The sequence below is a fragment of the Coffea arabica genome, chromosome 5c (genome assembly GCF_036785885.1).
Source record: "Coffea arabica cultivar ET-39 chromosome 5c, Coffea Arabica ET-39 HiFi, whole genome shotgun sequence".
In the NCBI taxonomy this organism is placed as follows: domain Eukaryota; kingdom Viridiplantae; phylum Streptophyta; class Magnoliopsida; order Gentianales; family Rubiaceae; genus Coffea; species Coffea arabica.
Window position 1 is genome coordinate 29,058,049 of NC_092319.1, and position 72,089 is coordinate 29,130,137.

Consider the following 72,089-nt stretch of genomic DNA (forward strand, 5'->3'; position numbering starts at 1 on the left):
TTAAACTTTGATTGTAACTCTAATTTTGTTTCAAATTTGAGAGGCTAGTTCACATTCTGCAAATTTTGCCGCATTTTCAAAATTGGCCAAAAACCAACCCCGAAACTGCCTCGATAGCCTAAAACAATAATTTTGAGCCAAATATTGAATGTCTTTCATTTGGAATCATGGAAAAATGTCTTCTAAAACTTTTAATACTCTGGAAGTAGTTTCCAACGATACCAATTTTTTCAATTTTGGACTTGTAGAGAGTGAGATACGATTTTTCAAAGATCGCTCGACAAATCTGAAATTTCCAAACTTAAAGGAAATTGAGGGTTTCGAACTCTCTATCTCCTTTGATATTGCTAGAACGCTGTATACTTGATTTCAAAGATGAAAAATCAGACTTTTGCTTGTGTTTTAAAACCCCATTTTTGAGCCTCGATTTACGATTAATTAAGGCTAATTTTCGTGAAATTTTCTTAGATTGTACAAGTGTACAATCTTCCTTGATAATTGGGGTTTATGAGTGATAGTTCATTATTAATTGCTCAAGCACTCAAGAGAACCTCCAAGAGGATCTCCCTGGAGACGCCTAATCAATCGCTTGTACTTGCTACTTGAATCACTCGATTAGTGTCAAGTGTGTGAAAACATGTTAATTGCTTTTGATAATAGAACATTTTGAAAATGCTAAGTCGAGTGTGTACTTTATCACACTCGTTCTTATTTAAGTAAAGTGACTTGAATTTCGTGATATGAAATACTTGAAGTACTTGAAGTGACTTGTTAAGTGAATTTAAATGAAATGTTTAAGTGATTATTTATGCTATGGCTGCATAAGTCGATCGGAGTGAATCTCCTTGACTCAAGTGGTAAGTGGGGGACGCCCAAATCTTACTGGCTAACCTTGGACTCGAGCCGGCATGGGTTTGGTCGGGCTCCTTTGCGAAGCATAAGAAAACAAAAGCTTGATCTATTAAGAGATCTTGCTTGGCATACTCGAGCAGTATCGCCTCAAACAAACAATAGGCAGGCCCGATACAGGGGTATATAAGGTGAAAGAGGACATGATAAGTGAAGTTCTAAGGACTAAACCTACCCGATTGATGGAGTGTCAACTCGTGGAGGTTCGTGATCATGCAAGTGGAAAATAGCTCCTGAGAGCTCCTATATCCTTGAATTATTTCTGTTTACTTTTCTCGCTCGAATTGTTATTTATTGCAATATTATTGCTCTACTTATTAAATTGGGATTGTTACTTGAACAACGTGCCTGCATGTGTGTTCTTGGTCTCACGAGCGTTTTGCTCATCCTGTAGATTTGTTTTTCTTAATTGGGAAGGATCTGGAGTGAACCTCGGAGAAACCCCTTTAGAATGTACTTTTGTATTAGGATTTTTCAATTTACTGGGTTAGACTCTTGATTATTGTATATTTTGGGATTTAATGGAACCTTTGAGAACTTAATGTAAGGATTGGATACTTGACGTATTTTGGAACTCGTGAGGTAAGTTTGAATGTTATTTATGGGAGTGACCTCTCTTTCTTACTTATATCATCGTGATGGCTGGTATTTCATTAAGTTTGAACGGGAATTGTTTTGAGTCCTGGCGAGAGTTAGACAGGTGTCCGCGGATACTCTTTGGTTCGCCTTAGGAAGAAATGGGGGTGTCACACCTTCTTTGGCTCCAAGTTTCGGCCACAATGAGAGAGAAAAGAGAGAGTGAAATCTGATAATGAAGCTTCTTGAGGTAGCTTTAAGGTGCACAAAAGTCAACTCTCCATTCGCGCACGTACGGGCACGTTTCATGTCCGAGTCCTCTCGGGTTTGTTTCACTTGTGCACTAAACCTCTAATGCACTTCATTTATCACTATTATTATTCACTCTTAGTAGTCTAAAAATAAATGTCCAAAGTCCTTCAATTAGTCATGCGCACGAAAACGCGAACTTTCGACTCGTGCGCGATAAAGTGAAATTTCTAAGAAATTCTCGTAACGATGATATAACTAACTAATACTTGGGTAATTAATCATAAAAATACCTATTTTAAGACTAATATATGAGTTCTCAAGTCTCCAAGGTCACTGTATTCTCAAATCGATTATTGCCTCCAAACGCGATTTCACTAAATCTCGCAAAATGAGCTTCAAAAAATTAAATTTATTAACGGGACATTTTTTAAAATATACGCAAGTCATAGTTTCATGTAAATGGTTCCAAAAGGGTTGAAATAAATTATTCAGAGAAAATGAAAGTATAAATATTTAAATAAACTAGTAATATACGATAAAATAAGAAAATTTTCGGGTCCTCACATGGGCTATTTATAGCCTTACATAGAGATGAAAAACTAAAGTAATGTGGAACTAGTCTAGGAATCCTAATGTGAATCGAAATCACTTATTCCCTAAGGCTAAGAAACTGATTTCGGCCCTTTTGTCCTTTGTGGGCTTGACCGATCTTTATGAGGTCATCCCACAAGTAAATAAAGCAAGGTTATGGACCATTAAGCCCTTATTACAAATGACTTAACTAAAACAACAAATGTGACAGTTAAACAACTTTGGATGGAGCTCCCCACTCTGTGACAGCCCCACCTTACCCTAAGGCGAGCCAAAGGGTTCGGCGGACCGTCTGTCCAGCTCACGTCGGGACTCATTCGTAACTTCATTAAAACCGGATGAAAACTTCATGAATCAAATCGAATTGGACGGGCCGCTGCCACGTCATCATCCAACCAGGTACAAGCAATCATTATGTGACATGAGAGAATGTACATTCCCAAATACAAATTTCACTTCAACATGAGGAAACACTTTAATATATACATAGTAATAAGTTTACAAACCAAAAGGAACCATTGTATTCAAATACATTTAGGGTTTCCAACTTTCAAGGAGCTATACAAACTAGTAGTTATACAAGTTCAATTCGTTCTTCAAAATGATCATTGGTCCAAAAGACGATTTCCTGTAAGGAAAACAAGGATAACGGGACGGGGTGAGCTAGAAGCTCAATGAGGTACCAAAACTATGAACAGTAGAAATCATGAGAAAACATTTATAGGTCACATATCCACATCAAGTAAAAGAAATGAACGAACATCACACTTTAAAGGATACAGATGGCTCTCAGGAGCCAGATTTTCATTTGCAGTACTTGATCCGAACCCGTTGACTCTCCGTCAACGTAAATAGAACCAACATGTCCGTAGACCCCACTTTACACCAATTCCGTCCACCAAACATACCCCTATCGGGCCCGCACATCGAACAAAGTAGAAGTGGTAATACTCGAGTATACCCGGAATCAAGGGTCTCAATACCCAAAGATCCCAAAACAGACTACCGTGGTTCGTTATCTAATCGACCAGACCCTTGCCGGCTCGACTCGAGTAACTTCACCACAGGAATTGAGCTCAGAGGTCACAGAAAGGTCGTTGGATACAAGTTCCAAACGACATCCAAACAGATACAGATATAGATACAGATAACAGATACAGATCCAGATTCGCACCAAAATTGGCATATGAACAGACAAGAGAACGAGTGCGATAAAGTACACCCTCGTCTCAAACAAAATAAACAGATAGTGCAGTCATTTAACTCACAGATGGCAGGCCAGAAATCAAGTTAAACAGCAATTGAGGGGAGTGGTACACTCACTGGTTTCAGGACAGACACGTCAAAAGTTTTTTGCCCAAAATAGAGCTTTAATCACCCCTAAAATAACCAAGGCGAAACAATTATGATTTCCACTTTCATGAATCCAGTACACAAAATACATATATAATCAAAGGCATGAACAACCCAAAAACCCTTCGCTCAAGTCATAAGTAAATCCAACTAGCCTTCAAGTAAAGTTTCGGGCAGCATATCCCTTGTGTTTACCTATTTTCCAGCCATTAATAGCTTCATTATTTTCCTCAAATCAGTCCCAACATGTCATACAGAATAATCTCATTTCCAAAAGCCATTCACTAGGCTTAACTTCATGTAAATACGAAAATCAAGCTAGAAACATTCCCGGAAATGGCATTAAGCTCTAAACCAGAAAAACAGTTTTTGACGTCATTATGCGGTTTTGACACCATTGGCACTACGGTTATCGGATGAAGGTGCAAGACCCACCTTTTCGAAGCTAAGAGATAGGGATACAACATTTTAGAAGGCCACTCAGTCCGGTTCCTAGTGCAACTAGGTCAAAAATGCAGAATACTAAACCAGAACCGCAAAAACAGGTTATCCAACCACATTCTGGTTCAACTACCATAAGTCAGGCTATCTAAGTCCAAATCAGGTGATTCCAAAGCCATCCGAAAGCTAAGATACAAGGATAAAATTCATCAGAAGGCATCAATAACCAAATCAGAAGTATTCCCAGCCAAAATACCCAATTACAGAAGCAATTCTCAAGTTCGGGTAAAACCAGGGTAGCAAGGGTATTTCAGTCGTTTCACAAGCTACGCTACTCCATTGATCTGAAATTTTGTAGACACCCCTAAAATGTCATTCCCTACAACTTTCATGTTTTAACCAAAAGCCAATTCGGCCTCTAACCATGAGCTACAAAACCGGACAGAATGTATAACTTTGAAACCCTAGGTTTTCAATTTTCTTCCAAAACAGAAATTTCTTGCAATTAACCACTTTGCCCACCTTCTAGCTTCCTTAAACATCATTTCCAATTATCATACATGACCACATAAGCATAATCATATGAAAATAGAAAACTCACAAAGAAATATAAAACTTCACCACTTTCATCCAAAAATCACAAAATAACCACTAAAATCATCACTTAAGCTCACATTAATCACTAGTTAAGCATTATTGAAAAGAGAAAAGGAGTTCCTCCACCACTCACCTTACCAAGTCAAGAAAGAAGCAACTTAACACCTTGAGCTTCCAAACCACTTCACAACCAAGCTTAACTCCACAAAACTAAGAGGTTTTATGGAGTAATTGGAAGATTAATCGGTTTAATTGAGAGATTGGGCAAGATTGAAGACAAGATTGTGGAGAGTTTTCTTTCCTTTATTCAAGGAGAGGGCCGGCTCTTAGCTTGCAAATTTGGAGTGAATTTTGATCAATTTTGAGTTATTTTAACCAAATGGTAAAAGTGTGAATAGTAGTCAAAAAAATAAATTCAATCCTATGATGACACTTGTCATGACACTTGTCCCTCTCATTAATTCATGCCTAACTTTTTTGTCTTTCTCACACCTATGCCCTTGGTACCTCTAAATATCTCATAACACCCGGTAATTTAAACCCAGTTTTCAAAACTTAACCTAACTTGCCGAATTTTTCCGAACTTTCCGCACTAGCGGGTCCCACGTCCGTTATACGTTCTTAACTTTTCAAAAACTATCCGATACTAGGAAAATCATTTAAAAACTATATTAACTCATAAAATTATTTGGAAAATTTTCCTACTAAAAAAAAATGCAGAAAAGCATGCGATTAAATAAAAACTAAAGCCTAGGAAAAATGAAGAAAGTACGGGTTCTCACACTCTCTCCCCCTTAAAAGAATTTCGCCCTTGAAATTCCTACGCCTTCTTTCTTCTTCCTTTCCACATGGAAATTCTGATACGCCATTTTAATGGGCAAACGGTGGAAGACCAGAATCTTACCTTCCACGTCTTCTATCGGGTCAGAGATTTGATGTTGTTCTAATGAGTACACCCGAGACGACACTTTCGATCCATTCTTGTCCCCCTTCGACTGGTCAGGGTTGATCGCGGTCGGTGGCAGAGTCCCTTTTCGCTCGCGCAGGCGAGCTGGACAGTTAGCAATCCGGTGTTCGGCGCTTCCACAGCGCAAGCATTTTCCTTCTTTCTTCCAGCACTTTGCTTCCGTATGATTTGGCCCTCCACAATATCCACAGGGACCACGAGTAGCAAAAACTGATTCCCCCTTTGGGATACTACCTGACACCCCCGGTAGCCGTACTCCCCCATTTCCCTTTCCAACTTTAGGGGTTGTACTCGTATCTGCTTGTTCTGAGCTGCTCCCAGGAAAGCCCCTTTTCTTGGTTTGGAAGTTTCTAACTTGTAGCCTCGCATCTTCAACCCGTTGAGCTTTCTCCACAGCGTCACTAAAGGTACTAAGTTGAGCTACCGCCAAATCCTTTTGAATCTCAACATTTAATCCCTGAATAAAACGCCTTATCCGTCTTTGTTCGGTGACGATCAGTTCAGGCGCAAACTTAGACAACCGAGTGAATTGACTCTTATACTCGGCTACGGTTTGAGTTCCCTGGCGAAACCGAATGAATTCATCTTCCTTCTTTTCTTGGATGAGAGGAGGGAAAAACTTGGCGTTAAATTCTCTCATAAAGTTCGCCCACGTCCTCGGGGTTTGTTCTCTTTCCCATTTCATTCGAATGACATTCCACCAGGAACGGGCGGCTCCCTCTAGTTGAAAGACAGCAAATGTCACCTGTCTCTCCTCGGTATAGTGTAAAGCAGTAAAAATATCGATCATCTTCTCCAGCCACTTCTCAGCCACGTCAGGATCAGGGCCTCCAAGAAATTTGGGTGGGGAGAATTTCTGGAATCTCTCAAGGGCTCTATCCTCGCCCTCAATGTGATTACCAGGGTTTCCAGGGTCGGGGTTAGGGTTTTGACCCTGTTGGTACACCACTTGGGCTAGCAAAGCAGTCATTTGCTGCATAGCAGCGGCTATTTGGACGTTGGGATCAACCCTAGGTTCAGAGTTTGGTCCATATGAGGTTTCCCCAGTGCCCCTCTCAGATGTAGGTTGCCTAATTCCACGCCCACGACCTCGTCCACTACAAGTGCCCTCCATTGATCTACTCAATCTAGGGTCGAAGCGGGAATATAATATTAAACATAGGCAGGCAAAAGCAAGTAGCAAGAGGTACGCACAAATCAACAGCATACATGTATAACATAACTGTACAAAACAAGCCACACAGTAGCAAGCAATTAGATAGAAATATGAAAATCCATGAAAGTAGCGGGGTCATCCAGAGTACTATAGACAAACTAGGTCATAAGTACAACAATAACTAACGAAAAACCTTTTCCCCTCTAGAGCTCCATCCCTGATCCCGAATCCACGAGAATGCCCCAATTTATATCTTAATCCAAGTTAATCATGCTTACTAACATCCGAACAACCCACACGAAATTCCATAGAATCACATTTCTAGTTCGCCCAAGTCCTTTCTAACCTAGGCTCTCCTTTTTTTTTCCATATCCGGGCGCAAGAATTCCATCTAAGATAATTCACAACTCGAGCCGGCCGGTCCCAAGCAAAAATTATCCATATTAAAGATTCCTTCCCGACATACATCCCTAACTTCCTCAAGTCCCATGATAATGATCCTTACACTTATAACATGCACGGTTCATAGCTTACGTTCAAAAGAGCACTTATACCTTTTAACACATTCACGAAAGCAGGACCATAACACCACTTGGACCAAGTTCTCTCCACGCAGAGACCACGCGAAGTGGCTCTGATACCACCTGTGACAGCCCCACCTTACCCTAAGGCGAACCAAAGTGTTCGGCGGACCGCCTGCCCAGCTCTCGCCGGGACTCATTCGTAACTTCATTAAAACCGGAAGAAAACTTCACGAATCAAATCGAATTGGACGGGCCGCTGCCACGTCATCATCCAACCAGGTACAAGCAATCATTATGTGACATGAGAGAATGTACATTCCCAAATACAAATTTCACTTCAACATGAGGAAACACTTTAATATATACATAGTAATAAGTTTACAAACCAAAAGGAACCATTGTATTCAAATACATTTAGGGTTTCCAACTTTCAAGGAGCTATACAAACTAGTAGTTATACAAGCTCAATTCGTTCTTCAAAATGATCATTGGTCCAAAAGACGATTTCCTGTAAGGAAAATAAGGATAACGGGACGGGGTGAGCTAGAAGCTCAATGAGGTACCAAAACTATGAACAGTAGAAATCATGAGAAAACATTTATAGGTCACATATCCACATCAAGTAAAAGAAATGAACGAACATCACACTTTAAAGGATACAGATGGCTCTCAGGAGCCAGATTTCCATTTGCAGTACTTGATCCGAACCCGTTGACTCTCCGTTAACGTAAATAGAACCAACATGTCCGTAGACCCCACTTTACACCAATTCCGTCCACCAAACATACCCTACCGGGCCCGCACATCGAACAGAGCAGAAGTGGTAATACTCGAGTATACTCGGAATGAAGGGTCTCAATACCCAAAGATCCCAAAACAGACTACCGTGGTTCGTTATCTAATCGACCAGGCCCTTGCCGGCTCGACTCGAGTAACTTCGCCACAGGAATTGAGCTCAGAGGTCACAGAAAGGTCGTTAGATACAAGTTCCAAACGACGTCCAAATAGATACAGATATAGATACAGATACAGATCCAGATTCGCACCAAAATTGGCATATGAACAGACAAGAGAACGAGTGTGATAAAGTACACCCTCGTCTCAAACAAAATAAACAGATAGTGCAGTCATTTAACTCACAGATGGCAGGCCAGAAATCAAGTTAAACAGCAATTGAGGGGAGTGGTACACTCACCGGTTTCAGTACAGACACGTCAAAAGTTTTTTGCCCAAAATAGAGCTTTAATCACCAAGGAGGCCTAAAATAACCAAGGCGAAACAATTATGATTTCCACTTTCATGAATCCAGTACACAAAATACACATATAATCAAAGGCATGAACAACCCAAAAACCCTTCGCTCAAGTCATAAGTAAATCCAACTAGCCTTCACGTAAAGTTTCGGGCAGCATATCCCTTGTGTTTACCTATTTTCCAGCCATTAATGGCTTCATTATTTTCCTCAAATCAGTCCCAACATGTCATACATAATAATCTCATTTCCAAAAGCCGTTCACTAGGCTTAACTTCATGTAAATACGAAAATCAAGCTAGAAACATTCCCGGAAATGGCATTAAGCTCTAAACCAGAAAAACAGTTTTTGACGTCATTATGCGGTTTTGACACCATTGGCACTACGGTTATCGGATGGAGGTACAAGACCCACCTTTTCGAAGCTAAGAGATAGGGATACAACATTGTAGAATGTCACTCAGTCCAGTTCCTAGTGCAACTAGGTCAAAAATGCAGAATACTAAACCAGAACCGTAAAAACAGGTTATCCAACCACATTCTGGTTCAACTACCATAAGTCAGGCTATCTAAGTCCAAATCAGGTGATTCCAAAGCCATCCGAAAGATAAGATACAAGGATGAAATTCATCAGAAGGCATCAACAACCAAATCAGAAGTATTCCCAGCCAAATACCCAATTATAGAAGCAATTCTCAAGTTCGGGTAAAACCATGGCAGCAAGGGTATTTCGATCGTTCACAAGCTACGCTACTCCGATTGACCTGAAATTTTGTAGGCACCCCTAAAATGTCATTACCTACAACTTTCATGTTTTAACCAAAATCCAATTAGGCCTCTAACCATGAGCTACAAAACCGGACAGAATGTATAACTTTGAAACCCTAGGTTTTCAATTTTCTTCCAAAACAGAAATTTCTTGCAATTAACCACTTTGCCCACCTTCTAGCTTCCTTAAACATCATTTCGAATTATCATACATGACCACATAAGCATAATCATATGAAAATAGAAAACTCACAAAGAAATATAAAACTTCACCACTTTCATCCAAAAATCACAAAATAACCACTAAAATCATCACTTAAGCTCACATTAATCACTAGTTAAGCATTATTGAAAAGAGAAAAGGAGTTCCTCCACCACTCACCTTACCAAGTCAAGAAAGAAGCAACTTAACACCTTGAGCTTCCAAACCACTTCACAACCAAGCTTAACTCCACCAAACTAAGAGGTTTTATGGAGTAATTGGAAGATTAATCGGTTTAATTGAGAGATTGGGCAAGATTGAAGACAAGATTGTGGAGAGTTTTCTTTCCTTTCTTCAAGGAGAGGGCCGGCTCTTAGCTTGCAAATTTGGAGTGAATTTTGATCAATTTTGAGTTATTTTAACCAAATGGTAAAAGTGTGAATAGTAGTCAAAAAAATAAATTCAATCCTATGATGACACTTGTCATGACACTTGTCCCTCTCATTAATTCATGCCTAACTTTTTTGTCTTTCTCACACCTATGCACTTGGTATCTCTAAATATCTCATAACACCCAATAATTTAAACCCAGTTTCCAAAACTTAACCTAACTGGCCGAATTTTTTCGAACTTTCCGCACTAGCGGGTCCCACGTCCGTTATACGTTCTTAATTTTTCAAAAACTATCAGATACTAGGAAAATCATCTAAAAACTATATTAACTCATAAAATTATCTGGAAAATTTTCCTACTAAAAAAAATGCAGAAAAGCATGAGATTAAATAAAAACTAAAGCCTAGGAAAAATGAAGAAAGTACGGGTTCTCACACACTCCACCTCGCTTGGCTCAAGAACTTGAATGAGAGTATAGCGGATTGTTTTGCCTTGCTCAAGTTTGGTTTTGACTTGTGAATGGTCAACTCCCTTGTAAGTGGTACAAATTAGTGCTTGCATGGATTCTTTGAGCTTCTTGGCACGTGCCCTTTTCATTGGTCCACTTAACTCCGTTTGGTCCATCGTCACAGATTCATGGTCGGCCATCCCTCTTGCATTATTCCCCTCCTCTTGAAGGCGATTTGTCCACAAATCGATGGTGCGCTTATAGGATAGCAATGTTGGAAAAAGATGAATGACTATGAGCCATGTTGCATGTCGTTTGGCCAGCCTTATGATGCTTTTGAACAAAGACATTCTCCAAGACAAGAAACATCTTGTATAAAGCTTGTGAAAATTCCAGGTTCCACTCCAAAGCTCTCTAATCAGCCTTTTGTCATGAATGGTCGAATTTGGACCTACATAATAAATCATCCAATTAGCATTTGTAGGTATAAAATCACTTGACAACTTACCATTCACATTCACAAGATAAGGATCTTGATAGTGATGCTCAATCAGGTTAGAAAAGTCCTGAATATGATTGTGCAAAGTTACAAAATTCATTGCAAGTTGTTGTTGGTATGGCCTATCTTGCACAAATGCAAGATTGAGATAGGCAGCTTTGTACCAATGGATTTAGGAATAAAACATGCCAAGATCAACTCAATTTTTCCTTGCTTAATTTGCATAAAAGTAGAAACACTAAACAAAGTAGAGTTAAGATCGTTAGAAAAAATGTATGATCTCACATCTATTCTCAGAATAAGCTCACTCTTAGAATTTTTAATCTCTTTCTCATTCTCAATAGCTGACTTTTTCTTCTCATTATTATCAACCTCTTTCTTCTTTCAACTCCCTCAGATTTTACCTCATCAGTCACACTCATTCTCAATAGCTGACTTTTTCTTCTCATTATTCTCAACCTCTTTCTTCTTTTCAACTCCCTCGGATTTTACCTCATCAGTCACAATTCCCTCATCTAGCTCTTTCTTCATACTATAACGCTCATGCTCACTTTTCATGTATGCTAGATCAATACAAAGTTGGTCATAAATAAGTGATACAAGTGCAGAACGACGACCATTAAATAAGAAGGAATACTTATTAGTATGCCCATCATATTTAACTTCTCGCCTTAGCACCCACGCTTTACCCAACAATACATGTGTCACTTGAATTGGGACTATATCACACAACACCTCATCCACATACTTGCCAATTTGAATAAGTACAAGTGTGTGCTTAGTAACCCAAACATTACCATGAGCATTCGGCAACTTATACGATTGAAGATGATCAATGGTTGGAAGATTTAATTTGTTAACCATGATAGCGCTTGCAAGATTGACTTCACAACTCCTATCAATGGCCAAGTTGCAGGTTTTATCTTTGACACCACAACGAGTATAAAACCAACCATGCAACTGAGATTTGACGATGTCCAACTGCTCATCTACACCACGTAATGCCACTTCTTTGACTCCCTTAGGATTAAAGAGGTAGATTGGACGTTGGGATGAAGTTGTGTAGAACCCCCGTGCTTGACATCCTTATTCACCATTAGTCAAGGCGTCTATGTAGAGGCTTGAAAGCTTCATCCAAAATCTGCTTGAATTTTCCCCTTATTGCATCTGGAAAAAGTTTAAATTTGAAAGCTTGGGAGCTCGTTCCTGTGACAGCCCCACTTTCCCCTAAGGCGAACCAAAGGGGTTAGCGGACTGCCTGCCCAGCTCTCGCCAGGACTAACGGTGCAGTATAAAGCGATCTATCACGTTTTGAAACTTATAATGCGCGCAAACAAGGCAAAAGGGCAAAATAACCCAAAATAAAAGAAATGAAATCCAGAGTCGGCCATGAATAGTAACCGACCCGTCCGAAACCCAACCAAACATTGAAATACATATACAACATAACATTAACCATTTACAAGCCACAATGGCATTTAAAAGTGATACAAAAGTCACTACATATGTGGGTTGCCAAAACAAAAGTGAAAACGGCCCTAATGATACATTTAGGGTCCCATTTTATATACAACACAAAAGAAGCATTCATCTAGTTCATTCGGCAACCATTTAACAAAATTCATTCCAAAAGGGGCACATTCCTGTAAGGAAAACAAAAGAAACGGGGTGAGCTATATGCCCAGTGAGAATACAACCACCATAGCAGCTAAGATCACATAAGCATAACCGTTCAGTTCAAGTATGCAAATAAGAAGTAAATCAAACCAGTGAAAGGATACGGACGGCTCTCAAGAGCCCATTTCCACGTTTACATTCTTGATCCAATCTCATTGACCCTCCGTCAATGTTTAAGAATACCCGACCGTAGACCTCACTTCACTCCATTCCTTCCACCAAACATACCCCAACCAGGCCCGCACTCCAATTCAGTAGCTTTTGGTAATACTCGAGTATACCGGAACCGAGAGTCTCATTACTACAAGGTTTCTCAGTACAGTCCCCGTGGTATGTCACGTATCACGACCAAGCCCTTGCTGGCTCGATCCAAATGACCACCAAACGAGGTTGAGCTCAGTAATACAGTGAGGTCGTTGGACATTGTCCAAACAACACCAAATCAGTTTTCCAGGATTGCAATTCAATAACTCATATAGTCAGTGCAGTATTTCAGTATAACAGTAGACAGTCATGAATGAAATCACAAGGGGGTGAGGGCGATCAAGTACACCCTCACCTCTATCAATTCCAATAGCCAAGTAAGCCTTCAAGGCTTCAAATTCATATATAACAAAGCCACATTGTAACAATTAAGTGAGTAGTATACTCACCAAGCAAGAAAGTGGTGTTTCATACACCGTGGTCACCAAGACGTCGTGAGCTACCGTCACGCCCTAAAACATGTAACACATACAATAAGACTCGAGAACGAGTCACCAAACAATGCTAAACACAACCCCAATAGGGTTTTATATGCATAAATGAACATGATAGCAAATCAGAAATTTAAAAGAGCATTAGTCTTGGCCCCGACTTGAAAAACTGTTTTGCACTCATTATGCGGTAATGGCGTCAATTTCACTACGGTTATCGGATGGGGGTGTAAGACCCACCGTTTCGAAGCTATGAATCAGGGCTACAACAATGTAGAAGGTCACTCAGTCCAGTTCCTAGCTTAACTAGGTCAAAAAATGCCAAATACTATACCAGAATTACCAAAACAGGTTTGCAAAACACAGAAAACTGTAATCGGTATATCTCAGTCCATACAAGTCCAAATGCCGAAATTCCAAAGGCATAAGTTAGCTAAGACATCCAGATACATTTCATCAGAAGACACCAACTCCAAAATCCAAACCAATTCCAGTCAAAATGGCCACTTACTATCGCAGTTTTCGCATTCTGATCAAAGCAGAACAGCTACAGTAATTTCGTCATATCTCACTCTACACTAATCCAAATGACCTGAAATTTTACAGACACCTCAAACACATCAATACCTACAACTTTCATGTTTTGAGAAAAGTCTAATTCGGCCTCTAACCCTATGATCTAAAACCGGACAGAATTGGGATTTTTATGAACCCTAACTTTCCATTTTTCATCCAAATCCAAAATTGATTGCATTTAACCACAATTCACACCTACTAGAGTCATTATAGTCCATTGCCAATCATCAAAGATGGCCACAACATTCATTTCATATTAAACCAGAAAAATTCCCAATAAAATAAAAACTTCACCAAAACAAGCCAAATCAAGAGATAAATCACCTATTCCAACACTCAAGCCACTTCTAAGCATAATAATACCATCATTAGGTGTAAGGAAGTAGTAAAACATCACTTACCTAAGAACAAGAGATGTAGAGAGGTTGGCCACCTTAGAGCTTCAAACAAACTTCACTAAGACCCTTACTAGCACAAGAAGAAAGGTTTTTATGGAGTAGAATCCAATCTAGGCTTTTGTTTGTAGGAGATTAAGGCAAATGGAAGCTTGAAAGTTGGTGGAATGCCTTTCTTCTTTGCTCAAGGAGAACCGGCCACAAGGAGAGAAAAATGATGAATTTTGTGCAATTTTTTATATTTAATCCTTTGGTCAAAAAAGTCAAGAAGGTGAATAGTGTTTCTTAAAGTCCAACCAATGAGAAGATGACACTTGTCACCTCATTAAATGCATTCTTATCTTTCTTTTCTCTCTCACATCAATCACTTCACACACCCTACTTATCTCTTAACACCCGATAAATTTTACACAGTATCCGGAATTTAACCTAATTGGCCGAATTTTTCCGAACTTTTCGCACTAGTGGGTCCCACGTCCACTATTTACTCTTAACTTCCTAAAATTTCTCCAATGCTAGAAAAATCATCTTAAAACTATAATTGCTCATAAAATTCACCAGGAAATTATTTCTAAGCCAGAAAATGCAGAAAACATGCAATTAAGGGGGAATAAACCCTAGGAAAAATATTAGGGTTTTACGGGTTCTCACAGTTCCTCCCTCGTTAGTCGTGGTGAAGTATAGGATATGAATCTAATAATGAAGAGAAGCAAAGTTTACCTCGCACACTCCCTCACATGTATGCTCTCGCTCTCATGTCTAATTGCTCTAATGATCTCACCAATGTGTTTTCAAGGCTCCTCGGTCAACTCCTTGAAGAAGTTAGAACTCCTTTCTAGAGTTGTTCAACTTACCAACCAAGATCACAATATTGTAGCAATTGAAAGGAAAAAATGAAGAGACTGGCCAATACATGACTCAAAGCTAAAATTTTAAGGATCCTAGACAAGACTCTATCGAAGGAAAGACTTTTGTTATTGCTGGAAATTTGGTTCGTTGTTTTCTTGTTGTTTTGGGCAGGTTGTTTATGGAGTTTGTGGTATTTGGAATGCCCAAGTGGGGTGGTTTTCCATCCCTTGAAGGTCAACTAATTCGGTCCACAAAGGTCTTGCAACCGAAGTAGGAAAGCGTGCCAAGGGGAGGCGTTTTTTGAATCTGGTTGGGTTTTTTTTTTTTTTTGGAAGACAAGGGTTTGGGAAAGTTGTTTGGGTCTGATGTGGAAAGGGTGAGGGTGTTTTAGGAAGGTTTGAATTTGGTTTCTTGGGGTTCTTGGCTGACTTCAATCCCAATAGCTTTAGGATTAGAAGTGGATCAAGAATGGGACTTGTTGTTTTCCAAGTAGGAAACTAGAGCCGATGCTTTCTTCTCTTTTTTTTTTCTTTGCGGCTCTCTCTAATTTATTTTTTCAAGATCTCAGATTTTCTGTCCTAACAACTTAGATTCGGATCAAGGTTCAAGTTTGCCAAGAAAATTGAAGTTTTCTTCCCAAGTTTCAAGAAACCCGTGAGGTGTAATCAAGAATAACCAAATCAGTTTTGGTTGATTCAAGAACTTCAAGATTTCGATCAAGAAGCTCAAGAACTTCCCAAATTAGGTTTTGGTATCCAAGATTTGCAAGAAACAACACAAATATTCAAGGTTTAATGGTGAAATCAGGTTCAGCAGTCCAAGAAAAAAAAATTCCAGCAACTTGACTCAAGAACAATGGTATGTGAAACTTTTGCTGGGTTGTTTCCACAACCAAAGTGACACAAAAAGCACCAGGAATAGGCTATAATCTGGATAAAATCAGTAGCAAATTAACACCTAAAATTCCTGGACAGATTGCACAAGGACACAATACACAATATGGAAAGACAAGGAAGAACCCTAGCGGCTGGTTTTTTTTTTTTGCTTTTTTTCGTTTGTTTTCTGGACAACACAAGAAAGACCCCACGGCTAACAACAACTAGACACAAACAAACAATGAACAAATCTGGAAAAAATTAATGTAAAACACCAAACAGAATTTCGGCAAAGCACCAAAACAGAATTTTCGGACAACAAAAAACACAAACCGAATTTTGGACAACTTGACTCGAAAAGGGAAAAATAAAGGATATAACGTGATGCCTTTTCACTAGCTCTGATTACCAACTGATATGAACGTCGCCAACCTTGTGACAAAACCCGTAAGAGATTAGACTCAGGATTGACAAGAGGATACAAAGCACGAACTAAGAGATTCAAGAAGTCGATTGAAGCCTTAGTTCATGCCGTCCAAACCTAAGAGAAACCGCACATTGAAGGAATCAACATGGAAGATCCTTGCAAGACTACCAAGATATTGCTTACAATTGAAGGTGCAAGTGATCAAGCGTCAAAGGAAGGATTGGGCCTCGATTAACTAGCCCTTGTTGAGCTTGGCTTAGGCCATGTGGGCCTTAGGTCCAATAGGACTTTAGTTAGTCATTAAGTTAATTAATTAGTAGGTTAGCTTTCGGCCAAGAGAGACCCAATGGGCTGGCTGAATTTCCTTAATATTTCTCAAGTTCTATTAGGGTTAGACAAGGCTATAAATAGCCCCAAGTCATTGTTTACATTCAGTTTTACGATATTATTAATAAAAATTCCAGAATTTTTACCAGATGATGTGAGACGCGGAAGCAAGGATTGGATCCTAGAGGAACACGTTGCGAATTGATGGAGTCGAGCTGTTGATCCTCGGTATTTTGGCCATATTTTTGGGGTATTTTGGGTGATTTTTTGGTGTATGGGTCAGCCCTTAAATTGCAGTCCAATCGACTCACAAAGTGATGCTCAACCGATTCAACATTGCGGGCTGGTTTGGCGTGGCACGGTGTAACTGTGACAGCCCCACCTTCCCCTAAGGCGAACCAAAGGGGTTAGCGGACTGCCTGCCCAACTCTCGCCAGGACTAACGGTTCAGTTTACGTCGATCTATTACGTTCCGGAACTTACCATTGCGCGCAAACAAGTCAAAATCACAAAATAAAAAAAAATGAAAATCGAAGCCGAAATTTATCCAAACCACGGCCAAGCATATATATACACTGGAAATCAACATTTACAAGCCAAACGGCAAACCAAGATATTCGTCTAGTTCATACATGTACCAAAAGCCATTTACACACCAAACATTGGTGGAAACAAAACACTTAGGGTTTTTACCCTCAAGGAGCTATTCAAAATACATGTACAAGAGCTCAACTTGTCATCCAACTATCACAATCTTTTCCAAAAGTTTCATTTTCCTGTAAGGAAAACAAATGACACGGAATGAGCTAAAGTCCAGTGAGCAACTATCACAATAGCAGTTAAGATCACATAAGCATAACCATTCAACTCAAGTATCCAATTTCGAAGTAAAGCAAATCAGTGAAAGGATACGGTCGGCTCTCAAGAGCCCATTTCCACGCTTGCAATCTTGATCCAACCTCATTGACTCTCCGTCAATGTTAAAAGTACCAAACCGTAGACCACCCTTTACTTCCAATCCTTCCACCTAACATACCCCAACCGGGCCCGCACTTCATTTCAGTAGTTTTGGTAATACTCGAGTATACCGGAACCAAGAGTCTCGTTACTACAAGGTTCTTCAGTACAGTCCCCGTGGCATGACAATTTTCACGACCAAGCCCTCGCCGGCTCGATCCAATTGACTACCAAACGGGGTTGAGCTCAGTAATACAGTAAGGCCGTTGGACATTCGTCCAAACGACACCAAAGCAGTTTCCATGAAATGGAATTCACCAACCAATATATCAAGTTCAGTAATGCAGTAAAACGGTAGCCAATCAGTGATACTATCAAAAGGGGTGAGGGCGGTCTAGTACACCCTCAGCTTAATCAATTCCAATATCCAAGTAAGCCTTCAAGGCATCACATATATATTTAGCAAAGCCACATAGTAACAATTAAGTGAGTAGTATACTCACCAAGTGAGAAAATGATGTTTCATGCACCGTCGTTAAACGAACGTCGTGCACCACCGTTTCCTCCTAGAACAAGCAAACAAATACAATGAGACTCGATAACGAGTCACAAAACAATGCTGAACACAACCCCAATAGGGTCTCATATGCATAAATAAGCATGATAGCAAACCAGAAATTAGAAATAGCATTAGTCTTGGCCCCGAATAGAAAAACTGTTTTGCCCTTATTTTGCGGTAATGGCGTCAATTTCACTATGATTATCGGATGGAGGTGTAAGACCCACCGTTTCGAAGCTATGGAACAGGGCTACAACAATGTAGAAGGCCACTCAGTCCAAATCCTAGCACAACTAGGCCAAAAATGCAGAATACCACAACCTGAACCGTAATTGCAGGTTCCCAAATCGTACTATGCTGTAATGAACACAACTCAGTCTATACAGGTCCAAATGCCGAAATTCCAAAGGCATATGTTAGCTAAGACATCCAGCTACATTTCATCAGAAGACACCAACATCCAAATCCAAAGTGATTCCAGCCAAAATAGCCAAATACCAACGCAGTTTTCGCATTCTGATCAAAGCAGAACAGCTACAGTAATTCCTACATAACTCACTCTACACTAATCCAAATGACCTGAACTTTTACAGGCACCTCAAACACATCAATACCTACAACTTTCATGTTTTGAGCAAAGTCCAATTCGGCCTCTAACCCTATGATCTAAAACCGGACAGAATTAGGGGATTATGAACCCTAACTTTTCTCAATTCACTCCAAATCCAAAATTGGTTGCAATTATCAACAATTCACACCTACAAGAGTCATTATAGTCCATTGCCAATCATCAAAGATAGCCACAACATCCCATTCATATTAAACCAGAAAATTCATCATAAAATTGAAAACTTCACCAAAACACTTCAAATCAAGAAATAAATCACACATTCCATCACTCAAGCCACCATTAGGCACAAAATAACCATCATTAAGTGTAAGGGAGTAGTCAAACATCACTTACCTAAGAACAAGAGATGTAGAGATGTTGGCCACCTTAGACCTTCAAACAAACTTCACTAAGACACTTACTAGCACTAGAAGAAAGGATTTTATGGAGTGGAATCTAGTTTAGGCTCTTGTTTGTGGAAGATTGAACCAAGTGGAAGCTTGAAAGTTGATGGAGTTTCTTCCTTCTTGAGCTTGGGATGGCCGGCCAACAAGAGGTAAGAGATGGTGAATTTTTATGATTTTTTGAAGTATTTAACACTTAGTCAAAAATAGTCAAAAGTATGAATAGTGTTTCTTAAGTCAAACCCAATGGTAGAGTGACACTTGTCACTCTCATAAATGCATTCCTATCCTTTCTTTTCTCTCTCACATCAATCATTTCACACACCCTACTTATCTCTTAACACCCGATAAATTTTACACAGTATCCAAAACTTAACCTTACGGACCGAATTTTTTCGATCTTCTCGCACTAGTGGGTCCCACGTCCATTATATATCCTTAATTTTCTAAAAATTCACCAATGCTAGAAAAATCATCTAGAAACTAGAACTGCTCATAAAATCTACCAGAAAAATATTTCTAAGCCAGAAAACGCAGAAAACATGCTATTCAAGCGGTTAAACCCTAGGAAAATAATTAGGGTTTTACGGGTTCTCACAGTAACGGTTGGCTTTTGGATTTTGGAAATGGAATTGGGTGTAAGGTGGGCTGTTTTAGGTCGGTTGGAGGGGAACTTGGGCCTTTGGCCAATGGGTTCTTGGCTGCTATTAATCCCAACAAAATTAGGATTAGTTGGAGTCAATGTGAGACTTGGTGCACAATTAGGAAACTAGAGCCAATATCTTTCTTCCCTTTGTTTTCTTTCCTTTTTTCGTTTCTTTTTTTTCTTTCTCTTATTTCTTTTGTGGCCAACAGATTATTTTAAGCACGTAATTCCAGTCCCAAAAATTTCCTTGAATTCGGTTCTAGCTTCAAAATTCGCCAAGACAAGATTGAAGATTGTTTCAAGTATCAAGAACCCCACAATTTGGTTTCAAGAATCTCCCCAAATCAGCCTTTGGTGGTTCAAGAACTTCAAGAAATTTGTTCAAGAAGCTCAAGAACTTCCCCAAATATGTTTTGGTATTCAAGTTTTGCAAGAAACAACACAAAAGTTCAAGAAATAAGGGCAAAACAGGTTCGGCATCCTCCCAAGAAAAATTTCCAGCAACAACTCAAGAACAATGAGGTATGTGAAACTTTTTTTTTTTTTTTACTTTTTTCTGAGTTGTTTTCACACCCCAAGCAACACAATAACCAACCAGAATTAGACCACAATCTAGACAAACTAACAACAAATATTGGATGAAAACAATCTAGGCAGATTACAACACAAGGAACAAACCTACTTGATATGCGGCAATAAGAGCAAAAACCCTAGCCGTCGCAAATTTTTTTTTTTTACTCTAAACCAACACAAGACTTCAAGAACAATATAACAAGACACCAAAATAAGAAAGAAACACAAGCTATACAAAGAAAAAAATTTTTTGGATGAACAGTGTCGCTACAGTACTTCGGATGAACAGTACCCGCAGTGAATAGTGCCACTACAGTAACAATGAACAGTATGATGCTACAGTACGTTTTTTTTTTGGTGACTCTCAACGATTTCAAGACTCAAAAATAAGAAAAAGGGATATACGTGATACCTCAACCTACCTTTGATTACCAAATGATGTGAGATGCGGAAGCAAGGATTGGATCCTAGAGGAACACGTTGCGAATTGACGGAGTTGAACCCAAACTTGGACCACTCAAGAGTGAATTCAACGGTAGAGGACGCCACAATCAAGTGTGTTTGCTTGATTGATAAGTCAACGAACAATTCTAGGATCAATTCTAGAATGTTCAAACTCGCTTTCACAAGCTAAGGAATTCGCCACAAAGAATTGGACGAAATTCTGGAATTTTTATTAATAATATCGTAAAACTGAATGTAAACAATGAGTTGGGGCTATTTATAGCCTTGTCTAACCCTAATAGAACTTGGAAAATATTAAGGAAATTCAGCCAGCCCATTGGGTCTCTCTCGGTCGAAAGCTAACCTACTAATTAATTAACTTAATGACTAACTAAAGTCCTATTGGACCTAAGGCCCACATGGCCGAAGTCAAACTCAACAAGAGCTATTTAATCGAGGCCCAATTCTCCCTTTGAGGCTTAATCACTTGCACCTTCAATTGTAAGCAATATCTTGGTAGTCTTGCAAGGATCTTCCATGTTGATTCCTTCAATTGGCGGTTTCTATTGGGCTTGAACGGCATGAACTAAGGCTTGAAGCGACTCCTTGAATCTCTTAGTTCGTGCTTGTGTCACTGGATCTTGAGGAACCTTCACGGGGTCTAGTTGAACACCATGGGCCTCTTGCTCATTCGCATCAAGTAGTGCCGAACCAGCCATGTCGAACACAAAGAATACATAAACGCAGAGGATGTGGTACTCGTGGAAAACTTGAAGAGCATTGATGACACACTAATGATCTAGTTGTACAAATTACCTAAATCATACTTACATATTTTTTCATATCATTTTCCATTTATATACTACACAAACACGTACATAGTCTTGCTCTGATTCCCAATCTTTATTTCCACAAATGCTAGCAGGACAACTCAATTAGACATATCTTATTACTCAATTCATATGGGTACTCCTTTATACAAAAACAAAACCTTCATAAAATTACAAAGCAATGCTCTGTTTCCATGAATAAAAAAAACATAAAAAGGGGTAAAATACACTAACCTTGCCTCTAGTTCATAGTAAAAGTTAGATACCTCCCCTCATCATTTCAAAATTAGATCTCCCTTATTATCAATTTCCATTCATCTAGTATTTGTGATATATGTGAATGTACAATTTCATCTATTACCTTTTGTATTCAAATTTTTCCTTGTGAGCATAAGAAAAGAGTTTTAATACTCCTCCTAGAAGGAAGTAGAAAAGGAGAGTTTTAATCATGATGAATGAAGACCCAACATATTAACAATTTCATTTTAAATTTTTTTTATTTTGACCTATGAAAATAATGAAGTATAGATGCGTAGTTATTTCTATACAAAAGTGTATTAATCTTTTTTAGTCCCTAACATTTCCTTATTCAAACTTTTTTAGTCCCTAATATTTTTAATTTTATCTATTACTTTTCTTATTCAAACTTTTTTAATCTGTAGCATATAAATTTTGAGTCAGTTTAGTCCTAATGCTTGTATTTAATCATTTTTGCGGCTAAAAATAGTACGCATCTCTTACGTGGGCATAATTTTAAGGGCAAAATCGAAAAACACACTTCATTTTCAGTTGAGTTTTTCTATCTTTCCTTCATATTTCCCCAATTAAACCCTAATTGCCTCACATCAAAACCAAAATTGAAGAGGAAAAATGCAGTTGCAATTGGATGGCTATGCAATTGAGGAAGAATAGCAAGAAAATGCAAAGAAGAAACTAACCTATTGAAAAGTACAATGGATCAAAACAACGAGCAATGTCTTTGTGAAAAGGAACCCATCATTATGACTTCTTAGAAACCTGTAAATCCAAGGAGAAAATTCGATGACTGCCCAAATTATGGAATAAGCTTTCTAAACATTCTCGTGTTCATCCAAGGGAGCGAAGTGTGTTTTCCGATTTCACCCTTGAAACTATGCCACGTAAGAGAGGCGTGCTATTTTTAGCCAAAGAAATAAGCAAATACAAGCATTAGGACCAAACTGGCTCATAATTTATATGTTAGGAGCTATTCTGACTGATTTTAAATGTTAAGGACTAAAATTTTTTTTTTGAAATGTTGGGGAGCAATTTGACAAATTTTCCTAAAACGAAATGAGGCGCTTCCGGCCATATAATTATCAAATCTTTTAACACAGAAGTATATCCCATCTTACGTATAAGTCTTCAATTGTCTATTACGATTTGGTTTGTACTAACATAATCAATAACTTGTAATATAAATGTTTAATAATATTGTATGCTTTTAGTTTTTATTTTCATTAATTCAAAATAGAATTGCTAGTACCTTGTATATCTGGGATAATATCAAACGAATTTCAATTTGTAGGATTTTCTTTGTAGTCAAGGATATTATGACACTAAAAAAAATAATTATTTTTTAAACAAATAAATTAATAGTTATTTTATTAATTTGATATTTTAGAGAATAAGATATAAATCTCTCATACAAAATGATAACCGTAACCTATAATAGGTTGCTAAGTACTTGAAAGGAAATATAGTAATGCAGCAGACTCTAGCATAACTAAACGACATGACATCCATGCGTTAGATTTGTTTCGAGGGAATGATGCCATTCAAAATCACTAAAGGAACTGTAGAATTTTCCTTCAACAATTAGTCCTGTATAATAATGAATTATAAAACCAATATGCGATGCTTTATTACAGATCCAATACGAGACTGAACAAAAAGGCGTATATAAGCCTTTATCATATAACAAACAACACAACAAATGGGAACTAAAGAACTCGTAAACGTTTTGAGCGTTGCAACAAACAAGTCCTAACAAAATGAAGTTGCTTTCATAAAGTCCGAACTCTTTGTTCAACTGTTGAAGCATATCATGATACACCATCTCCCAAGAATGTAAAAACTCTTCTCTTGAACACCCGAGCTAGTTCCACAATTTCAGATTCCCTGATCTGCTTTGTTATGCTGTCATCCTGCCACAAGAACTTGCCCTTGTGGGATAATCTTTTTGCAACATCAATTGTCAAGCTGGTTACCTCTCTACCGCTGGTTAATGCTTGCAAAACAGCAGTGGAGAATTGAGGATGCGAAACAAGTCTATTTAAAAGTATAAGAGCCTCACGTATTACCAAGGTTCTGCAAAAAGAAATATAGAAAGTAAAAGATCAGAGAGTTTCTCCAGAGCCTATATTATGCAAAACCTACAGTTCAGTCTAAAAGCAGCTCTAAGACACAGGACACCTGGTAACAAGAAGTTTATGACAACCAACTCCGAGAATTTTTTCTCTTTTTAACAGTAAGCTTTGTTTAGGGATAGATTACATATCATTAAAAAAAAAAAAAGTAAAAAACATGTATGAGCTAAAACAATGGAGGTCACATATCACCTAGGAAATTACAGAACCAAAAGAACAAGAGCAGTGAAGATAAGAGTTATTGGCTCCAAATTTAGAAATAGATTAATTTTTCTCTCTTATTTATCTATTCATCGAAACGCATTATAGTAATACATATGCAGATATGGAAATAAGTGTTAACTTGGTCCCAGATGTAAAAATACATCCATCTTCCTCTCTTAGATTATCTATTCGTCCAGAAACATAACATATATACAAATATATGGTCTTTGTCTAGTACATGTTTATGCTTTTAATCACAAATACGTTGCTACATTTTTATGCAGGTACAAGTACAATTATGAATGCAGTTGATATTTCTGTAGTACACAAAAGCACCTATAAAATCACAGATTAACAAACCTTTCTCTGAAGACTTCAACAGACTGAGCAGAATCCAGAGGTCCAAGGTTCACATCGGACGCCAAGCTTTCCAAAATACTTGCAAGGATATTAGTCCTTTCTGGAAGCCTATGATTCAAAATAATCCCAAGGCCAGCTTTTCCAAGTGATGCTATGAAAGCTAGCACAGTTACAGCACATCTTCGAAGCTTCAATTCCTGAAAGATGAGCAAATTCAATGTGAAGACATCAACAAATTCTCTGTCCAGTACCATGATTTCTTTCCCAAAACTCCAAATAGGCAGGCAGCAACTTAAGCACTCGGGTGTAATAGCATTTCATTAGTGAAAGCATTCCCCAGGAAAGCTGAATACTTACTTGTTTCAGGGAGTCAAGTTTAGGGTACATGATCAGGTTTTGGACTAATCTTAAAAGAGAGCAGCAAATTTGTGTACAGCATATTAAGAGCACAAAGATTTGCGGTAGAAAAACAGCCCCTCAAGTATTTCCTACGGTTCTCAAATAAAAGCCAGATCAAATGAAACTTTTTACCCCTTGTACAATCTTTCCAGCATTAATTTCTCAATGCTAAATCAAAGAAATCTCATTTAACATTGGTGTAACTCAACCAATATTTGGATAGCTCTAAATCCACATATCCATATAATCTTCTGGCAATAGATTTATTTCCGGAAAATTATTAAAGGTTTCTAAAAATTTCAAGCAAAATGAATTTTGATGAACTTATTAGTTTCTTAGGAGCACCTAGACTACTCAAGTGGCCTATGAATTTCAAGATATAACTTGTTGGAAGTCTCATATGAAAAGGAAAGGCACCTATAAGAGCAGGCAAATTTTGATGTTGTTCAAGAATAAACAGAGATGTTGAGAAGACAATAAATCACTCGTAGAAATATGCGAATAAGCCTTGCCTAGCATAATTACCTTCGTGCTATTTCCAGTGCAAGTGACGCATTCTACCAAACCATCCATTATTGCATTGAACTCTCGAAAAGATGGATAAGTTTTAGCATCAAGCTCAGCACTTACTGCAGCCTCACCATTCTCCATACAAAATGCAGCTGTTACTTTGGGACCTTTGTTCAAGACAGCCAGATAAAGTATTAGCCACAACACACCACTTACGACGGGAAGAGACCCAAAAAAAGGATATGGCCAGATGCATGAGGTATCATGTGAAAAAATTAAATTGGATAATGTGAAAAAGAAAATGGCAAACCTCAATAGCATATTGCCCAAGTTGTGTAACGTCCCAGAAAATACATAACTATTGCCCAAGTTGTGTAATCAAGTATATAAATAAATCCAGAAAACAAACTCATTATCTAGCATAATATGTGGATGCCTTGGTATTTCATCAATAATAAACTCTAAAGACATTTTATAATAAAAGAAAGGGATATAAAATTTCGGTCAGGCTTATCGAGACATCGAAAGTAAAACAAGAAACACACATCAGTTTATATAGCCATCGAGCAAATCAAGGTTGCTGCTAAAAAACAATATGAAAGGAAAATTTTCCAGTGAGTCAGAGGTGAAGAAGCTCTTTTCATTTGACAAGTAATGATGAAGCAATCTGTTTTTGACCAAAACCTTAAGAATCAATATTCTTTTTCAGTGTCCTTTTGTAGAAAAATAGAAAAGTACAATACTTGCTTCTCCAGAAATACAAGCATAGCTGCATCCAGATTAATCAGCACATCTAGAGATGAAAGCAATAAACATTACCAAACTTTGAACTAAAAGTAGATGGCATACACAAATTCACAAAAAACTCAAAATTTAAGTCTAGATATGGTGTCGGTGCTCACAGTTAAGTAGCTGGTAAAGAAGATTTACAGCTTCCTTTCGCAAACAAAGACCAGTTTCCTTCCTCAATAGCTGTGATATGCAATGAAATACTGGATCTGCTGCAAATCTACAGCAGGGCAAGCTATATGAACCTTATAGAAATCAGAAGATGTGCAAGAGACAGATAAGAAAAACCATTCAAAACTTACTTCTCCCTCTCTGAGTACACAGTAGAGCTTATAAGAATCATATTCATAATAGAAACCGCTTCGAGTTTCACATGTTCTTCACTATTTGTCATGGCAATTTGGCTCATAAGCTCAAACAATGAGACCCATTCAAAATTTGTTAGGCTAGGAATGGAAAAATTTCTTTTGGAATTTAACCATTTTACCCCCGGGTGAGAATCCCATTGGTTCAATACATTCTTGGCATTATGATAGAGAGAACTTCCTCGCTTGAGTGATTGCTCTTTGCCAATGCCTGCCAGAATGTGCTCAGCAGAAGGGCCAGTAACGATTATGTTCTCCCTGGTACAGTACACTGGAAAAATCAAACATATAACAGAAGGAGATGAATGCCGCAATCTCAGAATGTCAATGCATTTTTTTCCTGTCTTTATTTCTTTTAATTTCCAAGAGACATAAAAGAGTAGGTGATGTGGAAAAACCCAGGTAATGTATATTCACACTTACAGAAAAATGATCCAAAAATACAAAAGGAAAGAGCTATTTCAATTGAGAAATGAAGAGTACATGGCACCAATAGTACCTAACTTTTTAGTGAGTGGCACTTTGGTACTCCATCTTTCAAGTGTTTATTTGAGTAACTAATCTTTAACCATTGTCACTGATAGGTTCAGCACATAAATTTATGTAGAAATCGGTAGCCGAACTTGATCAAGTCCCAGCCACATGTGCCCAAAGTAGGGTCAACTTCAGAATAAAAAGTTTAGCAGTCAATAATTAAGCCAAACGAAAAATACAAAAATAAAACGAAGGGATGAAAGAAAGTCAGCAGCTTATCCTTCTCGTCCTCTCCCATGATCCCACTCCAAAAAATTTCCGTAGTTTCTTCTATTCTCAAACAATTCTCAGTGGATTTCTTCCAAAATCCCAAAAGTCAAACCCTTAAACTCATATTAGCAGTTAAGATACCAACAAATCAAATTCGAAGCAGGTTTTAATAAAAAAAAAATCATCAGTTAAACTAAATAAACCAAACCCAAAAAATAAGGGCAATATGAGCACTCAAGATATCAATACATTGATTTACAAGGGACATTAATCATCTTAACCATCCCTTTTATTTTATGTTTTTAAATTCTAGATTGAACTCATTACAACATTGCAAATATTCCAATGGGTTGTAGAAAAGAAATTTACCCCAAAAGAATTCATCTCAACTGGGAGTTAAATAAAGAAGAAGAATGGAATTTAGAAAAGGTTGGTGTGGATGGATGAAGTTTTCTATCAATGTCAATGACGTGGGTCAGATGATTGACAATGATGAAATGATGACTATTGTTATCATGTTGATGATTGGAGTCAATGATGTACCAGATAATGATGATGTTGAGGCTGAATTTGAGCAGATCCCTTAAAAATTTTGATATTCTTTTTTTTTCATTTGCCATTATTATTATTATTAATTTTTAAAAGTTAAGTGCTAACCATTTTTTCACACGACAAGCAGCGAGTACCAATTTCCACTGGAATAGTTCCATTGAACCTATTGAAAACAATTTCAAAAGATTTGATACTCAATAGGGAAAACTCAATAGTTCTGCTGTACCAAAGTTTGGGTATAATTGATACCCCCTACTACACAAAAAAATTTGAGTGTTATATGGCATCATAAATGCTCAGAAGATGTACTAGGAGTACCCTACAGCTAAAATCTCAAGAATAAAAAACCTCAAAAAGAGAATTAGTAAACAATACTATTACCGTTAAAAAGTAAATAAGAGTATTATCGCTTGTTATATACAACTACTTAGGAGATCTCTTCAGGAATCCTCTTCAGAAATGCAGGTAAGGTCATAAACAACTAGTTGGATTTAAGAAATTGAGAGAGAGAGAGAGAGAGAGAGAGAGAGAGACAGCGAGATATCAGCAATTTATCTATTGTGATCTCTACACCAAAATTTTCTACACAAGCGTTGCCTAATCAATTATGCTAGAGGTGAGTTCCATAAGTCCTTCCAAAAATTCTTAAATGAAATGTAGCAAAGTAGGCTACATCAAGTTACTGATTAGTATCTTATGGATCAATTTAATTCCTAATTATTAGGCACCCCATCGCACTTGTCAGCAAAACCACATTTGGCAAAAATTAAGAATATGTTAGTAATTTTTCCTCTTTCATGTCTTACTTTTTTGGGATCTATTTAGTGGTCAAGTATTGGGAGTGAAACACTATTGATCTCCAACATTCCAAGTACACGTTTTCCACATGTTTACCTTCTGTTATGCTAATTAAACTCAACATGGAGAAGTGAACATCCACAGAAAAGGCAAGACCAATTTGACAAACTAAAAACTTTCACCAGCCACCGGATGGCTTTTCTCCAAAGATATCCACATTAGGAGAGTTATCAAGCAAAGAAAACAAAGGTGTTCCATCAAATGGCATTGCAAGAATGTTATAATGTACAAAATCAGATCAATGCAGAGAGACAGGCATGACAGAGAGGAGGGCAGAAGGGGGGAGAGAGGCAAAGGGAAATATACCTCCTACCAATTTTCTTTTGCATATGGGAAGCATGCTTTATAACCACATGTAAGACACGCAAAGATCTATAAACAATGACACCCTGCAACCAGATCATTTCAAAAGCAAACATTAGCAGTAAGCATAAATTATTTGATGCTTAAAATTGGTATCTAAAATCTACAAATGACTTCCTAGTTAGAACAAGGATGCATGTCCAAGCACAAAAAGTTATATTCGTGACTACCAGGTTGAAGCAAGACAAATATACCCAGAGTTTATACCAGAAATGCTTAGTTCACTTGTATAATCCAAGTTCACAAGACAAAGCTCACCCCCTTTAAATGTTGCTTCTTTTCTAAAACTATAACAGAAATAGGATAGTAGAGTAAATAGTACTACAAAAAAATGCTTGAATCATAATAAGACAAGCAATCAAATGAAGATTGAAGAAGCAAATTGAAGTTTCTAGTAATCCACTTTATGTTTTATTTAAGCTTAAAGAAGTCCAAATTCAAAGAGACACCAACAAAAGAATTTCAATGACAAGACCCGAAGCAACAAGGTGAGTATTGCCCTTGTAGATGTTCAATTCACAACTTAATAATTTTTCTTATCCCTTAGAATGTGCTTCTGCTCACTCCATTAAAAATCCATTATTCTTTTTGTTAAAGAACACATTTTGATTTGAGTAGAGTTCAGTAGTTTGTAATAGAATTTATTTATTTCCCCAGCACACTGCCCGATTGTGGGCCAAGAAATTAGCAATTAGTACTGCTCGAAGGCCACCTGCACTAAATCTGACCACAAACAAGAAAAGGAAGCAAGTTTGTTATCAACGAACTTATAAATATAAAAAAATGAATTTGATATTCCTAATCTTACATAGTCAATGCAGTCTCTACAGTCCAGAGGACCCTCCAATGTGGCACTGATACTTTAATACAACGAAAATAGTAATACTAGCACAGAATTTTTGGAAGTTAAACATAGATAACCGAAGCATAAAAATCCACCATTTCGGGCGTCCCAAATCCCACAAAATGTCATCCACAAATTATGCATCAATAGATCTAGAATGAGAGCCAATACAATCTGCACAAAATAATAGAACACGCAGCTGTATGAACTAAATGACATACTTGGGATCAGTCAATGCCTGAAAAGTGGAAGACATTCATTCATGCAGTCTTAGCCTATACTATACTTCAACCCTTTAGAGAAGAACTAAAAAAAAATCACAATCTTGCCATCCACATTATCATCCATGACCAAGCATATACAAAAGCTCCTACAGCTCTGCCTATCTTCTGACAAAACTAGTAACCAGCTTTGCTTTTTCACTCTGCCATAAGACTAGACAATACATATAAAGGATGTTCCTCAGAATTGGGCGGTTAAAAGTGTATCATAAACTTTTCGTAAACAGGGAGCTTGAGGGATTAAAAAATAAATAAATCACTCAAGAAATTCAAACTACCAAAGCTTACATTTTTCAGCCTGCAACAATCAACCAAAGCTTCCAGCAAATCTTCCAATCTTACCATTTGATTACCAATCTGCAATGGCATAGAAATGTTCAAAACTGAGTATTTATTTGAAAGTAACTCTGAAAATAACAGCCATGAAGTTTATTAAAGTGAGCATTTAATTTATATAAAACAAACCAGACTAAACCTCAATTAGAAGAGCCTTAAACTGTTAAGGGATTTATATAAACTTTCTGAATATGATCCCACATCAAAAGCAGCATACAGTTCTCCTTCATGGGTGTGTAAAAGGAGAAAAAAGTCATCCTAAAGTGAGAAAATTATCTTTCTTTATATAATAAACCTGACTTTCTCACATGGTCCCAATTACAGCTCAATTACAAGAAGCCGTTAACTGTTACTGAATTATCTGACTTTCCTGCCATGGTCCCACATCAGAAGTAGCATAGATTTACTCCTCCATTCGTGTGTTAAACAAAAAGATTAATACTTTATCCAAGATTTTAACTATAAAATGGTACAGAAGACCAGGATATTAAAAAAAAAAAAAAAAAGAGGAGCCGAGAACACAGATGGTACATGCTCCAGAAAGAGTTTGGTATTATCTTTAAGCAGATAAACTTTGAGAAATTTTTCAATACCTAACCAATTAAACATGTTAGCCCTGTTAGCATGATCCCCTCCAATTTCGTCATTGCGATTTGAAAATAGTTATAACTCTTGTTATGCTATTATCAGTATTTAGCAACATCTATGATTCACCTTTCAACTTAAAAAATAAAAATATGAGTCATAAATAGATATCAACTGAATATTTAATTTTCAAGGAGGGAACACTATTTACTAACATAGTTCTACATAATCCACAAAAATCTTAGCCATCTCAAACCTTTTGTAATAGGTTCTCTGAGTTGGTCACAAGATCTTTTTCAAATCAAATATCAGAAATAAATATTAAAAAAACTAGTCATTTTACCTTGGTCAACATGAGGTAAAGATGTAAGATTATTGCAGCATCAGTGGAATGAGACAAATGGTGGTGATCCTTCAAAGGGACATTGGATTTATGCATAGGGTGTTCCGTCATTGTATTGGAATGTAAACTCAAGTACAAGTACCCAAAAAGGACTTTTAAATCTGCTTCACAACTCCCAAATAAATTTAAAGCTAAATTTTTTCCTAATCTGTCATCTGATAAATTCCATACACCCAGCAACTTCTTGTGATGATGACAACCAACAACTACATCATTTCTACAGCACGAATTATCACAGTCACCAGCATCCTCTGTCTGAACTCCAACCGCTTTACTAGGTGATGTACCTAATATACCAAACAACAATGCAGAGATGAAACATGCATAAGAAATAATAAAGCTGCATAAGACCTAACTTGTCCCATCTCTAGATATATACTCACGTGGATGAACACTGATGCCAAACAATTCATTTGACGAATTATTCTTTTGACATTCTGGCAGGACTCCATCATCGTCATGATCCTTTCCAACAGAATGACACCTGCCAATGGGAATAATGTCATTTAGAAATGACTACAACAAAGTAGAGCGTAAATAGAAAGAAATAATGTTCCACTAATTTGAGTATTAAGCAGTATTTGACTAAAGGGAAACATCAAACATCCCTTCAAGTCCAAGCAATGATGTATCACTAGTGCATGCCTATTTCACCTTGACAGACCCAACACTCCTCACTGAAAGGTAATCCTAGAATGCCAATGGAAAACAAGTTGGAAAACGTGTCCAGAATGGAAGGTTAGTAATTAAATTTTTATTTCTTTCAGATTCTAAAGATTTAGAGGACAGTTGCCTACCTTTGGATTCTATTTGTTCACAAATTTGAAAAACTTTTAGTAAGCTTTGCACCCTAAAAAGTTTGGATAACATGACCCATGCAATTTTTATGCACTTTAAGGAGCTTAGATCTTTAAGGATAAGTTCCCAAGAATTGGACATAACATGAAACGTAATATAGTGGATGCTGCTGCTGCACCATTTGGTTTTTGATGTTGTGGAGAGAAAGAGATGACCTAACTTTTGAATTAAGAAACTGAACATCCTTTTTCTGGGTCTATCATAGTCTTCCAACTCATAGTACCACCTTCACAAAGATGCTGAAAATTTTACTCATTATTTTAAGTAATAATTTAACAGACTGGTAGCACCTATGAGTAACACAACTATACACTGATAGTCACCTGCTGGCTGCTCCTCACTGCCCCCCATAAAAATCTGGATTTTGTAATGGACAACTCAAAGATGCTTGCTCCACCACTATTATCTGGGATTACCTGTTAGTGTAGTCTGGAATGTTTAATTTTAAAGTAAACAAATGGTTTTTTTTTTTTTTTTTTTTGGAGTGGTTTCTGCTGTCTCACATAGTGACAGTTACAAAAGTCATCTTTTAGTCAATAAAAAAAAAAAAAAAAAGCAAAGTTCAGAAAAAGGTGTCAAATATAAGAGATTTGGTATTAATTAAAGGACATATGAGTTAAAACTAAGAGACAACAATCCAAGTATTAGGAGAAAGAGGATGCCTTTACATGAACAGATCCCAAGAATCTATAAAAAACAGAGTTGGTCACACATACTGTTAGAGGACAAAGAAAAAGTCTAAATAATACCCATAGTAATGCTTTATGGGGTTCCACAATTTTGATGTATTTAAAATGATTGAAGCTCAAGTCTGACTATACTATATACTGGAGACAGTATCACAGTGAGGAAATAGTAATTTCAAGCCTCAAAACCATTGTTATTGTGAAAAACCCTTGTATTGTTCCTTGGTTTCCTCTCTATGACATATTCCTATGAAAAAACAGTTTTATAGCTTTACACTCATTAAATGAGACATTGATGGTTCAACAAAAGCAAAATCTTGAAAAATAGATAGTTCCAGCTACTTTACCAAAAATGCTATTCTGTCCACCACACTAAAAGTGTCAGCTTTTATGGGTTTTCTTCCAGAAGTACCTATACCTTATTTTATCAAAAATTTTGATTAACTCAATACTCAATGTGAATAACAATTAACTACTGCAAGTTCTAATGACAATATGAGACTTTCAAAAAAGTTATAAAAAATGTAAAACAAAAGGTCCAAATACTGAACAGTTGACAAGAATAGAAAAAGTTACCAATTTCAGGTTATGTTTGATGGGACTGAATTATTTTTACCAACTTCTGGTGTTCGGTTGCATAAGTGCGGAGAAAAATTTTTTCAGATGAAAAATATGTTACATCATTGGGCACAAAACAACTTATTAACTGAAGTTATTTTCCTCCCACATGTTCGCCATTTCTTTTTATGCTTTCACTTGCTCTTTCATATAATACAACTGCACTAGCAACAGTACTAGGCTCTCAAATAATCTTCACCCATCTCACTTGGTGGATCTTGCCTGCAATTTTCCAATGCAACTTCCAAAAACCTCATGAAAACTAAAAGACTCAAAGTTCTTGGTTCCTTCTTTGAGGGTTCACTTCTATAGATCATAAACAGACTCTGGATTGGATGAGGAGCTTATTTGATCTAATTGTACCTTTAATACTCGGGTATGGATTCCTTGAAAGAAGATACTCTCTCTTTCTTTAGAAAATAATTTGATTAATCTGAAAACAATTTCATGAGATTTTTCTACTGATTAATGATTACTTTTTCTTGCCATGGGGTGAGGATGGGGATGGGATGGGCAGGGAGGTGGTGTTGGTGGTGCTATTGGGAGGAGGTTTTTGACTCTGAAAGTGACAAGATGGGAAAGCACATCAATTGGATGGTAGCTTTGGTGGTCAGCATATGGTACCATGGGTTGGAAGGAGTGATGGGTTGGGGAATTGGGCATCCAACAGCAATGACAGGTCTTTGATTTCTAGGAGATCAAATTCACTAAGTCAACAAACACAGGAACATGAAGACAAAAGCAATATTTTTCCATGAGGTTATTTTCTTTGGAAAAATTTTTCCATACAAAATATCTTACACCGAAAGAAATGGACCCTCAGTGCAATGGGAAAAGTGACCTGCAATTCTACAGACAAAGGACAGAACAAGCATCAAAGGACAGAGGCACTCACAAGGAAATACTATTTGCAGGGCAGTCCTCCGCTTCTCTGGCTTCAATCCTTGCAGATATGAATTTCAGTTGCTCTTCTTTCTTGTCTCTTTGTTTTTTTAGGTCTATGCACTCCTCCTCCTAGAGTGGCACAATGATTCATTACCTATGAAAGCACTCACCAGCCATGATTTTCAACAATATCAAACACAGTAATGGATCATACTTCAGCCTTTGCTAGATTAGTGTTTAAATAAAAAATAACATAATATGATGGTTTTCAGCTTTTGGAATACCTGCAATACAAATTAGCATGAACAACATATGGACCATCACTACCATAACCAAATACCAAAAATATTCTAATCTTGAATTAGGAAGAGACATAAACGTCAATGGACTTATCCAACGGCTAGGTCGTAACTCTGAGAGAGAGAGAGAGAGAGAGAGAGAGAGAGAGAGAGAGAGAGAGAGGGAGAGCTTAGAATGAAGTCAGCCTCCAAGATAGCACAATTTCATATTCACTGGCTGACTATGAGTTGATGGATATTAAGAAAAACTAAAGTAGACAACTAACAGCAGACAGAATAGTCACCAATTAAAACAGAAACTAAATATCAAGCCAAAGAAAATGAAAATCTAGTAATTTAGACTTTTTGGCTCCAATTCTTGCATAGTTTTCAAATCTAAATTTCAGTCTGGAACAAGCTATGTGAGTATAGGTGCATCTGTCCATTGGAAATTACCTTTTAATCAAGTAAGTCCTTTTATTGAACCAAAAACAAGAGAGTATATCTTATATACGTTGACACTATATAACACTTATCACCATTGGATCCATGACATGTGCAAAAGTTGGATTTCAAATTCAAATTTTGCATAGTTGTCATTCATCCAGCATTGACAGTGTATACACTTCAATGTAGGAAAGATTAATTCAAAACATAAAAAATCTTATAAATTTTTAAGCATTCCGAAATACTTCCTGCACTAAATAAGATCCTTCCAACTTATGCCAATTCTTCTTTTCTTTCTTTGCACTACATCAAAAGAGAGTTGAATTTGAAGTTCCTTCTGAATACAGTATACAAGAAGAATTACTTCAATGATTACCCACATCAATTGATATATTCACAGAAAGTACATACCAGAACTTTAAGCTGCTCCGAGACATGACCAAGCTCTCTCTGTAATGCAATTCCCACAATGCACACAATATCAGGTGAAAATTGACAAAATTCAAGTTTATGAGTCAAAGACATCAAAGGCAAATTTTCGATGTTAACAAAAGCATAAAAAGTTCATTTAGTTTTGCCTCTCATCAAGGTTATTACCAGAATGTGTATCTTTGAACAAGTCAAAATGTTTACACATAATTTGCGGAGATTTTTGTCTACCCCATGTTTTCTTCCAACAAACTGATTCTTGACTGCTTTAAGAAACAGAACAAACAAACAGAACTTTTCCCTATGACTTAACCTCTTAATTTGGTAAATAAAACTACTTCTAGTAAATGCTACAAAAGCTGCAAGAATGAAGCTTGTCGACATTCATAATTTTTGATAAACTATGAGAAGCATATGTTATTGATTGTTTTGAAAACTTTAACCACCCAAATGCTTGAACAGAGTACACATGCACTTTTTAGCTATAGGCATACACAACATGTTACATAAAAAACTATACATCTTATCTACAAATACTTGTACATGTTCCAATATTGTCCCACTATTTCGTTACAACAGTGTGTGTGCATGTATGGAAACATGTATTCCGCTACAATAGTATGTGTATGTAGGGAAGCATGTAACAAATATGCTCTAAATTAAAGTCTATCAATTGTGAAAACTTTTATGGTAGCCAGGTTTAAGTTGAGAGTTGAACTTTAAACTGATCAAAATGAAATCTAGGAACATCATAACTGCCAGGAAAAATTAGGAAAAACATCAATCTTGACCACCAGCATAAAGGACAAAAAGTAGAATCCGGTGATCAAAATGAAATCTAGGAAAACATCATAACTGCCAAGAAAAATTAGGAAAAACATCAATCTTGACCACCAGCATAAAGGACAAAAAGTAGAATCCGGTAATGATTTCTCCTTGTTTGGATGCCTAATTGGTAATGAGGCCATACTTTTGAGATATCTATTACAAAGGCCATTTGCAAATATACACTTTTTTTTTGCTATTAGAAAAGTCTGTACAAATATCCTCGATAAAAGCTAGCCGAAGATTATGCTCTTTATAAATTAGGGATCCAAAACAAGCCCTTTTCAGTTTCTCCAAAACCTTTCAAAATCTAAAATATCATGGGAGAAACATAGAAAACACATTTCCTCCCACATTTTCCTATTTGTTCCTTTTGCTCCATTATGACTTGCAAGATACTAAAAGAAATACTATGAAAATCACAAAAAGAGTAATCCACTTAAGCAAATAATAGTGCTCTTACCCAAACTGTCTAAATGCCTCCAAAAGTGATGAGCATACAAAAGGAACATCCTATATGATTGCCAAACATCATCTAACAAAGCAAAAAAAACTTTACTTTGGACACTGTCTACGACAAAGAATCAGTAGATTGGAAACATTTCTAAGCATCAGTAAAATCCTAACCTTTAAGCCATAGATTTCTCGTTCTGTGGCGCTTTCGGGGCCACCGGGGATGGAAACAGAAATAGAGGAGGAAGCGAGAGACCGGTGTCCACGGCCACCTACCGCTGAAGTGTCATGGACTCTCTGAGACAACTCCCGAGGAGGAGAGTAGCTAATGTTTCCGTACGGCGGAACAGGATGCGGTGAAGGCTGAAGAGGAGGTTGTGGGTGGTGGTAAAGGAGTTGCTGCTGCCGCTGTTGTGGTGGTGGTGATTGTTGTTGTTGTTGTGTGGCGGAGGTTGTTAATAATGCTAACTCTTCGGCTTGCACGAGCTGGTCCAGGAAATCGGCGTCCCATTCTTCAACTTCGAAACCCTCAGTCGCCATTTCAAGAGGAGAGCGTTTTGTCCTGTTCTACAGCCAGTGCTCGAAAGTCGAAACTGAGGCATGTGTCTGCATTCTACAGTTTATGACCGCCCAAAAAATTGCATTATTCCTATCATCTTTTTTCAACAGCCTGAATCAGACTTTTGTTGTTTTATAAACCTAATCCCAGAATTAACCTCAAAAGCCGGCAACTCTTGAGGCAATCCCAGGGACTTATATCCCAACCCAAACCCAACCCCAACCCCGATGTGGGACAAATGTACCTATAGGGGGGACCTGCTGCTAAGTGGGATACTACCACTCAATACCCTTTCAACCCTGAGGCAATTTGTCTTTTTTCAACAGCCTGAATCAGACTTTTGTTGTTTTATAAACCTAATCCCAGAATTAACCTCAAAAGCCGGCAACTCTTGAGGCAATCCCAGGGACTTATATCCCAACCCAAACCCAACCCCAACCCCGATGTGGGACAAATGTACCTATAGGGGGGACCTGCTGCTAAGTGGGATACTACCACCCAATACCCTTTCAACCCTGAGGCAATTTGTCTTTTTTCAACAGCCTGAATCAGACTTTTATTCCTATCATCTTTTGGATGGTGTGTTTTATGAGAATTTGCCTAAAATTTTGCAACAGAGCTTACCGTTGAATTTTTACGGGATCAATTATTTTTGGAGATAATTGTTAAAATTTTACTATAACATACTGTAAAAATTTTACAAGAAGCATTTGGGTCTTTACAGATTAGATATTTTTTGGGATATGTATTGAATTTTTATATGATTAAGTATTTTTGAAGATATTTGTTAAATTTTTACTGTAATTTATTATAAAAATATTATGAAAAACTTGTTGGCCTATATGGATAAGATATTTTTTGGAATATGTATCAAAAACTATACTCTAGTATTTTATCTCAATAACTTTTCACTTTTCACTCTAGTTATATTTTGAGATGTTTTTAAAATTTAAAATTTTATTATGATATTTTTAAAGATTTGCTGAATCCTTCCTACTACAACTATCCACCACCTCCCTCCATTAGTAGCATCACTCACCTCCTCTCTTCTCTCTTCTTCTTTTCCTCAAATTTCTTGAATCCTTCCTACCACAATCATCCACTAGGGGCGAGCACGATTGTATACCTACATCAAATGTGATTTGGTTTATTCAACCCTAATTTATCGAGTTAGCAATTTTTCGACACTAATCTGTCTTCGGATACCCAAGAATAAAAAAGGGGTGGGTTATAGGGTATCCAACTCTAATGCAAGAAGTAAGAACTTCATTAGCTAGTCCATAATTCCAATATTAATACAAAAATGTAACCCAAATCCAAATCTTAATTTTCTCAAACATTTCATCCAACAATCCATTACAAGTCATTCTCAAATATCCAATACAAATTAGAATCACAATATCTAATAGATAAATTTAATTATATTGTAAGAATCGAAGACAACCTAAGAGGAGGTAAATTAGGTTGATTAAAAACCTAATTAAGTTATGGGCACTTTTTGCTCAATATGAAATTTACCCTCTTTTCTAAGTGATCACACAATGAATCAATTAATAAATCAATTAATAAAATGAACAAAATCACTTGAGAGAAGTAGAAGAGATAAGCAATGTAAAGATCACAAACGTAACAATAAGTAAATAAAAAGGAAAGAATTGCAAACCAATTAACTACTTAACTTTTCTTGAGTTTGTAGATTAATTCAAACAAGATTCTTCAAGTTGATGAATTACAATCACTCTTATGTACAAAGGAAGGTTCACCTCCTCCTTGCCCCGAACTCCACTCGGTCAAGTTAGGAAGTTTTATGATCCCTCAAGACAACCCTCACAGAGTTACACTCATGAAATATTCACTCACAAATGAAAAGCTTACAATGAACCTCACACCACTAAGACTACAAATCTTCCTTGGAGAGTGTTTTCTCACTAAAACTACTCTAAATCTTTTTGTATTTTCAGTGTGCAAAAGTTGTTTGAAGATTCTGACCATGCTCTTTTTATAGGAGACCAAGAAAGTGCTTCATTAATGCTTCCAACGGATAGAAAGTAGCTGAACAGTCAACTAACCGTTGGGAGTATCGGACGTCCGATACTTGCGTCTGATACTTGCGTCCGACGGCAGACAGAGAGTTTGAGGAATCATCTTATTTGTATCGGACGTCCGGTACAAGCTCTTTGTGCATCTAACAGCAAACAAAGAGGTTTGAAAAATTATCTTGTTTCTATCGGATGTCCGGTGGAGACATATTCAGCGTCCGATAGTTTCGTCGAGTTTGAAGGATCCTAACGGACGTCCGATTCTGTCTTCTTGAGCGTCCGATAGTTTCAGCATATTTTGTCCCTTTCAAAGGCACTTGATCTTTGAATCTGATTTGCTTCATAGCTGAAAGTATATCTTGAAGAGATATTAGTATCATCCATTTGTTTTGTAAACATCAAAAGATAGGGACTAAGATTAACACATTAGTACACACTACATCACATTAAACAGAACAAAATTTTCAACTACGAACATAAATCAAAACATTAAACATCAATGAAAAAAGTGTATGCATCTACAACACACTACAACACATTAAGAAGAACAAGTAATTCTTCAAATTTTCAATCTTCAATATTAATAATAGAATGCTCCTTTGTTAAACTTGAAATTTTAACAAAACAAAAGCATCCAAAAATGAAATTGGCATAAGTTGAAACTCAAATCAATAAGATAATTTTCAAAACAAAGAAAACAAGAATATGAAAAGTATTACCTATTTCCATATCTTCAAGTTCAACTAGGCTTTCTTCCAAATCAATGGGTTGATTACCCTTGTGAATCCATTCTTGTCCACAAATTATAACCTCCACCATTCTTGGAGTTAAAGAGATTTGAAAAAAATCCAACACACGCCCTTCAATACTAAAAACAGACTCTAAAGCAACTGTAGGCACCAAAATAGCTAATACATCTCTAGCAATTGCAACAAAAATTAGGAACCTACAAGTATTATCTCTCCACCAATCCAATATGTGAAAATTTGGATAGTGAAGGACCTTCCTTCATTTCTATCAAGCAGATGTCCAATTCTATTTTATTATGAGTGCTATCCAATGTATCAGCTTTCTGAAAGTACCTTGCATACATATAATTTGATGCCCCATTAGCTGTAATTGTATCAATATCCATTTTATTCTTTTCCCTAGGCTGAGTTTGACTTACCAAGTCCCTTTGAGAGAAAAAATATATATATAGTTCCTCTCTCTAAGTGAGAGCTTCCTTTCCACTGGATGGGAGTAAGAGCCCGGCAAAATTCAAAATTCACAATTTCAAAACTCAAAATACAAACTTCTTCCAAACAAACAACAGTGCAACCAGAAACAACAACAGATCCTTAGCAAAAAACCAAACAAATGTAAAGGCAGAGAACATTGGAAGGCTCGAATTTAGAAAGCAGAGGACCGACACTCATTGAATTCCATGGTGTAATTAATAGGTCCACATTTATGATATCTCAGATTGGCTGACCAGCTCTACTATTAGAGGCAAAAAGACGAGAGGAAGGAAGGTTTTAAATGCTAGTGGACCTTTGTAGAAAGCAAGAAATTCAGGTATAACAGTTATGTATCACTCTACTATGCCTTAAATTCTGCATTTTTTTGCATGGCTAGGGTTGTATTGTGCATATCTGGTAGTGTATTTACGTAGAAAAGATAGTAGTTTGGGTCATTTTCTTCACTAGTTTTTCAACTTCTTTTCATTGGTTGGTAATAGCTAGAGGAATCCTGCTAGATTTCTTTAGATCTCATGGCGGAGGAACTAGAGGAAGTGTTAAAAAAATTTGCCTTGTCTAGTTTAGAACAAAATGGGACATGGATAGAGCTGGATGACATTGATGCAAGAGCGTCTGAGTGCTCTAATAGTATTATTGGGAAGATAAGAGGAGAAAAAATGGCAAACTTTACTGGGGTTAAGAACTTCGTCACAGCAGCTTAGGGGTACCTAAAAGAATTATCAATAACAGAGTTGGGGCCTAATTTATTCCAGTTCTTTATCCCTGAACAAAGTGACAGGTTAAGAATCCTCAATGGAGGGCCATGGGTGATTGATAGCCAAGTACTTGTGCTCAGTAGTTGGGAGGAAGGAATTGAAGAAAATACGGAAGCTTTTAAAATTGCCCCACTATAGGTACAAGTGTGGAATCTTCCAATTCATTGGATCTCTAAGGAAGTAGGAAGGAAAATTGGGCTGGTATTCAAGTAGGTCAAGGAGGTGCTGATATCTCATTCTGGAGGGAAGGAAGGGAAACACATTAAGCTCCTGGTAAAAGCTAATATGACCCAACCATTGTTAAGAGGTACAACTGTTAAGATGAATGGAGCTCTGAAATAGGTAAGCTTCAGTTATGAGAGAGTCCCTGACTTTTGTTATAAGTGTGGGATTATTGGCCACAGTGAAAAGAAGTGCAAGAACAATGTTATTATCAGCAAAGGTCAAAAGGAAAATCAGTACGGGCCATGGTTAAGAGCTCAATCTGGGAAAGGCTCACCTCAAAAATACAATGCTTCTAGCACTTACATCCCAGATAGCCAGGTATGGGGGTTCCAAAATGGTGAGTGGATCAAGAAAAGCCTAGGGAAACCTATAGGACAAGAGGCAAGTTCTCCCATAAGAGAACCAAGCAGGGGTAAACCTCTGGGTATTAGTGAGGGAACCTTGCGGCAAGGCCAGAAATCACTGCCGTGTGTGAGTATCCAAGATGCTCAGCAGGTTAATAGGGACACTTTGGATGTTCAAATGACTGAAAGGATTAGGGAAGTAGAAGTGGAGAGGGATGAGTTAAATCATATGACTGGACCAATAGAGAGAGAGAAAGAGGAAGCAAAAATTGAGGGGACCTCTTCAGAACTAAGGAGCATGGGGAGGATAGTAAAAAATAGGATGAGGTCTCACCTATCAATACAGATATGCAGGTGGATGAGGGAATTAACAAATCCAAAGAAGTGGAAATAAAAAGGGAGAGGAAAACAAGGACCTTAAGCAACAGGTATGCAAGAGGTAGGAGGCCACTGAAAGAGATCCAGAACTCGGAAAATGGGATTGGTATCCATACCAAGAGGAAGATTCTTATGCTGGATGAAAGCATGTCTGAATTGGACTCTACTGATCAGCCAACCAAGAGAAACAAAACTAATAGTGCTGATGAGGGCAATGCTAGTGGTATTAGGGGGAAGAGACCAGCCCAATCTAGCCACTCAACTAAAAATGAGAGTGTTGGTGTAGAACTGCCAAGGTGCTGGGAGCCCCTTGACAGTTCCCCACTTGAAGGAGGAAAACAAACTCCTCTCCCCAAGTATTATTTTTCTTAGTGAAACTAAAAATAGGAAAAATTACATGGAAAAAGTAAAAAAAAAAAATTGAATATGGATAACATTTTTGTGGTGGAGGCCATGAACAGGTCAAGGGGCATGGCACTGTTGTGGAGTAATGAAGCCAGAATAACAGAAGTAATAGGAACTACATTCATTATCGAGGCTAAGATTGAAGATAAGGAGAAGAAAAAGAGTTGGTGGTTCATTGGTATATATGCCAGCAGTGATTATCAGATAAGAAGGAGACAATGGAAGGTCATAGGTAGAAGAAAAGTTGTATGGGGAAAAAATGGATCATTATGGGAGACTTTAATGACATACCATCTAATGATGAGAAATAGGGTGGAAGGATTAGAGATGATAGGAGTCTCCAGGATTTTAGGAATCTCATAAATGATAATCAACTTCTGGACATTGGATTTGAGGGGAAGCCATGGACATGGTGTAATAATTGGTACGGGGATGGAGAAGTAAAAGAAAGAATTGATAGGGGATTATGTACACTAGAATGGTCCCAGTGCTTTAATAAGGCTAGCTACAAGCACATTGAATCTAATGCCTCAGATCATAGTATGTTAATGTTGGAAACTCAGAAAGAAAAAAGGAAAAGGAAAAAAAGATTTCAGTTTGATAAAAGGCGGCTTCAGTACAAGGAGGTGGAGAATGTAGTCAGGGATGCATGGAACATTCCAAGTGAAGGAACAAGATGGTATCAAGTGACTCAGAAGATCAAAAACTACAGAATCGAGCTACTAAAATGAAACAGCAGCAAGAAAGGGAATTCACTGGAAAGGATCAATGGATGCAAAAAAAAAAAAAAAAAAAAAAGATTGAGGACATCAAGGCACCAAATGTTGACAATAAGAAACAACAAATGCAGGAGGCTAAGAAACAATTGAAAGCAGCCTATGATGAAGAAGAAGCTTACTGGAATCAGAAATCTAGACTGAGATGGCTGAAAGTGGGGATAAGAATACTCAATTTTTCCATGCTATGGTCAAGGGTAGGAGAAAGAGGAATAGACTATAGAATTTGAGAATGTCTAATGGAGAATGAACTGTGAATGAAGACGAGGTGGGAAAGGAAGTAACTTCTTACTATGATCATCTGTTTAAGACCTCAGAATTAGGGGATCTAGAAGAAATATTAGATGGGATTCCTATAACCATAACTAACCAAATGAACAAGGAATTGACTAAAAAAGTAAAAGAAGATGAAATCAAGGTTGCCTTCTTCTCTATGGATCCTAATAAGGCTCCTGGGAGTGATGGTATGTCTCCCTTGTTTTTCCAAAAATTCTGGAGCATTATTAAATAGGATCTGGTAAATGCAATCCAAGGTTTTTTCCATCACAGTGTCATGCTCAAAGCCATTAACCATACAGTCATTTCTTTGATCCCTAAAGTTGATTGTCCCACTGAAGTTAAGCAATATAGACCTATTAGCCTATGCCAAGTGGTCTATAAAGTATAGCCAAAATTTTGGTCAACAGGTTAAAGCCTTTCGTCAGTCACTGTATCAGCAAAAATCAATCAGCATTCGTTCCAGGTAGGCAAATACTAGATAATGTCATCCTGTCTCATGAGTTAATGCATTTTCTCAAAAATATAAGGCATTGTAGAGTTGAATTCATGTCTGTGAAATTGGATATGTCTAAAGCGTATGACAGGGTGAAATGGAAATTCTTGAAGGCCATAATGGAAAAAATGGGATTTTGCTCCACTTGGATAGGCTGGATATTATCTTGCATTAGTTCTATTACATACTGTTTCAACATCACTGGTGAACACAAGGAGTACATTACCCCTACTAGAGGCATAAGGCAAGATGATCCCCTCTCTCCCTATCTGTTCATATTGTGTTCAAAGGGATTCTCAAATCTCATACAAAAAGCAAAGCAGGGAAAGAAGCCGACAGAGGTAAAATTAGAAGAGGGGCTGCAGCAATTACACACTTGTTCTTTGCAGATGATTCTCTAGTGTTTTGCAGAGCATGTACTCTGGAAGCTAATAAACTTAGAAAAATCCTAAAGGTGTACGAAGAGGCAACATGACAGCTCATTAACATGGACAAATCAGCAGTCTTCTTTAGCAAGAACACGAGCCAAACAGTAAGGGAAGAAATCTGTCAGATCATGGGATCAATGCAGCAAGTTAGCCAGGGTAAATACCTAGGCCTGCCTATGATCATAACCAAATCAAAACAGCAAGTGTTTGGATTTATCAGGAATTCTATTGACAAGAAACTGCAAGGGTGGAAGAACAAATTATTGAGTCAGGCAAGAAAGGAAATAATGCTCAAAGCAGAGGCAATGACTATGCCTATATATACCATGTCTTGCTTTAGACTAAACTCCAAGCCATGTAGAAAGATTAGTTCCAAAATGGCTAATTGTTGGTGGGGAGAGGCAGAGGGAAAGGAAAAGATGCACTACTGTCTGGAAAGCACTGTGGAAACAGAATGTGAAGCAAAAACTGAAGGTATTCATCTGGAAATATGTCCATGATGCTCTCCCAGTAGAGAGCTAATATTCGGTAGAATAAACAAAAGAAATTCCATGCGTGGAGGCTGTGGAGAAAGTGTGGAAACCTTAGAACATATGTTGCTTCAACGTAAGAAAGCTAAGGAAATATGGGAGATGGCTCCAGTTCAGTGGGATGGTTTAGTGCACCTAACAAATAACTTCCAAAAGTGGTGGTCTGCTATGATAGAAGCTCAGATGATCAGAGGGAATGATAAGCATATCAATCTCACAGTCAACATTCTCTAGCAAATATGGAAAGGCAGAAACAATAGGGAGTTCAATCAGAAGGATAAGGAACCTCACAAGATAATTGAAAAGACTTCTATGGAATGGATGGAATTTGAAGAGGCTAACAGAGGGAGGAATGAGAGAAGGATGATTAGGAAACAGGAGTACAACAACGGGCTGAACAAAATCATGAAGCTAGGTGCATGAGAATGCTGCTAAAGATCCATACTCAAATAGACAAAAGTCAGTCTACAGTGGGAATTGGAATTACGGCTATAGAATACCCAGGCCAACTACATGCAGCTTGGGCACTTAGAGAAAGAATGTCAGGAGATTCACTGCAAGATCAAGCGGAAGCTATCAAACTAGATCTAATAAATGTCGCCAATCAAGGTTGGAGAAACATAGAGGTGGAGCTGGACAACAGCAAACTGAAGGGATACATTGTGGACTCAAGACATAGTAGCTGGCGGTTGGCAACACTAATAGAGGATATTCAGTCCATTAGTAGCCTATTTCATCTGTCCTCCTGTTCATTAGCTAATACAGGGAAATTAGATAGTATTAAACAGAGCTTGCATGCTCTTAATAGCTGGTTTGATGAAGAATGGGTAAATCCCAATCTTGGATGCTAACACAGCAAGGATCATCATAGGACAGTTGTCTCTTTTGTTTGGACCTTTGTCCAATTACTGTAAAGCTTTTGTGATGAAATATAAAACTTACATTTTGACAAAAAAAAATCCCTTTGAGATGATTTTTCAGCAGAATAAAAAATAAAATAGGGAATGTGACACATTTTTCCACCTTAACTTTTAATATTTCTGCATTTTGAAAATCATATCTCTCATCAATTGCCCATTAAACATAATTTAGTTTATGTCGAGAATCAAGAACAACAAGAATCAAAATCAATATGTCAATCCTTTCAACATTACCCTAATATTTGTCATATTTTTTCTCTTCATATTACCAACCATGGTTAACAAACTTATGCCATCACTTTCTTGAAATGAATTAAGATGACCACCAATGCTATAGATTTCATTCATATATACATTTTCTGTCACATAACGTGAGCTTGACATTTTCACAGTAGAATCATAAAAAATTTTAAGGCAACAAAATTTCGCTTATTCCCAATCCGTTTCAGTTGGCACACCCATCACCCTAGAACCCTTATGAGTATTAGACTCATTCTCATTTTTTGGAGCTAATTCATTCGTATATTTGTTGTCCACAGTTTCTAATAACTCAAATGCTTTCTAAAATTTTATAGCAGCCTCTAACATACAAAAAATGGAATTTTACCTAGTTTCAACATCAAGGCACACAAGGCTTTTACTCTCTATTCTTTCTTTTTCTTTGTAAGATTTGAATATTTGAACTTTAGTAGGTAAAGACTTCACATATCACACAGCAGATTGGATTCTAACAATAAAATCTCCAAGTCTTTCAATCCCTTCCTAACAGTCAAATTCAAGATATGAGTAGCACATCTCATATGCAAGTACTCCCCAGTTAAGATAGTGCCTTTCCAATTAACAAGTCTTCTCCTCAAGTATTGTGAACAATTGTCATTTAAACTAGTATTATCTACTGTAACAGTAAGAACTTTACTAATTTTTCAATCAAGTAAGTATTTTTCTACAATCTGACCAATTACTTCACCTGCAGGACTTGTAATAGGATTAAAACTTAAGATCTTTTTGGGCAATTTTCATTTATCATCAATAAAGTGTGCTGTCAAACTCAAATCACTCAGATTTTGAATGGAGTTCAAACATCAGTGGTGAGACAAACACGCAAGGATATAGTTTATTTCTTCAAACTTTTCTTCTCATCTAAAAAAAAGCTTATGGCAGTTTCAAATTAAAGTTCTATGTGAGGGGACTTCAAATTGTGACTACATAGCTTGACCAAAATCCTGAAAAACCCTCCTTTTTTACAAATTCGAAAGGTAGTTTATTTTTAATCCCCATCCTAGCCAACATTCTTCTACATGATTCTTGGTCAAATTTATGAGTTGTTAAGGCTTTTACCCCCACGCTCTTTTGGTTTAAACTCCAATGCCTTTTGCCTCTTATCCGTGTTATTATAGGGATATTTTTTACACCTATAAAGGTGGTTACTCTAAGAAGTAGTACCATTTTTACTTGCATAAGCAATACTATTCACAATATTTGCAAGCAACTTTCTTATATTTTGTTTCAGTACATCTAACAACTTCATAATGCTTCAACACCTAAGACATGTTTTTGCTTGACACTTTTGCCTCAGATGTAGGAGGAAGAGATGCTTGACATGTATTAGCTCTAGAGGTTCTAGAAGCATTTTTTGGATCTATTGAAAATGAATGATCCATAGTTAGCCTTACATACTTGACATTTGAAAAAGTCAAAAAACTTTAATTAGTTCACAATTTAGGCTACTAAAACAAGAGCAGATAATACACCTTAAACATGAGAAATTGACTTCTAAAACAAGAGTAGATAAATGAAAGTTTTTGAAATTCTATGGATAACTCCAAAATCTTTTTTTATATACATAGATAAGTTTCAATTGTTTTGCCTCAAGTCAGTGCATTCTAAAAACTTACCACTAATCTTATATACAGTGACCCAAAGAAAAAATACTAAAGAATAAAAACTACAAGACAGAAATTTAAAGGACATTGGATAGAGCACCACATAAAATGTTGATAGATCAAAAATCAACATTGCTAATGGCATAAATGGTGGACAACTTCCACAAAATTAGTTGAAAAGCAACAGCTAATTTGAAATGTATGCTCATGAAATTATAAGGAGGGATAAAGAACAAAAGACATTCAAAAAATTTTTTGATTTCACTTCTGTATTACATGTCAAAACAGCAAGTTTTTATTAACTAATCTACAAGTTGATGAAATTGGCATTGTTAAATTCTTAAGTCAAGTTCATAAGGAAAGAACCATTCATATTTTAATTTTCTAGATAGAAAATACAATTATATGGAAGTGCCATCTAAATATTCTTTCTACAATTTTTTATTTCTTGAGTAAATTGGCAAGTTTATTTTCAGGGAAATTGCAGAAACCTTCCCTGAGGTTTTTGACAATAGCACTCACCTCCCCTCTGGTTTAAGAAATTGCATTGACCACCCCTGAACTTAAGGAATCTGTTCTAGATTCGGTCCAAGCTAGAAAGAGTCCCATTAAAAAATTATTTTAAGGAGTAAGATGAGAAATTTGTACTAGATTTGCCCTTCATCTTGCTTGCCCAGTAGTATTAGCAAAGGAAGGACAAAAACTATTAAGGATCAATAAACTTCAGGGGGTATAAGTTCAAACCATTTCCAATGCACCTGCAACAGCTTAAGCATTAGGTGAAAGCAATGGCTAGTTAAATGGCTAAATGAGATCTAAACTTGCACCAGCTTATAAATGAGGTCTGATTTAGCAATCCACTACTACAACTGGTTTTTGGGGTAACACATGTGGTGACCTCACTTCTTCTTAGGGCGAATCCCAGGGTTTCGGCGAGCCACCTACCTAACTCTCGTTAGGACTCATTACAAGCCAAGTTTATAACTTAGAATTTCCCACCTAACAAGTTACTAATATATAGAAGAGGTCACTACCTTCAAAAGTCATACATTAACTACAACATATTATTTCAAAAATACATCAAGCGTCCCAAAAATACAACTATCGGAAGATCACTTAAATCATTTACATTCATTGTGACGACTCCATCTCCCCCTAGGGCGTACCCTAGGATTTAACGAATCGCCTGCCCAACTCACGCCAAGACTCACTCACTTGAAACTCAAGAAAATAACGTACATCCATAGAAAATAAGTAACACCACAAGTTCAAACTTAATATATACATTGATGCTCAACCCAGATATAAGGTTCTACACACCAAAATACTTTAAAGTATTTATAATTTAAGTACAAACAACTCTAGCCGGGTGCTAGCTCGAGTACAACTTCAAAATTCAAAACAACTAAACTACGCTAGTTCTTACAAATCTCGCGCCTCGCTCGTATCCCCTGTAAGGAAAACAAAACTAACGGAGTGAGTTAAAGCTCAGTGATGTTCCAAATAGCAAATTGACCATTAATTAACAGTGAATGTAACATAATAGTGAAATAGCGAGCATAACAAGTCAAGAAAATGAACAATACACTTTGTACAACCAACATTTCATATTCAATATTTCACGTAAAAGGATACAATTGCTTTTGTAAACCAGTTCCACCATTGCTTGATCAAATAGTAGTTGACACTTCATCAACTTTCAAGTTAGGTAACTAGTCCAGTAGTACACCACTTAAATCCAATATCCGTCCACCAACCGAACCCCTTACCAGGCCCAAACTCCAAGATAAACACTGGTGGTAATACTCGAGTATACCAATTAGTCGAGAAAATAACACTTCACTCGACAACACTAACTACTCACGGTTCATTATCTAATTGACTAGGCCCTTGTCGGTTCGACTCGATTAACTAGCCACAGGGTTTCTAGAATTTCAGACAAGATATAATTCATATGCATATATATATATATATATATATATATATATATCAATTCAACTGAAATCAATGACCAAGAACAAATCACATTAGGGCAAGTGCGATAAAGTACACGCTTGCCCTATCAATCCATTCATATATCATGTAATCACATTGTTCAAGTATTAAACACAAGTGTCAAGCGCAATCAGGTATTTGAAAGCACTCACCAAAGATATAGTGCTTTTACAGATCATGTTCAGGTAGTACTCCTAGTTTGGAGTCCAAATCTGCGATAAAATATCGTTTAAGAGTTTTGAAAATCGACCAAGGTTCGAAACTTAAATGTTTTGTTTAACAAGAATCAAGTAATTGAAACTTATTTGGAGAATATTTGTAAACTCATGCTCGCTCTTAAAACTTTGAAACTTTGAAGCGATTAAACTTTGAAATTTCCATTTGAGTCGAAGTGACAAGAAAAATGTACTTCTATTAGTCGTTACTTTCATTTTCCAAGAGTACAAGTTTCAGCCTCAAATAACCTAGACAATTCGAGTTAGATTCGTCCTCAATCCTTACTCAAGTCGCGAGTATATCTACCTAGCCCTCGAGTGAAAATTTGGGCAGCACGCCCTATGTGTTTACCTATTTTTCAGCCATTTATGGTTTCATTGTTTTTCTCAATTTAGCCCCACAATCACACACAAGTAATGTTACCAAAATAGCCCTTCAATTAGGCTCCAAAATCATCCAATTACAACACAAGTCTAATACTACAATCGGAAATTAGTTTTGAAGACAAAAAGCTAAACAGCAGATTTGACATCTTATAGCATTTTGGTCACAACTGGAGCTATGTTTATTGGATTAGAATACACTTTACCATTTCGAAGCTAAGACAAAGGGATACAACTTTTATGAAGATGACTCAACCCAGTTCATAGTTGATCTAGGTCGAATTTGCAGATTACAGAACCAGAAGTTCATGGTCAGTCTGGTTGTCAGCACTAGATTCAAACGGCAATAACTCAAGCTACACAATTCCAATTGAGGCATTTTCAGATGCGTTGGAAAATTGAAACATAGGGCTAAAACTTTGGTGTTTTGGCTAAATGCTGATTTAATATGGATCAAAGTGAAAAATGAAGCCAAAAATGTGAAATCTCAAAACTGCCTGCTGAAAAGAACATTTGGCAGTCAGGGGTATTTTATTCATTTTATATGCTACAGTACTCCGATTGACCTAAATTTTACAGGAAGCTATATAATATCATTTTCTACGACTTTCATGTTTTGACCTAAGCGTGATTCGGCCTCTAACATGGACGAATGAAGCTGGTGAAAAGCAGGGCAGTTTACTCTTAAAGTTGGAAATTTGATGACTTCAAGGTTTACATTCTCATTCATGTCTTGAACTACCATCCCAACTCCCTGTCCAAGCTTATAGACATCATATGCTATCTAAACAAGAAGAAATACAACTGAACAACTTAAGCCCTAACTCCAAAAATCCACCATAACCATCAAAACTACTTAAATAACCATCATTAGCCAAGATTATAAGTTGCTATACAAACTTAAACAAGATTATGGGAAAGAAATAGGAAGAACAGCCATAATACCTCACTAAGATTCTTGCAAGAGAAATCCACCACTTTTCCTTGTAAAACTTTAGCACACAAAGCTTTCTAGGTTCCTAAGTAAGTGTTTAATCGATTTGATTTTTGGATTTTTACTCAAACTAAGCTAATACTCAAGATTGAAAATGAAGTAGTTTCCTCTCTTTTATCTCCCTTAAGTCTTGGCCACAATGAAGCAAAATGAGACAGAAATGGAGCTCTAAGAAGGGATAAGAAGCTAAGACTTGGCTTGGGTCAAAAATGGTTGGATGACCTCCAAGTGTCACTCCAAGATCATTCCTCAAAAATTTTCTTTTCCTTGGTTTTTATTAGTCAAAATTTTTGGCCATTAGGAGCTAAGTAGGGCTGATATTTAGGCACTAATAACAATGAGATTAAGTTAATGAAGTGGTGGTCAAGCGGTGTGTTCAATCGGTAGTAAACGGTACACGTCGGTTCATACCGTTTTTCCTTAACTCGCTCGTACTAGGGTTTTTACTTACCATTCACTAACTTATTATTATTACTTCTAATCACATATTTAATCATTTAAAACTCACTCATAATCACTAAATTTAGTACACACTCTGTACCGATTACTCATACTGCAAAAAGATGTGAAAACCCTAGTTTACCTTAACGATGAAAGTAAAGGGGAAACCCTTTGTTCTATGATTAATTGTAACTATTGAGGAAGTGAATGAGTAGAAAAGCTATTGTAAAGTAAAAATATCCAAATTAAAGGAAATTTTAAGAAAAATATAAGAGATTTTACAAGTTCTCACACTCTCTCCCCCTTAAGAGAATTTCGACCTCGAAATTCATACCTTTAGTTGTAAACAGCTTTGGATACTTTTCTTGAATGTCTTTCTCCAATTCCCAGGTTGCTTCCTCCACCTCATGGTATTTCCATAGAATCTTAACTAGTGAAATTTGCTTGTTTCTCAAGTCCTTCACCTTTCTATCCAATACTCGAATGGGTTGTTCCTCATAGGTCAAAAACTCATCCAATTCAATATCTTCTGGTGGCCAAATGCGAGTTGGATTCGGATGATATTTCTTAAGCAAAGAAACATGAAAAACATAATGGATTCGTGACAAACTAGCTGGTAATTCAAGTCGATAAGCCACATTTCCTATTCGCTGGAGTATACTGAAAGGTCTTATGTATCTCGGTTGCAACTTTTTTTCCCTTTTCCTCCTTTAATCTTTCCTTTCCATGGAGTAACCCTAAGAAACACTTTATCTCCTATCTCAAACTCCAAATCCTTCCTCCGATGATCGGCATAGCTCTTTTGTCGGCTTTGGGCTGTTTAAAGCTTCTGACGAATTACCTTTACCCTTTCGTAGGCTTCTTCAACCCATGGTATTGTAATCAGATATATAATTTTCCTCTCTCCTACTTCATCCCAATGGATTCGTGATCGACACCTTCGTCCATACAATACTTCATATAGGCCTATTTGAATAGAAGAGTGATAGCTATTGTTATATGCGAACTCAACCAGGGTTAAATATTGGCTCCAACACCCTCCAAAATCTACAATACAGGCTCTCAGCATATCTTCAAGAGTTTGGATGGTTCTCTCAGATTGTCCATTGATTTGAGGATGATACGCTATACTATAGTTCAACTTAGTTCCTAGAGTCTCTTGTAGCTTTTGCTAGAATCGAGATACAAACCTGGGGTCTCTATCGGATACGATGCTCATTGGTACCCCATGTAATCTCACTACTTCATCCATATAGAGTTTGGCAAATTTTTCCAAAGAATATTTCATATTAACTGGCAAGAAATATGCAATCTTAGTTAATCGGTCTACTATCACCCAAATCGCATCATGCCCTTTTTGAGTTCATGGTAACCTTGATACGAAATCCATCGTTATATGCTCTCACTTCCATTCAGGGATCTCTAAAGATTGTAACAGATCCGAGAGTTTTTGATGCTCAATTTTTACTTGTTGACATGTAAGACACTTTTGTATAAACTAGGCAATCTCAGCCTTCATATTATTCCACCAATACAGACTTTTGAGATCTTGGTGCATTTTACTACTACCTGGATGCACCGTGTACCTAGAACGGTGAGATTCCTCCAAAATCTCCTTCTTCAATTCTCCATCTTTAGGTATAACGACGCGATTTCAAAACCTTAAAATCTCATCAGGATCTAGGTTAAAATCAGGCAATTCTCTCTTCTTCACTTCTTTCACCCACTTTTGTACCATTGGTTCTTTCATTTGGCCCTCTTTAATCTGATCCAACAGTGTCGACTTCACCTCAATATTTTCAAAAATAACTTTCCGTGGCTCCAGACGGGGGTTCCATTCACATACATTCTCTAACAAACTCCACTCTTCCACCATTAAACTTGCTAGTTGAGTCTTTCGACTTAGAGCATCTGCTACAACGTTGGCCTTTCCTGGATGGTAATTAATCATACAATCATAGTCTTCCAAAAACTCTACCCACCGACGTTGTCTTAGATTTAGCTCTTTCTGAGAAAATAAGTATTTAAAACTCTTATGATCCGTGTATACCTCAATGTCACCCCGTATAAATAATACCGCCATTTCTTCAAAGCAAACACAACCGCTGTAAGCTCTAAGTCATGGGTTGGATAGTTTTACCCATGAGACTTTAACTTCCAAGATGTGTAGGCAATCACATTCCTATTTTGCATTAAAACACACCCTAACCCTTCTCTCGAAGCATCGGCATAAACTGTATAGCTATCCTTCCCATTTGGCAAAGCTAACACTAGAGCCATGGTCAATTACTTCTTAAACTCTTGGAAACTATTCTCACACTTAACATCCAAAATGTACTTTCCTTGTTTCTTTGTCAAGTTAGTTAGGGGTCCCGCAATTCTCGAGAAATTATTTATAAACCGGCGGTAGTACCCTGCTAGACCCAAAAAATTTCGTACTTCAGTAGGATTCTCTGGCCGTTTCCATTTAGCTACAGCTTCCACTTTATCCGAGTCCACAGTAAGTCCATCCTTTGAAATTATATGGCCTAGGAATGCCATTTTCTCTAACCAAAATTCACACTTGTTGAACTTGGCGAACAACTAGTGCTCTCTTAGGGTTTGCAATACTATTCTCAAGTGTTGTTCATGCTCCTCCCTTGTAATTGATCAAACAACTCATCGATGTGGGACAAAGGATATTTATTCTTAATGGTTACTACATTCAATTCTCGATAATCAATGCATAACCTTAAACTCCCGTCCTTCTTTTTGACAAATAGCACTGGAGCATCTCAAGGTGACTCGCTCTCATGTATGAATCCCCGTTCTAACAGGTCTTGCAATTGAAATTTTAACTCCTTAAGTTCAGCGACTGCCATTCGATAGGGGTTTTTGAAATGGGAGTAGTTCCAGGTGCTAGGTCAACCTTAAATTCAATCTCTCTTTCGGGTGGCAATGACGCCAACTCCTCTGAGAACACGTCTGGATACTCATTGATCACCGGCATATTTTCTAGCTTGATCTTTTCTCCTGGGGTGTTAACTAGAAAAGCTAGACATCCCCGTGCCCCATGACTAACCAATATTCTAGTCCTAATTATCGAAATAAGGGCAGATGAGGCTAGAATACCCCTCACGTCTAGTTTTAGAGTTGCCTTATCCGGTACGCAAAACTCAACCACCTTCATACGATAATCTACCCGGGTATGATAATGAACTAGCCAATCCATTTCTAGAATGACGTCGTACCCCTTAATGGTTAGAATTGTAATATCAACTACTAATTTTCGCTCACCAACCCAAACATCGCAGTTTCTATACACCTCATTCGCAAGTAAAGTTTGATTACCCATGGGTGTCTTTACTTCTAGGTCATATGATAATCTTTCAGCTTTCACATCAATTCCAAGCATAAATGTGGGGCTAACAAAAGAATGGGTTGCACCAGGGTCTATTAAAATTTTGGCTAAATGATGGAAAACAAGAATCGTACCTTCCACTATCTCCGTTGGTTCAAGTATCAATTGCTGGTCTAACGAGTACACTCTGGTTGGCACCCTTGACCTGGTCCCTCCTTCATTGGTCGGTTTCGGATTTGATTTGCCAGCCGACTGAGTATCGCTGATTAGTGGGCAATTGGCAATCTGGTGTTCCGTACTCCCATTCCTAAAAACTACCGAGCTTTTCTCCAACAGTTATCCTCAGTATGATTCGATTTTTCACAATATCCACATGATACTCGGGAAGTGGAGGTCTGGCCTCTCTGTGGAACACCTCTTCCCTGTCCTCTTCCACTTTGGCCTCCTCTCAGAGTACCTCTCCTTGATGTACTCGTAAACCTTCCACCTGTAGCTCCATGACTGGCTTTAAGAGGTGGCATGTTCCGTTCACTCTGTGCCGGCCCTTGATTTCCACCAGGCGCCCTTCTCCGTTTTGCGTGAAAATTTCTCACTTGTGCCCTGCCAATCTCTATTCTCTAGGTTTTCTCCAAAACCTCCATAAAAGTGTTAATCTGGGTCACCGCTAAGGCCTCCTGTATCTCTACATTGAGCCCCTGCACAAACCTCCTTACCTTCCTTTGCTCCGTAGCTATCAATTCAGGAGCAAATTTGAATAATTTCATAAACTGGGTCTCATACTCAGCTACACTTAAAAGTTCCCTGATGAAGCTTAAAAAAATAGTCCTCTCTCTTCTCCTGAACGATAGGTGGGAGATATTTTTCGTTAAATTTCCGTACAAATTTCAACCAGGTCCATGCGGTTCCCTCTATAATGATCCCATATCGGCTAGGGAGGAAGTCCTGGGGGGGTTTTAATTGTTAGGTTTTAGGGACACTATGCAGCGGAAAAATAAAAAATTTTCCCTAAAACTATCCAGGAATCACCCTAGATTTTACGTATGATGCATTAAAAGGAGGGTTATAGGATTACCTTGATCCTTGCGGCGTCTCCCTATAGCGTTGTTGAGGATGGTCAGCCCTTGAGTAGTCCAGCCGTCCTGCCTCTACTGATATCCATGCTAGAGCAACCTTGGGTCGTTTCACGAACTATGTATTGAAGAGCAAGAAAAAGTTGCTAGCCCTTCTTGCTCTTATTCAAAGTATGTGACGCTCACAGACTCTCTCTTTTGCCTTTTTGGTTACCTTCACCCTAAAAAAAAAACATCCTCTATATCTCGCTTAGGAGTTAAAAGGAGAGAGAGAGATAATAAGATAGAATGATGAGTCTTGCTGTCTGATTCAAAATCAAACGATAAGACTTCTCATCACACAAGACTGTATCTATCAGTTATCTGACAGATAAGAGATAATCGTTCACTCTTATCTACTCAAATAGGCCTGGGATTTATTTTCTTTTAAAATTAAACCCCGATAATTTACATAGTTTTAATCCAGGATTAAATCTCTATTGCATGTGATCCAATAGGTTCCGAATAAATTGGTAATAATTATGGTTTAATAATTAGATAAAATGAACGACTTTATTTTATCATAACTTATAATAAAACATCAATCCACAATTCTAGACCACGAGCGGTGTCTAGCAACACATCGCGATTGCCCAATTCCTCGGAATTAGTCAAGGGAATTTGACCTAACCTTTCCGTGAAAAATTATCGTGTAATTATTATCCTTTCACCAAAGATATCCAATTAGTCAGGAATGAGGAATAAGTGCCAATTCCCTGATGACTAATTAAGTTTTTCTAGTTCCCAAAATTTACCCTGAATTAGGTTAAATTGAAGACATTCTTCAATTTATCTAATAGTCGACTTTAGGGTTAATTTTCTACTAGTGGCCATCCGGATATCAGCTCCTTCTATTAGAGTGGTAAATTCTATCTTGATCACCCATTGTCTTTACGTGCTTCACACTACATCCAACTTCTACACTTTAAGGTACTCATGAAGAGTAACAAGTAATTAGAGTCAAAATGTAGTGATTCACACTCAAGATACTATGGTGATCTCAAGTCTTAGGATCACTTACACAATTTTTCACTAGAGATACACCATTGGCACTAGATAGATATCCTAACGGGATCTCTAAACGGATCAATCCAATGCATTTGAACTCTTCAAATCATCTACACATTAGCCTAGATATCTTCATACCATGGTTGATGAGAACAACCACTAATTACCTTAATCAGAGGCTAACTGTGTACTAGTTTTACCGTACTAAAGATGTCCTATTTCATTAGTACTATAACTAGGGAATTCTAAGAATATTACTATAAATGCGATTGATATCTCATGGTCACCAACTCTTGTGACTACCATCACATCAGTAAATATTCTAAGGACTTTATCGGTTATAACTAATATTTAACAGATAAATAAGAAGTTATTAAAATACAAAACATATAATAAGGAATGCATAAAATAAAACAAATACATTGTTTTAGGGCATACACTCCAATATTAATATCCTGTTGTGATGTCCCCCATCTGACCGAGGCCTTTTGGAGGGGTGCTGGGCTTCTTGACCTGCGGGATTGGGCTCTTCACTTGTTGTGCGCTATAACCCCACTTCAAAGAACAAAACCCACGGCCCAATAGGGCGGTTAACTGTGGGACAATATCGGTCAGAGGTGTTAGAGTTGGTATCGGAGCCGACTCTCTACCCCGGTGTGCCAGCAACGACGCTGGGTCCCCTAAGAGGGATGGATTTTAATGCTCCCACATCGGATAGGGAGGAAGTCTTAGGCGGCTTGAATATCCTGTTGTGGTGTCCCCCACCTGATCGAGAACTTTTGGAGGGGTGCTGGGTTTCTTGACCTGCGAGTTTGGGCTCTTCACTTATTATGGGTTATAACCCCACCTCCAAGAACAAAACCTACGGCCCAATGGGGCGGTTAACTGTGAGACAATATTGGTCAGAGGTGTTAGAGTATTGTAATACCCTGACTTTTAGGATAATGTTGTTTTTAGTCTCAATGAGAATATTACGGTTTCTTTATTTTATTTTTGTTTTAAAGACTAGAAACCCTACTTGTACTCAAAACCCTAATTTTACTTGTGACTTACAAGTTTTTCTTAAATCCCTCATATTTTCTTAAAATTTCCTTTTATTTGGAATCCATTACCTTATAATAGCTATACTACTCATTTACATCCCCAATGGTTGGAATAAAGACTCGGAATTAAGAGTTTTTCCTTTTCATTCATTGTTAGGATAAACTAAGGTTTTTACGTCTTTTCGTAGTGTGAGTAATTGGTATGGAGTATGTACTAAATTTGGTGATAAAGAGTGAGTTTTAGATAAGAAAAAGTGTGTGATTAGAAGTAATAATAATAAGTTGGTGAATTATAAGTGAAAACCCTAGTACATGCGAAATAATGAAAAACGGGTTGAACCGAAGTGTACCGTTCGTTACCAATTGAGTGCACCACTTGAACACTACTTTATTATCTTAATCTCCTTGTTATTAATTGAACAAAATCAGCTCTAAATATCTTCACAATGCAGCTGAAATTGTGGAAAAAAAAACAAGCAAGAAAAGAAAATTTTGACTTCCAATCAAAGTGTGACACTTGTCCAATTTTGACCCAAACTAATTTCAACCTTCTTATCCTTCCTTGAGCTTCATTTCTTCTTCATTTTCACCTTCGCTGGCCATGAGTTTGAGAGAGAAAAGAGGGAAGAAAACCATTCAATTCCAATCTTGATTTTTGGGTTAGTTTGAGTTGAATCAAAAATCCAAACCGATTAAACTTTCATTCTAGTGCTTAGATAGTTGTGTGTGGTAAAAGTTTGGGAAGAAAGTATTTGGTTTCACACCTAAAAGGAGTTTCTAGAAGGCAGTGACGAACTGGACGGAGTCGGTGGACCCATATAAAGTGCCTTGATTTGCGCGCTAACTATTTTGAGTGAGTAATTGGGTTGGTTTATATGATAAATTGTCGAAGTGCCTTGTATATGTTAAATAGGTATTTAGGCGAGAGTGTATTTTATCTCACTTAACCTAATCTCATCATTTGTTCTTGATTTAATATGTGAGTATACATGCCTTGTGTTGAGTATCACCCTTTTGCTGTGTGCTGTTAGGGTGATTACATGACTTGAATTAAACCTCTTGTGCTATGTGCTGTTGAGGTGAGTACTTTGTTGAGAGATATCATCTAGTGAGAGATTGGATATCTCAGGGCTTGGTTTTAGCCCGATTCCAAGGATAGACGGACTATTCAAGCCAGCCGGGGGTTGGTCGAAATTAGTTCCATGCTAACCTTGGGATTTCGTTCTTTGTTAAAGATTTGATTAAAGCTACGTGATTTTGTTTCGCTCGAATTGCTGTGTGCTGTTGACTGGCCAGCAGGGATTGATAAGGTGAATGGAAAAAGTTAAGTGGAGTCTACGGTCTATGAGTATTTTAGTTGATGGAATATCAACAGGCGGTCAAGTTTGGAGAATTGAACTAGCTTTGAAGCCACCCGTATCCTACCATTGTGATGTTACATTTCTGTCTATTGATGTGAAATATCTTGGTTTACATGTTTATTTGGATGTAATTTTATGGTTTTAACTCCGATTATTCACTAAGCATATAGTTTACCCCATTCCATTTGTTTTCCTTAGCAGGGGCCGACGCGGGGAAAGCTCGGGAACGTGTATAGACTTTTGGTTTATAGAATAAGTGATTTTGCCCTAGTACTTGGTATAAGTTGACTAGTAAGATGTATATATTTGTTGTGGTGGTTATAGTTAGTAGCTTCTCTAGGGTTTACTTTCCGGTACTAGTGGTATGTGTGCTTTGATGTAATAGTTTATATAACTTTTGAAGATGTAATAGTGTATATAGAACTTTTTTTTAGCATGAAATTTGTTTTATCGTTCTTGGAATCGAGTCTTGGCGTGAGCTAGGCAAGCGATCCGTTAAACCCTTTGGTACGCCTCTGGGTACGGTGGGGTCATCACAGTAGTGACCCTTGAAAATACGATTTTTTCGATCTTTTATACCAAGTGCGACTTCAAAAGTATAAACCACTTCTTTATCAAAACTAAACAAGTAAGCATGAATTTTCTATAGTTTGATAAGTAATTTGAATACTACTTAAAAAAGTTTTGTTTACTTGATTTTCTTGAAGCGAAACTCCTATGTTTCGAACCCTAGTTGATTTTAAACTCTTGAATAATATTTTATCGCAGATTTGGATTCCATCCAAGGAGTTGCACCTGAGCGTGATCTTGAAAAGCACTAGACCTTTGGTGAGTGCTTCCAAGTGCATGTTTGTCCTTGATACTTGCTCTTACATGTTTTACCAATATGCTTGGATAATATTTGCTTGGTTTGGTCGAGTAAGAATGTACTTTATCGCACTTACCCTAATGTGATATATACTTGTTTATTTATTGCAATTGACTTGATATACCTGTACTTGTAAGTGCTGAGCGGCTGCATGTACCACACTCAATCTGAATGGAGGGTGCCTCTCATTCCCGCTCCATACTTTTCTCGTGATTAAGTCGATTGGAGATGTTATCTCATCGGCTATACTCACTTCTTGGGGACCTAAACCCCACTGGCTAGTTAATCGAGTCGAGTCAGTAAGGGCTTGGTCAATCTGATAACGAACCATGGGTATCTTGTTTGGTCGAGTGGAGTGATACCTCATTGACTAATCAGTATGCTCGTGTTTATTTTGGTGTTCGGGCCCGGTAAGGAGGTTAAATGGTGGACGGATTGGCGTGAAGCGGAGCAATACTGGACTGGTTACTTTACTTGAAAGTTGATGGAGAGTCAACTGCTATTTGATCAAGATATGGCGGAGCTATTTTGAAATAGCGGTTGTATCCTTTCACTTGACATGTTAAATATCCAATGTTTGGCTTTACGAAGCGTTATTACTTATTTTCTTGACTTCATATGCCCGCTATTTTGATACTTATGGTTTTAAATCATTGTCGACTTGCTATTTGGGTCTGCATGAAGTTCTGGAACCTTACTGAGGTTTAACTCGTTCTATGAGATTTGTTTTCCTTACAAGGAATACGAGCAAGGGCATGGGGATTGATACATGCTAGAAAAGTCTAGTTTTTTTTAATTTTTGTAATTGTACTCATGCTAGTGCTTGATTAGGGTTGAATGTATTTGAAACTCATATCTTTTGTTATCTTTGAGATTGTATGAATGTTTAGATTAGAAAGGAATGTACATGTACGTTGCAAGCCTGGGAACTATTATTCATTTACTCTTGAAGTTGTAAACTATTTTATTTGAAATTAGTGAGTGAGTCTTGACGAGAGTTGGGCAGGAGGTCCGCTAAACCCTGGGGTGCGTCCTAGGGGGAGGTGGGATCGTCACAGATGGTATCAGAGCTCTTATCGAGCTCGTGTCGGGAGGGGGTTCTCAGACTGTAGGGATTAGCTTGTTAAGTGTGGAACAAATGTCTATTATTGGGGACATTAGATATGTATGTTGGGTAGTAATCTCAAAAGTGGTTGATTTTCTCTTGAGACTAGCTAGCTTGAGTGGTGAATCATCATATTTTCCGATTCTTATACCCGAGTACAAAAGAGGGGTACCTTTATGAGAAGTTGATATCCCGAGTAATATTAGGATAAGTCTGGATGGTGAAAGCCAAGGCACGGGGAATATGAATAGTCTAGACTTGGGAGATATTAAAGATATTAGTGAGATTTGGGACCCTTATTATTCAAGTGTATATACCTGGTTGTGCTTTTCCGAGTTTTGATTAAGCGTAGTGCTTCAGCAGTACCTATAGGGTATGTGACTTGTACTCGATATGGCTTATGTACGAACGTCTAAGTGCGAAACTCTAGGGAGTAAGTGGTTAACTTGGCTTTGCTTGTTTAAATGGCTTATTCTTTTGATACCATTTATAATGTAGGCAATGGAAGAAAACGGCGAAAACGGGAATGCCGTGCAACCTCGTTGAATGCTTAGCTATTAGGAACATCCAGGATGGTCGGTACTTCAATGGGCCCCGGAACGTAGGGTCAGACACCGTGATTGCTGGCGGACCTACTCACATCCTGATAGAGTGGTCCTTGCCATAGAGAACGAGAGAAAAATGTTGGCCAGTGCTAATCATAGGGCACAAACTGAGATTGAGCACCTGAGAGCAATGTTGCACGGGTAAGCGGTTAGGATTGCAGAGCTTGAGACTTCTATGTTGAGGAGCACGAGAGAACCAATGCCTTTAGAGAGCAAGCTCCGTAGGCTAATGGTTGCGTTGTTCGGATAGTAAGGGAAGTTAGGGACCGAACCGATAATATTTTGATCGAGTGTGGGGCCCTTGTGGGGGAAGTAGTGTAGGTGAACTTGGCCGAGAGAGGTCAAGGGAATGCAGCTCCTAGTGAACCTGAGGAGGAGCCAGCTGCACCCAATGAGGAGGCGGGATTAGTTGAGTCGACGACTACCTAAGTTAGGGATCTAGGCTTTTGAGGGATTTTGTGAGATTGTTAGGGACATAGTGGGATGACACGTCATTTTTTGTTTTTGATATTGATGTGTTAAGGTTGATGTCATTAGTGCTTACTTTTTGTTCTATATCCCTTGGCTGTTATAAGCTTTTATTATGTGATTTATTATGTGACTTATTTTGCTATATATATAAAGGAAATGTTTATTGGAAAGGTGTTTTATTGCCTTTACCTTATGATTTAGAAATGTTTCTGTGACGCCCCCACTTCTCCCAAAGGCGAATCCAAGGGTATCCGCGGGACGCTTGCCCAACTCTCACTAGGATTCGGTACAAATTCAATTCAAACTTAAGAATAACCAATCGATACTAAAAGTCGAAAATATAAAGGAAGGTCAATTCTTTAATAATCGTTCAAGTCTTACATCATAAGCTACCAAAATATCTTACATTCCCAAAATATACGGCTTTCAAAAGTTTTCGTAACAAATACATTCAAAATTCTAATCAAAAGGGCCATCAAGTCGACCTCTCCATAATTTCCTCCATTTCGGCTCCTGTTAAGGAAAACAAAACTAATGGAATGAGCTGACGCTCAGTGAGGCCAAGAAAATCATGCAAGCAGGTAATTCAAGTAGCAATAAAGCTGGTACGAGAGATAAAACTATAACATTCAAGTAATTTCCAAATATTCACAAAACACATTCAAGAAGGATACGGGAGCTCTTAGGAGCTCATTTCCATTTGTTTTGTCAAAATCTAATCCAATAGTCCGTAGAACTTTACTTATTCTATTTATGATTCTGAGTCGAATGAAAGGTACCTCCCACCCGAATCGGTGTAGTACATACTATCGCTCAGTGGTCGCTTATACGTTTATGGTTCTGAGTCGAATGAGAGATACCTCCCACCCGAATCGGTGTGGTACATACTATCGCTCAGTGGTCGATCATACGCTTATGGTTCTGAGTCGAATGAGAGGTACATCCCACCCGAATCGGTGTGGTACATACTATCGCTCAGTGATCAATGAGACATCGCTCCAATCGACTTATGCTTTGCTTATAGTTCTGAGTCGAATGAGAGGTACCACCCACCCAAATTGGTGTGGTACATACTATCATCCAGTAGTCGATGAGACATTGCTCCAATCGACTTAGGATGGTTTATGGTTTTGAGACAACATGAGAGGTACCTCCCACCCGGATCGGGGTGGTACATGCTATCGCTCAGAGAACCGATCATTTATTTAGGGTTTTGAGCTGACATGAAAGGTACTTCCCACCCGAATCGGTGTGGTACACGCTATCGCTCAGAGACCCGATTATATAATTATAATTATAAGGGCTGATGACATTCAGTCCAATCGACAAATATTGTTATAGGCCGATTAGCGCACTCCAACCGGCAGTCATACAATTCAATTATGAATCGAGGAGATTCACTTCAACGACATATACAACCATAGCATATAATGCAATTCAATTTAGGCAATTCAATTACAATTCATTTTATTGAGAAAGCATTCAATAAAGTACAGCCTTGACTCAGCAGTTATAACCCATCCATTTCATAATGAGAAATTCACATAAATTCCAAATATTCATGCACTTGACACTAACCAATTGAAACAGGAGAGTAAGTGCGTAAACAAGCTTGTAGGTGTTCCCCTCGAGGTCTTCTTGAAGTCTCCTTGAGCACCTGAGCAAACAATACTTGTCTATTACACACTATCACCTAAAACCCCTAATTTTCAAGGAAGATTGCACTCTTGTACAATCTAAGAAAATGTCACGAAAATGAGTCTTAATTTCTTATAAATCGAGACTCAAAAGTGGGGTTTAAATATACAAGAAAAATCCAATTTTCATCTTTGAAATCGTTGGACGGAAACGAGTAGGTATAAATCATTTTTTTTTCAAACGAAAGATTGAAGATGGATTGTAGAAGCCACGTCACAATCCGGCCAGGAATTGGTCGGATATCCAGTCGGATTGTCGCCCGGATTCAAGCCGGTGAGGAACCAAAATTTTTTAAATTTCACCACCAATCCGCCCAACTATCCAGCCAAGAACTAGCCGGATATACGGCCGGATTCTTTGAAATTGTTCCAGCGTGAAAATTTTTCAAAAGGTCAAGAATTATCGAATTTAGGGGCATTCTTAGAAAAATCATAACTCACTCTCTAAAAGTCCAAAATTGAAAAATTTGGTACCGTTGGAAACTATTTCCAAAGAACTAAAAGTTTCTAGAAAACACTTTTCCATGATTCCAAATTGATGACATTTAAAATGTGGCTCAAATTGGCTGTTTTGGAATGCCAAGACAGATTTTGGCTGATTTTCGACAAAGGTTGGAAATTCGGCAAAATTCACACAATGCGAACTAGCCTCTAAAATTTGGAACTCAATTAGAGTTACAATCAAAGTTTTCAACCTCTTCAAACAGGGGTTTTCCAGGTTTAAAGCTTAAGTTTTGGTATTTTAGTTGAGCATCTAAATGAACTCAGAATGACACCAAAGTTAGCAGTATTACACTACCATTTAAGGGCTATTCCTCTGTAAATTTTCATGCAAAAACTCGCATGAAAAGTCAGTTAACAAAACCATCGAAGTTCCAAGAATTTCCAAGGCAAATCTGTCTTGTACTTTAGTTTTCCTTTTCTCAAACATTTGACCAATGAAAATTCCTCGAACACGATTCATTTATGAAGACAAAGTCTAGGAAATATCCAAAATACATTTGATAGGTGATTAACACCAAGGATTTTGAATAACAAGTCCCAAATCAAGATTAGCTACAGATCAGTCCAGAATTAGGGTTTTCTTTCACGAAAATAGTTTTGAAATTTGGCCACATCTCACTCAATTCAACTCAAAATTGAGCGTGCTCAGTGGCGTTGAAAACTACATTCATAAGGCTACAATTTCTTAGAAGGAATCATTTTAAAATTCTATCCACAACTGGCTCATATTTGAGCATCAATTCGCTGCTTAAAACAGAACAAGCAAATTTATGAAGTTGGTACGGATCACTCAAGTGGAATCAGGTTGTGCATTTTATATCATTGGAAAACTGAGAATATCTAGTTTCCAATGCCACAAACAGCACTCGATTTGGATATCGGAGCAAGGAGTTATAGCTGTTTGAAAATCACAGCCAGAGCAATACAGGACAAAATTCCAGTTTTGGTAGAATTTCGAAATCTCAACATTTGCCCAACCAAATCAAGTAATTTTTTGATGAAACTTTCTGCACAACCTATATTACACATTTACATCAAAATCCAGTCATTTGAACCACAAAAAGATGCACTAAGGGTCACGGCAATGGCAAGGGCAGAACGGGTAAAATTTTCCTCTTCACTTCCTTTGAACTTTCTTCAACAATACAACTCATTTCCACTAGATTAAACACTAATCCAACATAAACAACATCAAATCTCATCAGATCAGTCCATCAAGCTATAGTGGGATTTCATAGAGCCCACACACAAAATTTCCAACAATATAAAGCTACCCATATGAATTTATAAACTCACAAGTGCAAGATAACTTCCATAAACTAAGATTTTAGAGGTTGATCATTCATTACCTCTTTGGATGAGCAAGGCAGAAAATTTCAGTCCCTTGGAGCTAAAGAAAAACCATGAGATGAATCTCTTTTCCTAGCTTGAGGTGATCTCCAAGTGGTTAGCAAAGTGTATGTAAATTTTGAGGTGATTTGGTGAAGATTTAGTGATGAAATGAAGAAGAACTTGATGAAGAAATTTGGTTCTTTTCTCCCTTGGATGGCCGGCCAGCTTAGAGCAAGAGAGAGAGAGTGTTTGATGAAAAATGAAACTTCCTTGAGAAGCCAAAATGGGAGGCTAAGAATGCCTCAAAAGTCAACTCTCTCCCTCTGCGCACGCGCGCGCGTTTCGTGCTCGATTCCTTTCGAGTTTATTTCACTTGTGCACTAAACCTCTAATGCACTTCCATTCATACTATTATTATTCACCCTTAATCATCTAAAAATAAGGGTCTAAAGTTCCTCAATTAATCGCGCGCGCGAAAACGCATACCTCCGATTTGTGCGCGATAAAGTGGAATTTTCAAGAAATTCTTATAATGATAGTGTCACTAACTAATAATTGAACACTTACACATAAAAATGCCTATTTCAAGACTAATGTACAAGTCTCCAATTTTTCAAGCTTATTGTATTTTCGAATCGATTATTGTCTTCAAACGCTCATCCACTATTCACTCTAAACGAGCTTTCAAAAATTTAAATTTTGTAACAAGTCATTTTAAAATATAAGCAAGTCATAATTCCATGCAATTGGGTCTAAAAGGGTCAAAATAAAATATTCGGAGCAAACGGGCAAATAAATATTTAAATAAGCTAGTAATAGGAATTTAAAATAAAGAGAATTTGCGAATCCTCACATCTCTCCCCCTTAAGAAAATTTTGTTCTCGAAATTATACCTTGATTGGTGAACAGGTCTGGATACTTTTCTCGAGTGGTTACTTCCCATTGCTTCTTCTAGTCCATAATCTCTATATAAAACCTTCATTAGAGGGATTTGCTTGCGTTTTTAACCCCTTCACTTTTTGATCAAAATCTTTACCGGTCCTTTCCTCACGTGACCAATTTTCATCACTTTTACTTCTCCCATTCAAAACTCACACTTACAGAACTTAACTATTCTCAAGTGCCATTCATGATCTTATTACAGGTCTTAAGACATGGAGCAACAGATTACAGATACATATAAGCCGTAAAATCAATTAAAAGCAAGGTAAATTTTCATATACCATAAAAGATCATAATAGTTACACTATATTATAATAAGTTCATCGAATCATTTCAAAAGAAAAGGGGGATCAACAAGATCAAAACGTGTTAAATCGCAACATACATCAAAAGGATGTCATGTCATCTCCTATACAAAAAGATTACAATCTTTAAAAGTGCCAGTCTATGGTAGGGTAAAACTACGATCCCTATTTGTCGTGTAGAGTCAGATTCACCCCTACTCGTAGAGTTTCCATTACTTGGATTCCTCTTACAATCATCAGCATTAATCACTCTTTCTGGCACTCGACTGATTTGCGGTGGATTTAGCAGGTTGTTGAGAGTTTCCTTCTCCCTTAGAAGCTCTAGGACAATTCAAAAATTTATGCTCGGTACTACCGCACCTCAGACATTTTTCTTGTTTTCTCTAGCACTCGGTCTCAGTGTGGTTAATCTTGCCACAATATCCACAAGTTACATGAGGAGTCATAGCATAACTAGTTTGGAATTTTCCCTTTTATTGACCTCGCCTACTCTGATTTCCTTTTGGCGGGGATTCGCTTGATTGGGTTTGATGCGAATGAGCAAGAGGCCCATGGTGTTCAAGTAGACCCCGTGAAGGTCTCTCAAGACCCAGTGACACGAGCACGAACTAAGAGATTCAAGAAGTCGCTTCAAGCCTTAGTTCATGCTATCCAAGCCCAAGAGAAACCGCCCATTGAAGGAATCAACATGAAAGATCCTAACAAGACTACCAAGATATTGCTTACAATTGAAGGTGCAAGTGATCAAGTCTGAAAGGGAGGATTGGGCCTCGATTAAGTAGCATTCCAGAATTTCGTTTATTTCTTTGTGGCGAATTCCTTAGCTTGTGAAAAAGAGTTTGAACATTTTAGAGTTGATCCTAGGATTGTTCGTTGACTTATCAATCAAGCAAACACACTTGATTGTAGCGTCCTCTACCGTTGAATTCACTCTTGAGTGGTCCAAATTTGGGTTCAATTCCATCAATTCACAACGTGTTCCTCTAGGATCCAATCCTTGCTTCCGCGTCTTACATCAGGGTTTCTTTGGCTTTTTCAGGCATCTTCACTCCTCCAGCCCCTTTTCCCATTTTAAGTTGTTGGGTAGACTTCTCGAACGGTTTAGGGATATCACTTGGATTACCCCTCTTTCTAGCATGAAAAGTCTTAGATTGAAACTTAGCATTTTCTACCCTCTGTGCCTTATCCAAGACATCCGTAAAAGTGGTAATCTGGGCAGCTGTTAGGGATTCTTGAATTTCTACATTTAACCCTTGAATAAACCTCCTTATCCTTTTCCGTTCGGTGAGTACAAGTTCAGGGGTAAATTTGAAAAGTTTGGTGAACCGCTTCTCATATTCGGCCATACTTAATAACCCTTGTTTTAATTTAATAAAGTCGTCCTCTCTCTTTTCTTGCATAATTGGCAGGAGGAACTTGACATTAAACTCCCTCTCAAAGTTTATCCAAGTCAAAGGGATTTGCTCTCTTTCCCACTTTGTACTAACAACATTTCACCATGAGCGTGCCACCCCTTCAAATTGGAAAACGGTAAAATTCACTTGCTTTTCCTTGGTATAATCGAAAACAGCAAAAATATCAACCATCCTTTCAAACCAATTTTGGGATCAGATCCTCCATGGAACTTAGGTGGAGCGAACTTCAAGATTCGCTCTAGGGCTCTATCCTCGCCCCTTTCTTGGTTCCTAGGTTGGTTGACTGGTTCAGGTCCCTGGCTGAGCGTTTAGGTAAGCGTTCAGGTCCCTGGTTGACTGGTTCAGCTAAGCGTTCGAGAATATCGATCATGCGGTTAATGGCCGTAGCCACTTGGTCACCCTCTTCATTTCTAGGGTTTTGGTTTGGTCCAGTCGCGGACCCCTCATCTCTCTCGAAAGTAAGGGGTTGCCAAAGCCCACGCCCACGCTCCCGTCCACATTCTCGCCAATCCATTTGGCAAGATTATAAACGCATAATAAAAGTAGAAAGTATAAGTGCATGAATTGAAAAACATGTACACATTGCAAGAACACTTTAAATCAAAGCATAGCTATGTGAATAAACTGGAAGTCATGTCACACGTCAATGTGCGTACAACGAGTTAATAATATCAAATACAGGTCATAGGCAACCAAGTGCCACAAATATAGGGGTACATGTAGGCAAAATACAAAAGATCTCATGGCGAGCACCACCCCTGCTATACTAGGCAGGATCAAAAGAAAAACCATAAGCCTAGTTAGGGACAAAACTAGAAGAATCCATGATACCTAGCCACATCATTCAAATGATTATAAACTCCAAATTCCATCCAAATGCCTAAGCTACTTTCCAAATTCTTAGCTTCCTCACTAGATTTAAGGTGCAAGTTCCTATACAAGCTAGGGTAATAAGCCACACCAAACGGAATGCAAAAGATGTCTTATTTTCAAGTTCAAAGTAGAGTCCAAAATTGTTCAAATGGTTCAACTTTTCCTTCGGAAAGTTCTGCAAGCAAAATAATGGAGGAAGCAAGGTTCCTAACCCTTAAACTCACCAAATGGTAATTTAAATTTTTTAATCTGGACTCACCTCCAACCTAAGTAAAAAGGTAAAGTCTTATAGTATTTCGTTAGTAAAAATGGTGCTACAACCTCAAGCACCAAAATCACATTGCACGTAATACACAATCAAATCCCACAGTTCTGCATCCTAAACTTTTAAGTCTAGGACACTCTACAAAGATCTGAAACCTAAGTTCTGATACCAACTGTGACGCCCCCACTTCTCTAAAGGGCGAATCCAAGAGTATCTGTGACAGCCCCACCTTCCCCTAAGGCGAACCAAAGAGGTTAGCGGACTGCCTGCCCAGCTCTCGCCAGGACTAACGGTGCAGTATAGAGCGATCTTTCACGTTCCGGAACTTATAACGCGCGCAAATAAGGCAAAAGGGCAAAATAACCCAAAATAAAAGAAAATGAAATCTAGAGTCGGCCATGAATAGTAACCGACTCGTCCGAACCCAACCAAACATCGAATTACATATACCACATAACATTTAGCCTTTACAAACCAAAAATGACGTTTAAAAGTGATACAAAAGTCACTACATATATGGTTTGCTAAAACAAAAGTGAAAACGGCCCTAATGATACATTTAGGGTCCCATTTTATATACAATACAAAAGAGTCATTCATCTAGTTCATTCGGCAACCATTTATCAAAATTCAGTCCAAAAGAGTCATATTCCTGTAAGGAAAACAAAAGGAACGGGGTGAGCTAATTGCCCAGTGAGAATACAACTCAAGCAACCAAATTCATGGATACATCAAGTTTAACAGTCCAATTTACCAAAATAAATAAAGCCACACATTAATAATGAGGATAAAAGGATACGGGTGGCTCTCAAGAGCCCTTTTCCTCGTTTGAATTCTTGATCAGGTCTCATTGACTCTCCGTCAATGTCTGAAAGGTAACCAACCGTAGACTCCTCTTAACTTCCATTCCCTTCCTCCTAACATTCCTCAACCGGGCCCGAAATCCAAACACTTGCATTGTGGTATTACTCGAGTAAACCGGAATCAAGAGTCTCTCATACTACAAGATTCCCTATGATGTTGCCCCAAGGCACATTAATTGGCACGACCAAGCCCTCGCCGGCTCGATTCAATCAATAACCAATGGGGTTGAGCTCATGGATAATATTTGAAGTCATGTATTTCATTTCATATAATATTTCATATAACTTTCCAATAACATGCGAAACAATAAGTGAAAGTGATAAAGTACACTCTCACTTGGATCAATCAACATTCAACATCTCAAGTACAAAGATCAAAGCCATGTAATAGCACATAAGTGAGTAGTACACTTACCAAGCTAGCACAATGCGGTTTCAAACACTTTAGTCAAAAGAACGTTGTGCACC

At 37.6% G+C, this 72,089-nt stretch overlaps 1 protein-coding gene across 1 annotated transcript; it reads right to left on the minus strand.

Moving 5' to 3' along the window:
- Window positions 1–23,594: 23,594 nt before the first annotated feature.
- LOC113690383 (protein SENSITIVE TO UV 2) lies at window positions 23,595–37,844 on the minus strand. The gene is made up of 12 exons (XM_027208247.2): window positions 37,406–37,844; window positions 35,936–35,974; window positions 34,810–34,928; window positions 32,136–32,236; window positions 31,693–32,039; window positions 30,717–30,785; window positions 29,247–29,329; window positions 26,724–27,044; window positions 26,535–26,641; window positions 25,648–25,799; window positions 24,724–24,920; window positions 23,595–24,100 (listed from the first exon to the last, which is right to left on the minus strand). Exons 1-12 carry the CDS (start codon window positions 37,769–37,771, stop codon window positions 23,836–23,838), a joined length of 2,166 nt encoding a protein of 721 aa, XP_027064048.2. The 5' UTR covers window positions 37,772–37,844; the 3' UTR covers window positions 23,595–23,835.
- Window positions 37,845–72,089: the final 34,245 nt, after the last annotated feature.

Excerpts from the sequence above, each read along its gene's own strand:
- LOC113690383 (XM_027208247.2), bottom strand. The coding sequence starts at position 37,771 with ATGGCGACTGAGGGTTTCGAAGTTGAAGAATGGGACGCCGATTTCCTG. Across the intron at positions 29,330-30,716 it reads ATTGTTGCAGGCTGAAAAAT|GGTGTCATTGTTTATAGATC; the intron begins GTAAGCTTTGGT and ends ATCTGGTTGCAG. Across the intron at positions 27,045-29,246 it reads CAAAAGAAAATTGGTAGGAG|GGAGAACATAATCGTTACTG; the intron begins GTATATTTCCCT and ends GTACTGTACCAG.